General features: G+C 38.4%; 2 protein-coding genes across 2 annotated transcripts; one reads left to right on the top strand and one right to left on the bottom strand.

Annotated features, from left to right (window-relative positions):
* Nucleotides 1–35784: 35784 nt before the first annotated feature.
* On the bottom strand, nucleotides 35785–49786 carry LOC140226218 (uncharacterized). The gene is made up of 5 exons (XM_072306706.1): nucleotides 49675–49786; nucleotides 43426–43548; nucleotides 41935–42097; nucleotides 39848–39962; nucleotides 35785–39171 (listed from the first exon to the last, which is right to left on the bottom strand). The coding sequence occupies exons 1-5, from the start codon at nucleotides 49745–49747 to the stop codon at nucleotides 38179–38181; spliced, it is 1467 nt and encodes a 488-aa protein (XP_072162807.1). The 5' UTR covers nucleotides 49748–49786; the 3' UTR covers nucleotides 35785–38178.
* Nucleotides 49787–50370: 584 nt separating this feature from the next.
* LOC140226217 (serine/threonine-protein kinase PLK1-like) lies at nucleotides 50371–67758 on the top strand. Its single transcript, XM_072306705.1, has 12 exons — nucleotides 50371–50549; nucleotides 53208–53315; nucleotides 53824–53940; nucleotides 54964–55181; nucleotides 55672–55767; nucleotides 57398–57536; nucleotides 59945–60110; nucleotides 60827–61015; nucleotides 61832–61985; nucleotides 62359–62488; nucleotides 63017–63133; nucleotides 64279–67758. The coding sequence occupies exons 1-12, from the start codon at nucleotides 50448–50450 to the stop codon at nucleotides 64528–64530; spliced, it is 1788 nt and encodes a 595-aa protein (XP_072162806.1). The 5' UTR covers nucleotides 50371–50447; the 3' UTR covers nucleotides 64531–67758.
* The last annotated feature ends 4331 nt before the right edge of the window (nucleotides 67759–72089 follow it).

The raw sequence follows: 72089 nt of genomic DNA, 5'->3' as shown, positions 1-72089 counted from the left end.
ATTCCAGATATGCAAAATGAAATTGGCATCTTTATCCGAACGTGCTGCCCATAGAAGACTGTGTGTAAATAACGTTACGCATTGATGATCATGATCGAGCGATGGTTCGCCAGTTCAAACTATCTAACGTAGATGAGGGCTGAGTGAATCTAAATCCAAATGTAGATAGACTCTCTTCAACGGCACGCACGATTTACGCTTAGTAAGATGAAAACGGTACCCAATACACATAGATTCTGAAATACTAGAACTAGGACTAGGACTACTGAGCAGTCAAGGAGTAGGTTCAACGTGGCAGTCCAAGTTTTGATGAGAAGGCCCTACACTCACTCACCGTCGACATTGCAGCTGTAGGCCCTATGTGCACAGCGCTAATAAGGCACGGCGTAACGTTACATACCCCTGCTGCCAGAACTTGAAGAAAGTCCAGACGAAAGTCCAGACTCCAGATCTAGATCTGGACCCTTGTCCTGCAGGCACTGTTGTTCCTGTGCTAGATTTTTCAGGTAAGGTATCTGCTTTATGGATTTCCGATGTTTTGTAGTCGAGTAAATCTCATAGTGGTGTTATTTACACCAAGGACTAATATTAGATCTAACAATTTGTTTCAGTAGGCCTAGTGCTACTAGGACCCATATCTCGGAAGAGTGGCCTGACCACGTAGATTCTAACACAGTGTCGCGGCTTCGCGATCCCAGCGCTGGTGTAGGTATAGTTTCAAGTTTCAAGTTTATTCAAAGTTTCCACAATACAAAAATTTACATAAAAACAATAGTATGTAACAAGGAATACATTGTTGAATATATGCGATTTAAAACAATTTGCAGAATATTTGAATATAAATTGACAATGCATGTAGATGCATTATAGATGTAAAGTGGATGGGTCTTAGAAAAGCAAGCTTGTATAATAAGACCCCTGAAAGGCAAGTTAAGACATGTGATGTAACAACTCACAAATATATACAAACATATTAAAGCCACAGAATAATTTTAGTGGAATCCCTCAAGAAGCGCAGCAACCACACCCCAGAGACCAAAAAAATTGACACCAAATTTATTGCCCCCCCCCCCCTTCGAGTCAATTAAAAAATTTATCTTATCGGCTATTGATATATGACCACAAGAGGGAGCAGTAATTTTTTTTTTTTTTTAACTTTGTGGTATGGTCTCAGAACCCTCACTTCTCCACAGGTAAGGACCCTTTCAAAAGGAGAGTTTCTAATTTTTACCATAAACCAGAATTATACAGTGGCTTTAACATACATGGATGGATTCTAAGTGCACACACACACACACACACACTACCTATGGAATTTTAAAGCAAAACATAAGTGGCATTTAGACTATGTTACTCAAATGGAAAGCGATGAGATGAAGTCATGTATCTAGAATTTAAAAGGAGCAGCATCAATGAAACTGAGAATATCGATGAAGCAAATACTTCCGAGTCAACACTTTAAATCTGGAAAAAGTGGTACAGTGTACTATCTTTAACATCTGAGGGTAACACGTTCCATTCTTTTATGCAAGACACATAAAAAGAATTTAGGGCAATACTGGTAGCTACATAAGGTAGATGCAGAAGGTTTTTCTGACGTGTATTATGGGAATGAACAACTGAGTTTTTGACAAACAAATCCAAAAATAAGGAGGGAGAACTGGACATGTGAAGCTTGTACATGCATGAATGCCAATGAGTTAAAAGACACTAACTCGTTTAGAGGTAAACAACGCAGCTGTAAGAACTGGGGGGCACTTGGCCTAGTAAAGTGTGAGCTTGTTATTAGCCTGATAGCTCTTTTTCGTACAATAAACAATTTATGAAGATGGCTGTTATAAGTATTACCCCAAGCAACATTACAACACATCAAGTGAGGCATTATGATGCTATTATACAGTGTAGTCAAGACACTTTTAGGAACAATAAATTTTAGCTTATGCATCACACCAACACCCCGAGAAGCTTTGGAACATACATTTAAAATGTGTTGCTTCCATGACAGAAATTCAATGATAGTAATACCAAGCAATAATACATTTTCGCTTGTAGCTACCTGATGTCCACCAATAATGAGAGAAGGGGTGTTTAAAGGTATCCTCTTATTCCTTGTTCTGAAAATAACACATTGTGTCTTCTGAAGATTAAGTGACAATTTATTACAACAAAACCAACGATAAAGTTTGTTAAGTTCATCATTTGCTGAAGATATTAAACTGCACACATCCTTGTGGGAGGACAGAAGACTTGTATCATCAGCAAACAGTGAGTAAGTAAACAATGATGTAGCACTGATGATATCATTGATATAGATAAGAAATAATAGTGGGCCTAACACTGAGCCTTGAGGCACTCCACAATCAATTTGGGTTAAAAGCGATTTGGTCCCATTGACAACCACAAACTGCGTTCGGTTTTGCAGATAGCTTTTGAACCAGTCTAAAGGAACTCCACGAATACCATGAAATTTAAGTTTGCTTATAAGAATGTGGTGGTCAATGGTGTCAAATGCCTTGGACAAATCTAAGAAAATGCCCAGACAAAATTTCCCTTCATCAAGTGCATGAGCAATAATGTTAGTTAAATGCAATACACCCATACTGGTAGAAGAATTTTTGCGAAAACCAAATTGCTCGGGGATCAAAATTCCTTCTACAGATAAATAATTATTTACTCTTGAGCATACAATCTTTTCTAACAATTTAGAAAATACAGGCAGCAAGGCAATGGGTCTGTAGTTTTCAATGTTTCTGTTATCACTTTTCTTATACACAGGAACTACTTTGGCAATTTTCATCTTGTCTGGAACTATTCCTTGCGACAGAGATTTATTGTCCCCGCCGAACGAGTTCGAGCAGGGGACTATGAAACGGGCTCCGTACGTGTGTGTGTCCGTGTGTCCGTCCGTCCGTGTGTCCGTCCGTCCGTGTGTCCGTGTGTCCGTGTGTGCGTCCGTGTGTGATCAAAATGTTCAAAATGCTACTCCTTCGCCATTTCTAACCCGATTTTGATTCTGTTTGCTTTATATGATAGCACTACATGGGAGCTTTGAAACTTCTATACAAAATTTCAGTTGTGACCTTTGACCTTGACCTTTGACCTATATTGTACATTTTGCTTCAAAATGCTACTCCTTCGCCATTTCTAACCCGATTTTGATTCCGTTTGCTTTATATGATGGCACTAGGTGAGGGCTTCAAAACTTCTACACAGAATTTTGACCTTTGACTTCTTTGACCTTTGACCTTGATTTTTGACCTATATTGTACATTGCCTACAAAATGCTACTCCTTCGCCATTTGTAACCCGATTACAATTCCGTTTGCTTTAAGTGATGGCACTAGGTGAGGGCTTCAAAACTTCTACACAGAATTTTGACCTTTGACTTCTTTGACCTTTGACCTTGATTTTTGACCTGTATTGTACATTTTCCTACCAAATGCTACTCCTTCGCCATTTCTAACCCGATTTCGATTCCGTTTGCTTTATGTGATGGCACTAGGTGAGGGCTTCAAAACTTCTACACAGAATTTTGACCTTTGACTTCTTTGACCTTTGACCTTGATTTTTTTTCCTATATTGTACATTGGCTACAAAATGCTACTCCTTCGCCATTTCTAACCCGATTTCGATTCCTTTTGCTTTATGTGATGGCACTAGGTGAGGGCTTCAAAACTTCTACATAGAATTTTGACCTTTGACTTCTTTGACCTTTGACCTTCATCTTTTTACCTATATTGTACATTTTGCTACTAAATGCTACTTCCGGCGGGGACATATATTACGCACCGCGTAATTTCTACTTTTCCTTGTTAGATATGTCACACAATGGGACAGCAATGCTATGAATACACTCTTTGACAACCCTAGGAGCTATATCATCAGAGCCTGATGACTTAGAGGATTTTAGTGACAGAGCTAGCGTTATTATTTCAGATGCAGTAGTGGGCTTCAAAAATAAGGACTTGCTGTTTTTTGCAGGTTTCAAATAATCCTGAAAAGTATTGGATGTACTTGGGATCTTTTCACTTATCTTAGCAGCAATTCCTGCAAAATACTGATTGAAATGTTCAGCCTTTTGCGTATTTGTACTTAATGAAATATCACCATTATACATTTCTGAGGGAAGGCTTTGACATTTCCCCTTTCCGATCAGTTTGTTTATATGGAACCATGTTTTTTTGATATCCCCTTTTATATCATGGAATAGATTTCTAAAATATTTTTGCTTTGAAATACGCACAACATTTGTCAATTCATTCTTATAATCAACATAATTCTTCTTATTTATCCAGGTTGGATGTTTAATGGATAATTTATAGAGCTTATGCTTCTTCCTAATGGACCTAAGCAAACTATGTGTGATCCAGGGTTTCTTACATCTCTTCTTGGCACATAATTCAACAACAGGAAAGCATTTGTCATACAAATCACCAAATACATTAATAAAATAATCGTATGAATCATTTGCACTAGTTAACTTATATAGGTCATGCCAGTCAACTTCTAAAAGCTTCTGTTTGAAGATAGATATGTTCTCAGCACTGACTGCGCGCTTAGCTTTTATACTTCTTTCACCATTTGATATGCTTACTTTTCCTTTGTCTATACAATAAAAAGGCAAATGATCAGATAGGTCTGAAAATATAAGACCACTCTCAACATTATTTTGAATACAATTTGTAAAAAAAATTATCAATCAGGGTAGCAGAGGTGTCAGTAATGCGAGTGGGTTTAGTGATGAGAGGGAACATATTATGTGAATACATAAGATCCAAGAACCCCTTCACACTATCGTCATAATCAGAATTTAACAGATTGATATTGAAATCACCCATAACATAAACAATCTTGTTCTCCCTAGATAATGTTTGCATATGCTCTTCAAAATTATCACAGAATGATTCAACATCACTTCTTGGAGCCCTATAAATACACCCAACTACAATATGCTTTTCCTTATCATCAACTTCAATAAAAATTGACTCATAACCAGGTTTACTACCAGACAAGTCGCACCGTAGCTTATAATCAATGGAGTCTTTAACATATAAGGCAACACCACCACCAATGCTATCAGGTCTACAGATGTTGATTAGGGAGTAACCTTGTAACTTGAATAAATTAGCATCAGTTGATGTCTTAAACCAAGTTTCAGAGACACCAATGAAAGAAAAATCATGGTGTAAACACTCAAGCAACACTTGCAAATTATCATGATTTTTAACAAGGCTCCTAGCATTTATGTGAAGCATAGTAAAATTTTCATGTGGTTTGTTGCATGCAAGCTTTTCCTGAAAGTCATCACAACTTACATAATTACATTCCCTTAATGTGGAATTTAAGTCATCGTCAAGGTGAACACCCGGTTCAAAGTCATTGGGCAACATCTTTCATGTTATTTCAAAATCTAAACATGACAATCTACATGTAGGCACTTGAAAACAGCATAATGCTGCAAGAAAGGTAGACAGTATAAAAACGCTTGCATTAAAAGGTTCATAGGTACACATACACACATAAGAACATACGTACTTCCGTATCCGTGTAGATATCTCAAAATTCACCTTGCCAAATGGCACCAAACTCACAGGAAATACTTTATGATTCATATCCAACAGCTCACATTAATTGGAAACAAATCACATGTCGGGAAGCGTGAGTGTAGATGTCGACTTTCCTGTCGGCGTCGCTAAAAATAATCTGCTCTACGACTAACACGAGTGATTGCGGCCAGGCCTAGTACCTACCTGCTGCGCACGCACAGACTGTTAGTTAGCTATTTAATATCGTGAGACAAATATTTCAAGTAATCGGGGGGAATAAATAAATTTACAAATTATTTGTGGTAAGTTGAATGAAAAATGTAGTTCCTATATCACACATGTCGCAAAAATCATTACACTTTTGAGTTTAGTTCTCGCGTAAATTCCCCGTTCGCACAGTACTATAGTCGGCTAACTTCAGTTCTAGATTGTGCATCTTGCGTTCGCCAAGATCTCTCGCGAAGAGTGAGGTTTTTTTTTTTTTTTTTTTTGAGTGACGACTTGAAAGTCGACGTCAATATTGATACTTCTCGATTACTGATTTCGTTCAAATATAAGAGAATACTTTGAAATATGCTATGAAGTATATCCTGTAATTTTGGTGCGATTTGGTTTAGTGAAATTTGAGATATCTACATGGATAGAACAGTACACAAGCGCCGCCTGCTTGCTAAATTAGGCCTAAGCGTCGTCTGCTACTCGATACAAATTAACGCACGCGTATGCGAGCACTTGTAATCAGTAATAGTGAGAGCACCTGTGACATCATAACATCGGGGCTCGTCAGCTCATTAGCATAATTCTCACCTTAAAAGTTCCATTTTTAACATTAAATTATGGACTTAATCGTTATGAAATTTTGATTCTGTTTGCACCGCTGGGTCTTTTAGAATTACTTTAAGAACAACATATAAAAAAAAAATAAAAAACCGGTACAATGCCCTTTTAAGAGACCTACACATTATGCAACATAATGTGATATCTTGAACATTTTTAAATCACTGTTCCCAAAGGTCAACAAGACCTTTAAGACAAACATGTTTCATAATTATCAACAAAGAACATTTGTTGCAGCTAATAAACGATAGATTCTGGAACTTTAACCATGTAATTGTGGGTATCACTGAGAGACTGCCCACGTCCATAGACAGTATAGACTACATTTAGCATTCACATGAGACTACAATGTGAGCGGTGCCTGAACCAATGACGCCAGTTGAGAAGGTCCAATGCTCAACAGACGGGTCAGTCATTGGGCTGGTGATAACACTAACCAATAAGACGTCGCTTTCTCTGGAGGAGCCCAGAACAAATAGCGTTTTGCACGAGACAGCCAGGTCTGTCATGTTTGTACTGACATCTGTCCTGAAATCAAGTTTTTTACCAAACTTGCCTCTAGCGACCCCAATCCTCCTGATGAATGGAGGATCCATGATGACGAGACGCTGCCCTTGTTTTCGTGACACAAGGAGATTACCATGACAACGAGCACAAAGATAAGGAAGAAAAATCAACGAAACGGTATCGGCGACAGTTTGATTTGATGTTGTTTTTGCGGGTCAGCTTCTGGTTTTCGACACTCATGACCCTCTCATTCCTACTGTTTAGGTCTTTTAAGACTTGACATTTGGTGGAATACAGCGGCATATAATTGAAGATAACAAAAATAATTATTTTCAATAAAATGATAACATTTCCTTACACACTCACATTTTAGATTTCTTATCATTATAGTTAGTAATATTACGAGGTTTTTTTTATTTTCCTTGGTTTGTTCATTAACAGCTGGGATCGATAAACACAATAAAAGAAGGCTATTGCAATGCTTGGATTCACATGCATGATTCCACTAATTTCTTGTGAACTATTTCATTAGGAGGAATTCACGAATCAAACATATGTATATAATTTTTTCTTGTTCATGAGAGGATATAATTATGTGTAGCGACGTCATTTTTTGTGTCTTTTTTGTTTTGTTTTGTTTTGTTTTGTTTTGTTTATGGATTTGCGTATCACGGCAAATTTACCTCCCGAAAGCAATTACCCCCCCCCCCTCCCCCGCCTGAATACTGGTTATTGATAAGGTTATTAAGAGTAAAGATTAAGGTAAGGATTTGGGGATAGAGTTTGGTAGAGGTTCAGGTTCAGGATTAGGATTAGGGTCAGGGTTAGGGTATGGGAAAGGGTCCTTGGCAATTGCCCATGGGGTAAATGCCCAGCCTGGACCCGGATTTTGGTAAGATGTTTGTAATGATGTTTGTAATAATTTTTTTTTTGTCACCGGTCACTCATCGGAAGCAATGAACGTTGCTTCCGGTCAGCCACCGAAGTGTATCGGATCGCAGTCCGATGATTCCGACTTGGTTGGTCGACTATTAGGTGAGTGTCAGAAATGATCATCGGACGATCTTGTCTCACCGGATCACCGCCCGACATGTCTGACACTAACCTGATACTCGACCAACACAAGACAGATTCGTCGGACTGTGACTCGATACAGTTCGGTGGGTGACCGGAACTTTGCTTCCGATGAGTGAATGATGATGGATTATCTGCCTGTGGAAGGGGGAGGGAGTAAGAATTACATCAAATTTGCCTGTAGTTTGTGTTCATTCTATTATTATTCCGTTTTACACTCCAACAACGACAAACTCATAGAATCGGATTGCTTTATAGGCTAATAATGTTACCTATATACCTTCACAGAAGATCTGCATTGCCTCTTTTTACTATCGGAACCATTGCCTGAATACTTTAGAGGCTATTATGATTAGACTTTCTTTATCCTATATAGTTCACAGTTACAGAGTTTGTTTCGGAGACGTGTAATGCTCCGATCCACTTTAGATATAGGCCTACGGGAGAATTGGTTATTCAGCATACAGTATTGGCAATTATTTCAATTCATGTAACTGATATTCTGCTTTGTAGTATAAGGTTAGGATGATATCACTTTTAGACATGAGTAGGCAAATAAAAATCGGCAGTAGATTGTCCCAAGTTCACCTTCTATAATACATTAAATAGTCTCCATGAATTCAAAATAAAACAGATCTAGAAAAGAATATTAATGAGCTTTCAAAGAAAATGAAATGACGTTTGGAAAGTCCAGAACATTACTGTGAAAAATTCAACGAAATTTTATTTTTGGGAAACATAATACAGCTGAACTTAATCTATCTATTCAAAATCATGCGACTCATAACGTCATTTCAATTCTCAGTATAACCAAGATGCCTTGTTGCATGTATCTCTGACATTTAATGTTAATGACCATGCATTTGTTGCTTATGATTATATCTTTTTTTTTATTGACTGCTAACTTGCATTGAATATATACTTCGTATTTTCATGTAATGGAAATAATATTTCATACCTTCTCCGTAAACAGCGATCTTGGAGAATCCTGTAAGCCGCAGGTTACTTACAGGCTTTCCCAAGGGGTTATCTAAAGATAGATGACGCAGTCCAGAATTACTTAACCAGTAAAGGTACCTGTAAAGTGGAAAATGGGAACATACCTTTAGCTATACCTTTCAGCTAGTTTTAGCGCTCTAAATGAAAATATGGTATGTTGCTAGTATCTGACCACACAGTGGTAACTCGAATCAAATCTATACGTAATTGCTTTTCACCTTTTTTTTTTCACAGAACGCTATCTGAAACTAAATAATTGTATTTCAACTAGGTGCCTTTTATACAAATAATGCTATATCATTATATTGATCTGAATTATATCGATTCCACACCTTTCCTAAAAATACGAATGGCTTTGACAATGAAAACTGAATTTTTCTACTGAGTCATGTTTCCGTTTGTGAGAATTTCTCTGGCAGTACTTTTTCAAACACTTGATAATAAGTTCTGCGAACAAATGTTTATTCATTTTAATGTAAGTAGCCTATTACCACTGCTCCGTTTAGAATTTGGGAAATATGACTTGTGAGGTGGACTAAAAGCGACACACGCGCACACAGTGACATACACACACACCCACACACACACAAACAAACATATACATACACACCCTTCCACGTCATCAACTGCAATATCATGCACTCCTGCACTCCTGACAAAATGTTCTAAAAGCGTGAAGTCCTGAAGAGAAAAGACAATGATGTCGAATTTCTTTGGCTCTTTCGATTTCACACCAACGAAGAGGGCGCGCTTTGAGACAGAAAGAGCGAGATGATAACAATCGCCATCTAGAAAGAGAGAGAGAGAGAGAGAGAGAGTCTGACATTAGAGAAAGGCTGTCATAATGAATTACCTTTTTTCTCTCTTACAGAATCGTCCCATTTATTGTTCATTAACCTTTTAGAACTCAAGATTCTATGTACATAATGGCCTATATGGTTCCCTAAGAAGGTACACCAATATTGCTCTCATTTCGACAACTTTACTTTCTAAATGATGTAAAATAGCTCATTCCTGGTCTATTTTTGTCTATCATAAGTTATGTTTATTTGAAGGTTTATAAAGACTTTACCAAGAGAATGCATGTTTCACCGGAATAACTCTGATATACTTTTTTAATCTTTGATCTCTTTCAAATGATATGATAATCTATGTATTACAAAAACGGAAAAGGGAAAAGGATAAAACCATTTAAAAAAAAGACGGGGGAGGGAGTTGGGGGTTTCAGTGACTAATGGAATAAAGCTCGATTCCACACCATGCTGTAATTGGTTCTAATGACTATTAGTTTAAACTTGAAAAAATTATAGAAGGGAGTCAATACGTTTCTCGCAGATGGACCTGAATGGAATTCTATATCCTTACATACATCCTCACTATACGTCTTATATCCGTAGAGATGACTATTGCTGTTAGTTCCGTATTCGCCCATATACAAGCATCTGATCCTTTACTAGTGACCACATAACATCAATCAAAACGCGAACTTACGATGATACACCGTTTGGGGCTTTCAGTCGGTATAATCATCGGTAATATAGGATAATTCGTCCGAAAATTATGCTGCGCACTGATTTTCCAATGGACTGCTATCGATGCTGCATGTAGCTGCCTTAATATTCGTTCAACCGTTGTGAAGACTACTGGCGTTAGTTCATACAATTCAATTCAATTCAATTTTCAATTATTTTCATATTTCTCGATGAAAAAATACATCAAACTTAACAAAATTGAGTAATACATGATATCCAGCTAGGAGGCACAATATTACAAAATAAAATACATGATATCCAGCTAGGGGACATACATAGAACATTGCAAACATATAAAACATAATATATAGTGGTCGATCTATGAAAGTTGGAATCTGAGAATGAATGCTAAAGAAATATGAAGGAACCTACTTAAAAGCAAGCTTGTCGAGCGTAGGTCCCACTTAAAATCGAGCTAAAGATTTAGATGAGGAGCACAAAAAATGATCGAAACATAGAGAAATAAAAATATCAACAATACAAATATAAATGATAGCAAATTCTTCTCTAATGGAGGTGTGGGTGCCGGATGAGCCACATGCTCTAATCGGATGACCAGTTGTCATTCTGGCAATAATAACAATATGAGTCAATGTATAATGACAATGATGGGGTTTAGTAAATATTAGAAAATTATGCATTTCATGCCTTTGGAATAGACAGGAAAGTAGTGAATAGAAAACACATGCACCTGCAAATCAAGGGAAAAAAAAAAGAGACATCCAACAACCAATTGCAGTGCAGTGAGAATCAAATACCAGCTGTTACCGCGCCTCTAGTTTAGAGAAGGAAGAATTTTGAACACTGTGACAGAATTTGAGAACGTAAACAACTGGACTCCAGTCTGGTTTAACATTACAACAATCATGGAGTACAGTACAGCGGGATAATCCTGAACAACATAGAACAGAAATTCAGTGAGCTGAATTTATGTAGTCATTCAATAAGTACTGTCTTAATCAATTTGCATTTAAAGAATGGTAGTGATAAACAACCTCTGAGTTCTGGGGGAGATCGTTCCAGTATTTCGGCCTCGCATAAATAATTGTTTTCTTCGCGAAAATTGTGCGAGTACGTGGCCGTGATTTTGGCAGAACTTACGTATCTCGATTCTTTTTTACATTATTAATTTTTTTTTTTTTGGCTTATTGAGTTTTTCATTATATTATGCTAAACATGTTAAAGTATGATGTTATAACTCTTTGTCATTTTTACAATAAAATTCTCAAATCAAGGTTTTGGAATAAAAATAACGTGATTGTGCTGGCAGAGCTGTGTAACTGCTATATTTACGTTGTTTTGTCTGATCGTACTCCTTCATTGAGGCAGCTTTCTATGAACTGCTGGCAGAACTACGTATCTCAAGTTCTCATCCGCACGCGCATGTCGTATTTGTACACAATCTATGGGAGTCTCATGATCAAGCAGAACTTCGTATCTTTTAATAAACTTAAATATGTGGCAATGAGCGTGTATTTTGAGTTACATAAAACGTAATCGTTTCCTTTTTCAGAATTCTAAATTATGTAAATCACTCTATGTTAAATGGCAGGCGTTTACACTTTAAACGTGAATATCTCGAAATCGCTTCAAATGAGATACGTAGTTTTGCCAGATCACGCCGGTACGTTACGTGAGAGGTGATAAGCGTCTCGTTGGCGGGTGGGATAGTTGTGAACTGAATAGTTTTTTTTTTAACATATTGTGAAGAAGCATCTACCCATAATATTATTTTCAAAATTCGGACTTACTTGTGTACACCGTTTCAGGCTCTCCGTTGGTAATGCCAGCCCGAAGGATATGACCTTCATGGTTTGACCAATAGACTACTTGGTCCTGTCGATCATATGCTAGTTCTCTGGGTTGTACCGCTGTAAGTGTGCGGTAGATAGTGAAGTTTACCTTCGTTCCTGCTGCCACATAAATGTTGTTGTTATCACCCAAGATAACAATGGTGTCTCCTGTAAGCGTTATGAAATACAAGGAGAAACAAAAAGTTATGGTGGGGGAAATAAGAAACGTGATTAAATCTGTACAGTTAATGAAGTGTCGCCGGGTGTCTTTTTTGTGATTGTTTTGTCTAGTTTTTTTTTTTTTTTTTTTGCTTTTTTTTTTTAGGTGAATGCCTCTGATATTATCAAGTTCTGCCGACTTTGGATGTAGGGACAAAACAGAAGCTCTTTCTTATTTGGTTACCCACAGCCATGGATTTATTTTACTTGTTTATATCAAAAACATTTCAATATCAGCCTGCATTCTTTATTACTAAAGTGTCTGACAATGCTAGATCGATCTTCTTCAAGTGCATTACATATAGCCAAACAATTCAATTCAGTTAATGCTTGCCATTTGAAAAAAAACTAGCCAAATTTGTCAGAATGATTATGTTTCAGTTCTTTTCAAAACCAAAGAAGAAAGACAGTAGTTTTGTAGAAAGTAAAGTAGATGTGAATGTGTGTACACGTAGTGGTAGAGTAGTTAAACGTCCTTTACGCCTTGTTTTGTAAACATATTTATTTATATCTGTTATTTTTACATGTATAGTTTATACATGTACATTATCACTTATATTTTTGTATTCATAGATTGTAAATATGTTTGTACTCTCATACCCCGGGAGGGGGTCGATAGAGTCAATGAAATCTTACAAATCTTACTAGCTGTACGGGAAAAGGTAGAAACTGTCGGTTACATCTCGTTATTCCGAAGGATCGTTATTCCGAGGATTCGTTAATCCGAAGGTTCGTTATTCCGAAGATTCGTTATTCCGAAGGTTCGTTAATCCGAAAATGAAATAGGGTTTGTTATTCCGCAGGTTCGTTAATCCGAAAATGAAACAAAGCTCGTTGTTCCGAAGGTTCGTCACGGACCCTATATCACTTCGGATTAACGAACCTTCGGAATAACGTACCCTATTTCATTTTCGGATAAACGAGCCTTCGGAATAGCGAACCCTATTTCATTTTCGGATTAACGAACCTTCGGAATAACGAATCTTCGGAATAACGGCACAAATGTTCGGATTAACGAACCCTTTTCCATTTTTGGATTAACGAACCTCTAAGTATAGGAAATTTGTGTGTTTCGGATTAACAAACTTTCGGACTAAAACGAACCTTCGGAATAACAAACCTGCGGAATAACGAACAGCACCCAAACTGTCAGTGTTTTCCTTAAAGGCAACCAAACAAGTCGGTCACAGTTTTGGGAGAAAAATTTGCTTGATTATGCATCTGCTATATATTTTAATCATTTTCTATGTGTTCTATACACACGAAACAAGCCTGAACAAAGTTGAATACAAATATACAAGTCTAGTGTCTATATAGTATACAGGGAATTCGAAAGTGTCTTCACTTTAATTGGCTCTGCAGTGTCCTTCTGAGTGCTATATACCTAAACACACTGATATTGTTTGGTCGTAATTGTGCAATACACTTTCATATCATTCATTTTATTTCATTTTATTTCATTTCCTACAATAGTATACAATGTGTCCATTGTTTATAAACAAAGAAAAGTAGGCACCTATATAATGTGACTTTTGCATATTCAAATGAGATTTGAATACACTCCATTTGTTTACAATGAGACAAAACATACTTTAGATCAAGAAATTCAGGGACAAACTGTAACTGACTCGTAACAAAGAAAAAAAGTCGGAAATGGAGGGGACTGCTAAAAACCTGGCTTGAGAATGCAGTCCCCTCGTGAGTAGTAATAAGGGGGTATCTCACCGGGCTTGAAACTATAGTTCGCGACTAGTTCGCGACTAGTTCTCCGCGACGTCTCCGAGACGTCTCCTGAAAATTACAGAGTCTCTGATTAGTCGCCAGTGAGTCACAAGAAATTTGAACATGTTCGATTTTTCGCGAAGTCTCCGCGACGTCTCCGAGACGTCTCAGAGACGTCTCAGAGACGTCGCCGAGACCTGCTGGAGACCAGAAAAACTGGTGAGAGGTCGCGGAGACGTCTGCGCGACATCTGCGCGACGTCTCCGCGACTCTATTTGACGCTGTTTGACCTACTTAAACACATGTGCTATTTCAGACATTACGTCAGACCAGTGACTCCTTCGCAAAAATAATTATTGTCCGGTCCATGACCTGTCATGTTCTGTCATATCTTGTCATGTTTAGTCATGTTGTTTTACACGTACCTGCGGGCTTTCTCCGTCTGGGCTGGCAAGACACGAGTTCACGAAAGGGCGGGCGATTCATGCGCTTTACAACGGGTTCAAATTCACTACCGTCTGGGCCGATTAGAAGTTGGCATGAGGTCGAGTCCGCAACGAGATACCGCACACCCACTGTGCGTCCCAGATACGTGTAGTTCATGTAACATTGAATACAAACACAGTCAATGAAATACATAGATGATATTCTACACAGCCCTTTAGTGTGTCACCTAACAGCCTAAGCTTCAGATGAAATTAAACTTGCTGCAAAAATCCTGTCGTATTCTTCGAAGATATGAAAGTGAATTGCTTGTACCATTTTACTGTATCGTAAGTATCTGCGTCTCCGAACTCAATTATCATTTACCGATTTATGCGTGTACGTGAGTTACGTAATTAGCAGAGACCAGCGGAGCCAAGAATAGAGGGAAAGTTTGAAAGAATCGAGGGGAATGTGTTATTGACCAGTAAATCTTATCGTCATTCTATATTATAGTCAGTCCTACAATACCCTCATGTCCTGAAACAATTGTGGCAGTTCCTTCTGTTTTTACTTTCAAAGGCTTTTATGCGTAAGCATTCATTGGTGGATGTCTACTGGAGTTACGCAAAAGGTCTCGAGTATCTACGCAATAAGAATATAATCCATATACCGGCTTTGAATTTTCTTTTGAATTTCCTGGTCATATGTGTTGAGGACAGGGGGGACCTGTTCATTGACAATTAATTTAACTAGATACGATTATAATAAATGTTCGGGGATGAGGTCATGGGAGACACTCACCTACAATGCTGACGATCACCAGAAAAACTGTCGCTCTCATGATGGAACTGCTTTCGTAGGCACACTATATGGATTCAAACGCATTGACATTGCATCAGACAGATAGACTGGGTACTTTTACGGCAATTCGTAATATGACAAAAAAAAAAAACGAACGTTCTTGCTGGGAATTGAAATTAGTTTTATAAGTTATTGATCTTCTTTTTTTTTTAAACGGAAGACTTAACGGGAACTAGAAAGAATACAATTTATAAAGAAACTACCAACATATTATTTGGTCTATAGCCTTACAGCAGGCTTTGCATGGAACACTGCTGTCCTTCTATCTGAAAGTCAGAAAACGTGTATACGTTTTTATAAAACAAAACATTTGACATTTTACAAAGCTATCATAACTTCATATGAAATGAACACATAGACCTACCAATTCGAAACTTAAACCTAACATGAAACCAAATCTTAAGCAGGAGGAACATATTCCGATATGGTTGTCAAACTTACCCAAAGGATCTTTTGAGTATAGGGTAAAAGAGGGCAAATCCACAACACGAGGAGACCGAACTTCTGCAACCTCAGACTCAGGATTGGATTTTTAAAAGAAAATGAATTTCAGCTTATTAGCATAATTATGTTAATCATCGAATCCTTCACAGCAAGTCTTAATCAGCTGATTATTACCATTACCATTATCATTATTATTATTTTTTATGAGGTGAGGGTTGGAAGGTACTTATATAAAACAAAGTAATTTCCAAAGCACATGTGAGCAACTGTAGGAAACACACACACACACACACACACACACACACACACAAAAGGAAGAAATAACATTTAATAGTCAAACATATACAATATATTATATCAATCATGTTGAACATTGAACACTTTTAAAAGTGTGGGGGTACTTTCTATTTCTGTTACAAGTTACTGAAATCCTTACATCTGATTGGCTGAGAGCAAATTTGTCCGACAACTTTGTCGGACAAAATGCTTCATGATATGCCCCCTGATGTACAAAGCAATACTAGTATACACCATCGTGATTTAGAATTATACTCTTCCTTCTTAAGGGCCAAGTATTTTTTCTAACAGAAATCCTCACTTAACACCATGTAAGCTGTGACGGAGAACTTACACCTCCAGCGAGCGAACTTACCTTCGAACTGACTGCCGTCATCTGTGATTTCTTCCCTTACTGATCACAAAACTCAAAGCAAGGCTGTATATGCATTCGATACTTCTAAATTTCTATAGAAAGCACAAAAATTGTTTGTTAGTCTTTTTTTTTCTTCTATCATTATTACTGTTTACTCAGGTTTGCGTGCCGTTGCAACCATGACACGTGTTTACATGTTTTCCATTCAGAGTCGATATCATAGACGAGCCTGAAACTTATCATTAGAAATTCATGAGCGCGTGATTTTTATAGAGTCAAACGCTCTCTCACTTTGAATGTTAATACATGTAACATTTTGGTAAAGTACATCATACAGGGGCGGATCCAGGAATTCCATATTAAAAGGATAGATGCCTTTACAAAAGTAAAGGGGAGCGCACATAGATTAGAAGAGTCTATTTGAATTGAGTTATACATCATTTTAAAGCTTAGAGTCTGCTCTCTTAGAATCTAATCCATGTTTGGCGACTTTTTGTTGGTGTAGTGAGGCATGGTCACATTTACTCGACTAATTTTTGGTGTTATTCTGCTTTTTTCTTGAGATGGCTGTAATTTTGACCAGCACAATTATGCAAATTGAAAACTGCGTTTAAGATTAGAAGACCGAATTAACAATTAAGAAAGAATTCAGATCAAAGGTATTTGGATTGTAGTATAGGGGCAGTACTCTTTATGACATATACATGTACCATCTCAGTTGTACCTAAGCCGTTGCTAGACATTGATGTATTCGTTAAACGAAATAATATTCTATATAATAGCAGCATTTTATTTTGTGAAAGCGAGATGTTAATGTGTTATTTAATACTCTCATTCCTCCTTGAATAGCAAAGTTGTAGCGTAGCTTTGTTAACGAATAAATGTGATAAATGATATGATTAAAGCCTTCATCAAAAATTGGCGAATTTATACTAATTTCAGCAATAGTTCCAACTCTTGTGGATGCTTATGCAATTGTGAATATGTTTTAACAAAAACGAGTGTCAAAAACAAAAACGAGGTATATTTCCTTGTCACGTTTTCGAAGTTTTTCGTGCATTAAGAAATATATCATTTGACTGAAATATCGGTTCATAGTTACTCGTTATTGTTTCATTATTTCATGCATTTACGTGGTGTATAGGAAAGATGAACAAAATCTTTCCTACCAGTGTAACGGAATGTAATGTTGTAATGTAATGTAATGTAATGTAATGTAATGTAATGTAATGTAACATAATGTAATGTAACATATTGTGATGTAATGTAATGTAATAAAATGTAATGTAATGTAATTCAAAGTAATATAACGTAATCTGATGTAATGTAATGAAATGTAATGTAATGAAATGTAATGTATGTATATGTAATGTAATGTAATGAAATGTAATGTATGTATATGTAATGTAATGTTATGTTATGAACGGATGTAATGTCATTTTTTGGAAAATCAAATCAAATCAAATATAAGACATGCATTTTGAACAGAAAGCCCCACCTTGGAGCCGCAATCAGCATTTGAATAGTTTCATCGCAAACAAGCTAACTCCTGTCTTGTTATGTTGAGATGTCTGTGATTGAATCTGCTAAAAAACGAATAAAGTAGTAAGAAAATACAGGATACATTAAATTGTAACTTCTAGAATAGTCAATTGATGGTACAAGTGAGGTAATATTGGAAAGGTTCCATTTTGTTCTGTCTGATGATGGACTTACTTTGAAATGTTTAAAAATGGCGCTCAGCTCATTTGCAATAAAACTCTTACCTTCATTTTCATTCTACCATTGACAGGAAAACTCGATGCGAGATACATTCATTATTACGTCATTAGATCCCTGCCCCCCAAAAAAGGACCTGCTTTGTCACTTTGTATTTACTTTTTACAGTTTATGTCCATGACTTACGACAACCATATTTTGATGTTCATATCACGTTCAAAAATCGGACACAATCACAAACAAAACAGCACATAAAGTTTGTAATTTCTCCATTTTAAATCAATTTCATTTTCGTATTTCTCGGAAAAATTCATGAAGAGTAAGAATGATAGCCTATAGTTATAATATCCAGTTTGAATATTCACAAAAACAAAAAACAAAAGTAGAACAAAGCTGTAGATCATGTGTCAGTTTCAATCAAGGTAATGGAATGTTATCAAGATGGATCCCATAAGCTTGTTGCGTGTGACGACGTCCCAACAGTAGCCCAGTGTTAAGAACAGGATGAGGAACGCGAGTACAACTTTAAAAAGCCAAACTATAAAAAAGGAACTCTTATTATAGGTGTTCCCATTCCTTTTCAAACGTTTTTTCATTCAATTTCACAAATTTTTACTTCAATTTCGTCGCGGGATGTCGGGAGTAGGCCAATCTTACTTTTAAATTCGTCTTTCGTCGTTCATTTTCAAATAAAGTCCATTCAATTTAGAAATTTGGCATACATTTTCATCATTTACAGTTCCAATTTGTCAGTCTCACTCGCAGCACTCAAAACGGCAGGATCGATTTCGTCTTTTGTCAATCATTTTCGTTAAATTTTCATTCATATTCGTCTCATATCTCTATCCGATGTGATTTCCCAGGCATTCATGTATTTTTTTTTCTGTAACCGTTCACATTTTACATTTAGGAGTTAACATACACACAAGTGTACACCCCCCCCCCACACACACACACATACACACAGAACATACAGACACACATACAAGCAATCTGAGTACACACTGATATACAAACAGACGATTTCTAGACAAACATGATTAAAGACAAAATTTTAAGTGTAGAATTGTAGACTGTTTAATGTCAAAGAATGGATAACATAATTATGTTTGCTGCTTTCCAGGGTACAAAATTTAAAGTCTGCTTCATGCATTATGGTGCGAAAACCTGAAAATTACGAGTCAAAGTACAAAAGGTGACACTGACACACTGTCCTGGGTTATGACCTTTGACTGTCGTTTATCCTTCTATCAATTTTGGTTGGCAGCCATGTTTTTCGTGTGTATTGTCTAAGCAAATGGTTAGGGAATAATGTGTAACGATACAATTTACGAAAGAAAGTAGAAATATGTCGGCTTAAAGTTGGTTCACCCTCAAAATAAAGAATCGACAACATCTGGCTAATTTGAATGGAAAATTCATGAAATTGTGTGAGCAAAAACGAATATGATGTTCACATTCTGCGATCCGTCAGCGGGAGGGATGAATTTCCATGGAATGACAATTGACGATTTTGAATGCTATGTCTTCGAAAATGTTTGACGAAAAACGAATTACAATGACAATTGACGAAATTGAAGTTAGGATTTGCGTTCCCCGTGCTTCTCGAGACGAAATTGAATAATAGATCTTTGAAATTAAATGACAAAAGTACGAAAATTAATGGGAAAGAATATACTCGCGGTACAGAAGTTTCTTTTCAAGTATGTATAGGTCTACCATCAAAGGAGAACAAATAACCGTGCACATTCTGCACAAAAGAAAAAAAAAATCCAGCGGTTTGTATGATAGCAGAATTGACAGAGGTGTACGTGATACTGTGAATGCGATATGAGTTTGCCATTGCAACTTCCATACTATAGGTTTTCCCATTCATTTTCAAACTTTTTACGTTCAATTTCACAATTTTTACTTCAATTTCGTCGCGGGATTTCGGGAATAGACCAATCTTACTTTCATATTCGTCTTTCGTCGTTCATTTTCAAATAAAGTCAATTCAATTTAGTCATTTGGTATACATTTTCGTCATTTACAATTCAAATTCGTCAGTCTCACTCGCAGCACTCAAAACAGCAGGATAGATTTCGTCTTTTTGTCAATCATTTTCGTTAAATTTTCTTTCATATTCGTCTCATAACTCTATCCGGTGTGATTTTCCAGCATGCATGTATTTTTTCTGTAACCGTTCACATTTAACATTCAAGTCCCCCCCCCCCTCCACACACACACAGAACCACACACATATACTCTTACTGATACAAACAGACGTACCGTCTCGTATACGAAAACACTGACAAACGATTTCTAGGTGTAGAATTATAGCCTGTTTAATAATCAAAGAATGGATAACATAATTTCCAATACAATTTACGAGAGAAAGTAAAAATATGTCGGCTTAAAATTGGTTCATCCTCAAAATAAAGCATCGACATCATCTGGCTAATTTGAATGAAAAATTCATGAAATTGTGTGAACAAAGACGAATTTGATCTTTGTAAGGAGTTGATTTAAATCTAATTTAAATACCCTCCAGTCTGGGAGGAAGTGAATTTGCATATGAATTTAGTCGGGTTGGAGGCATCCCACATGCAGGTGTTTGACAGCTATTGTTTCCCGGCGTAGTTAAGTTTGCAGCAGCCAGCGTATGTATAGGCAGGCTCACAAGAAGTGAAGCTGCCACACCTGTCTTGCCACCAGACAGACCAGACGCTGCAGAGCCTTGTCTAGCAGTGATGCCACAACTGGGGTGTCCAAGGCCCAACTGTAAGTTTCAGTTTGTCTTATTTATAATTCTGTACTATGGATAATGGTTTGAGTTTGCTCAGATAGTAATTGTTCCTGTATAGTTATATTTCTGGCGGTAAGCCGTATTCTATAATTATTGATACCCGGACAGTTTAGAAGCCCCTCCTTATTGTCTGAAGTTGTGATATGAATACAGTTTAAGTTAACGCAAGAAAGTTGATATAGGGTTTTTTGTTTGTATTCGAGTATGATATGAGGAGGACTGAAGATAATTGTAAGGAAAAGGAGTAATTTTGATAGCTGAAGTCTGGAGTACAGTGTAATACGCGGAATTATGTCCCCGCGTAGTGAATTGTAGTGATGATGATGTTGTGGATTTAACGGTTTGCTGTATATTTTGAGATTAGGATACATTTGAGAGGCCCTTGTGATATTTCTGTATTTCTTATATAAATGGCTAAAATAGGCTGTTTGAATGTATATATAATGCCCTCATTATGTTTGTGAGTTGATGACGGCAACAAGGTAAAGGTATTACAGAAGTGGATAATTATTGTAAGACAGTTGTCTCGTAAGATGTTGTTTGTAATATTTTTCCAGACGGCTGTTAAGGGTATAGTGGAGCTTCGTCCAGATAAGCTCACACAATCACCGGGTCGAGACTCCACAGGTGTCTCCTGTTCAGCTGCTGCCTGGCCCGTTGCCCGGATTTCCCTCGCCGAGTTCGAGACGCACCCCCTCCACAGTAACGCCGGTTACACGGGGCTGGATCCGTCGCCTTCGCTGAACCGCGGTCGGCCGGTCGAAGGACGTCGTTGTCGCCCCGACATACTCTCCTAGCGCTCCGCGTTCGCCGTCTCCAAGGACACACAGATGTCGTCATATATATGGAGAACGCCGATTCGCGAAGCAAAGTCAGTATAATAACATTCCCCATTAACTGATAAACCGGAACCACAAGTTTGCACTGAACTGAACTCTGAACGCTGACCGACATTATGGTCAGGGATATGATTTGTTGTGGCAAGCCACATGCCCACGCCGTCTCATAAGTCAATATTGTGAGAAGTGTTGTAGTACTTGGTTACTCAGTTTATAAGTCGGAAGATTAACATTGAGAGTTATTAGTTTTGGAGTTAGAAGGTTGTTAGTATTTGATATATGGGATAATAGTCATTTAATCTGCGAGATATGTTTAAGCTCTGAGCTCAGAAGACTATTATATTGTACGACCGGATGTATGATTTGAAGACTTGATTACACTTTAATAAATGCACACATAATTTCAACGGTACTTTATCTCTTCTTATATTTCATTTCGGGTGATCAAACTGCCTAATCTAGACCAATAAGCTAGTTCACGTGTAACACACTGTGACAATCTTCACATTCTGCGTTCTGTCAGCGAGAGGGATAAATTTGAATGACAATTGACGATTTTGAATGCTATGTCTTCGAAAATGATTGACGAAAAACGAATTACAAAAAAATGACAATCGACAAAATTGCGTTCCACGTGCTTCTCGGGACGAAATTGAATGATAAATCTTTGAAAGTGAATGACAAAAGTGCGAAAATGGATGGGAAAACCTAATACTTCTATGTACATGCTTCTGCGCCAGTCACTTGTATCTTGTCAAAGCGATATTTTCATGTCAGCGTTAGAATTTCTGGTGGCGTTTTGTTGTTGTTGTTGTTGGGTGTGTTTTTTTTTGCGTTATATACTTTCTTACATCTATTGTCTTATTCTATTCCATCAGTGCTTCTGCTCTCTAAGCAATGGATCAGCCGAGAATGATTAAATCAACGAAAAAATTAAAGTACAATTTCTGATAAGTTGATGTATACGAGTCTGTGACAGAAAAAACATGATTGAAGTATTTTATGCACTCAGCATCTGTTGATTTTAGCCAGGATGATTTGGATGCTTCTTGTTCCCACAGGTGTGTGAATCCGTTTTAATAATATTGCCAAAATACGATGCACAATACATAGTTTAGCTTGTGGCAACACTCTTTTGAATACAATCAAGTTATCTACTTCGATATCAGATATTTCATGTCACGCTGAAAATGTTCTCATTGTTGAAAAACTTGAAAATGAATGGTCAGGTTGGAGAATTAACTTTAATGAAAGAACTTAGCCTAGTACAGTACTATACTAGTCTTAACCATCATATGTAATGATTCTCTAATAGATACGTATACTAGTATGCTAATCTGTTTTAGCTATATATATAGAAAAATCAATTTGAAATCCCCTTTCCTACAAGAGGTCAAGTTTCCAGGTACTAAAAGTGATTTCATACTATTGTAATGTTTCCCATAGGTCAATGATATTTTTCATATCTTTCGTTTTCGTTTCGTTTTCCTCACTGTGGATGATTACGGAACTCGAAGCGAGACGAAAATGCAGCCGGTGCCACTATAAGCTGTAAGCTTGTATTCCGTTTTTGTCATGTTTATTTGGGTGTCGTTATGACTACCATGTTTTGGTGTTTATTTTTAGATGCACCGTCTCCATGAACGACGCCAGTCATTTCTCATGAACACTTCATGAACGCATGAAGTTGATATTAAGCCTTAGACGTTTCTCTGAGTAACGGCATCAGTACGTGTAACTTTATTGGTAAAGTACTTATAGTACATACGCAGCCACCAGGCGCATGTGCATGGCGTCTGTCTGCTTATCTATTTATTAGATGAAATGATGCGTTTATACCATGTTCCCGGCAACCACGGCAGCCACGTTCCAGTCCATCGTGGGCAAAACTGGATGGACGTGAAACAACGCAGTGAGACGGGATAAGCAGACGTAACAGGCCGTGATTGCTCGCGGGAATGTCATGTCAGATCTTTAAACTGTCAATATTTTGCCAACGCAGCCCCGGTGCTACTGAGGAATCTTGTATGTCGTAATAAAAACGGGGTAAATGAAGCAAAACACGACGGCACGTAATAGGCCGTACCAAGACTTGGAGGCTGTCCGTAGCTGGACGCGACGGAAAATACTAATCGTCTAGCCTGACCAGACGTTGTGAGAACAGCGTATGATAGCTATTTGTTCACCGGGGTGAGGACTGGAACGAACAAGACTATAATGCGAACGGGGATAACAGAAGAATGTCTCATCTGTACCGGCGGCGCACTACGTTTCAGGCAAACGGGGCTGCCGTGGCCGCCGGGAACATGGTGTAAACGCAACTTACATGCTCAATTAACAACTTTGTATCGTCATGTCTCCCTTCGCCTTCCACTCACCTACACATAGGCCTACCTATCACGTAGGGCCTATATAGTACAGTGTATGTGCCGTTTGGTTAAAGTTCACCCCCTCTCATACTTCCTAGGCTAGGTTTCTCATCTGAACCGTGACTGCCGTCGTAAAATCTGACACGGCAGTTTCGTTTACAACATGGTCCTGTCAGGTCACACATCCCGGTGCCCCACGTTGCCTCGCGAACATTCAGTTTTGCCCATATTAGCCTGATTTGTAAATACCGTGGCAGCTGGGAAGATGTTATGAGTGGTTATAATACTACGTTTACACCATGTTCCCGCCGGCCATGGCAGCCCCGTTTTCCGAAACGTATTAGTACGCCATGGGTAGATGAGATAATCTCCTGTTTTCCCCTCCTACACATTCTATAGTCCTGTTCATTACAGTCCTCGCCCCGCCGAAGATCTAGCTATCAGACGCTGCTCCCACAGCATTTGGTCAGACTAGACTATCAATATTTTCCGTCGCGTCACGCTACGGACTATTACCTTCGTGCTTTCTTGTGTTCATCCTTTGTTATGGCATACAAGAATCCTCATTAGCACCTGGACTGCTGTGGCATTTTTTTTTTTTGACAGGGTGTCTTGTTTAAAAATCTGCCAGGGCATCCACGCCAATCACGGATGTTACGGTTGCCTATCCCATATCACTGCCATCTCACTGCGTTGTTTCAAGTCAATCCCATTTTTCCACGATGGCCTAAAACGTGGCTGCCGTGGCTGCCAGGAACAAGATGTAAACGCAGCTAAAACAAAAAGTAGTAATGTAATAAACAAATTAAAAATACATGTTTTTATGTCAACGGCGTCCTAAATATTTGCAGTCAGTCCGCAGCACGTATGCTAACGAGCCGATCCGGCAAGATTTATTCAGCACTCTCGTTGACGATCTTTGCGTTCGAAAGGTGTCTCGTCGTGCGAGATTTTGCGAGAGTTTGACAGGGCTATGGTTTTCACAGTGTAGCGACTTGTACATACATTCATCATGGCTACAAGTCACGGTAAATTGTTGTCCAGACTTTGATCTTTACTTTGATACTAAATTTGCGTATAGTATCGGTTCTTATCATGACGATATAATCAGTTGAATTTGCGTAAATTTTACCTGCTTTTCACGGAAGATTTTGTCGTCTAAAGTTCCTTTTTGGTTCCTGACCGGATTAAGAAACTGTTGTTTTTGATTTTGGCTTTTTCGTATAGAGGAAACTTAGATGCTCATCATATATTGGAGTCAGGGAGACGCAAGCATGATTTATACTAGTTTTTCCGTTTTGAAATGTCTGTAAAATTCACTCCTAAGCCGGAAGTATGCTCCATACAAAGTGTACAGTGGCGCGAAAGATCTCTCTCATTGGACAGTGTTTGCATTCACCGCGCGCTGTACCACTGCTTCTAGCTTCTAGCTTCTGTCCGAAGCACAGAAATCTACACGCGTGCCTATGCAAGCATGCGCTATGCATGCACGTGGCATGAAACCGTAGCAGCGTAATGACGTAATGCAAGCGCTGAATGCAAGCGCTGTCCACCCAATGAGAGAGCTTACTCTTGAGATTGCACGGTTTCAAGCTGACCAGCCCTGACATCGATGTATATTTACTGGTTCCTGACCGGATTAAGAAACAAATTGTCAAGATATTTACATGGATACAAAGATTAAGAGATGGACTACCAAATAATGTATTTTCATTGAGACGCAAGGTGAATTTGGTATTCTTTTGACGTCTTGAACATGTACTGCACCCATTACTTTTTTCATCATTTTTCAAGCTCAAATTACGCTATGATATTTTTCATTTACAATAATTTGAGTAATATGTGACGATAACTTACATATTTTCCTTGAATTTGATACCAAATTTGTGAATACAAGGTGTATTTTTGTTGCCGAAAGCCCAAGGACAAAATCCCCTTACGCAGCTCATTACGTATGCAAGCCTCGATCGGGCTTGCATACGAGTTGAATAAATACGAGCGAATTATCGGGTGCTGCGGTCTGACTGTTTGACTGACTCAAACTCATTCTTTTGTTTGAATAAAGATTTGGTTGTTTGTTTGTTTATGTGTTTATTTTATTTAATCACGGGGTTAAAAGCCCTCAATCAGCCAAGAGGCTATTTTTCAGAGAGGCCGTGAACCAAAGTATTTGACATAAACAGAACAAATCAAAGATACAGAACGACACAAAATCAAATCAAACATACAGGTAATACAAAACATCAAAAAAGAAAAAAAACAAAGGCTAAACACGCTGTAAAATCAATATCAATATAACAAAATAGCAATATTCATCTGAGGTGTTTATTTTCACTCAGGTTAAACAAACACTTCAATGTGAACTCTGAATATAAGTATGAAAACTTACGACCGAATCAAGAGCATTTCTACAGTTAGTTAGACTGTCTAGCTAGCGCTAGCTCGCGCTCGCTCTCTCGCATAAGATCGAGGCCTCATCACGGTGACGTCATCTCCCCGCTGAGAGTACAAACGAGCTGTTCTCTGGCTTTATTAAAACTAGTTATTCGTTTTATTAAGAAGGGCCTATCATTGGTAAGCGTTTCTAGGTGAATTCGAAACATGGTTAGGTGGAATCTATAGTACTTCCTCGTTATAATGAGGTATATATGACCCTGGTTTATGCATAATTTAGATTTCTATGCGGGCCTACTTAAGCGCTGCATAAATGTCCCATATTATCATTGTTACCATCAAAGACGTATTGATGTGTATACGACTCTTTCCAATCCCATCATATCGCAATCCCTTTTTGAGTAAAACTTGATCCTCATCTAACGTAGACGAAGATGCATTCATGTTTTTTAACCATTTATGAGACCACTCTGTAAACGAAGAAAAAAAATACTGTCTCGTTTGCAATTCGGAATAAAAGGTGAATTGTCATTGCCAAAAGTGACAGAATCTGTTGCGTTTGTTTCTTAATCTGCAGTGCATGGGGGCGCCGTAGCATGCATGATTATAGCGGATTAGACTTCCGACTCCCAATCGGAGGACCCGAGTTGGATTCCCGCCCAGTGCTTTACGTCCTATGGACGACGTGTTTTTTACCCATGCACCATGTCTCTCTGGGTCCATGTGTAAAAATTGGTACCTGCCAACGCTATGGTAATAATAACGGGTGCTGTTCGTTATTCCGAAGGTTCGCTATTCCGAAGGTTCGTTATTCCGAAGGGTAGTTAATCCGAAATAGGCAAATTCCCTATACCTAGAGGTTCGTTAATCCGAAGATGAAAAAGGGTTCGTTAATCCGAAAATTTGTGGCTTTATTCCGAAGGTTCGTTATTCCGAAGATTGGTTAATCCGAAAATGAAATTCGGAACAATGAACCTTCGGAATAACGAATCTTAGGAATAAAGAGCCTTCGGAATAACGAGCTGTAACCATAATAACAATATCAGGGCCTTTTGGTAGAGCAGTGGCATTTAACATTGAAGAGGCTACCCTGGATAAAGAAGATATTATTACTATTATTGTTATCATTATTATTATCATTATTATTATTGTTGTATAAGTATATTATCATTATCATTGTATCATTATTACTAATATTATTATTATTGTTATTATTATTATGATCATTATCATTATTATTGTTGTATTATTATCATCATTATTGTGCCATTATTACTATTATTATTAATTATTATTATTATTATTATTATTATTTATTATTATTATCATCATTACTATTATAGGTTTTCCCATCCATTTTCACACTTTTGTCATTCAATTTCAAAGATTTATCATTCAATTTCGTTAATTGTCATTGTAATTCGTTTTTCGTCAAACATTTTCGAAGACAATAGCATTCAAAATCGTCAATTGTCATTCAAATTCATCCCTCCCGCTGACGGATCGCAGAGTGTGAAGATCAAATTCGTTTTTGTTCACACAATTTCATGAATTTTTCATTCAAATTAGCCAGATGTTGTCGATTCCTTATTTTGAGGGTGAACCAACTTTAAGCCGACATATTTTTACTTTCTCTCGTAAATTGTATCGTTACACATTATTCCCTAACCATTTGCTTAGACAATACAAATTTTGTCTTTAATCATGCTTGCCTAGAAATCGTTTGTCAGTGTTTTCGTAGGCGAGACGGTGCGTATGTTTGTATCAATGTGTACTCGGATTGCTTGTGTGGTGTGTCTGTATCTGTGGTTCTGTGTGTGTGTGTGTGTGGGGGGGGGGGGGGACACTTGTTTGTATGTTAACTCCTGAATGTAAAATGTGAACGGTTACAGAAAAAAATTCATGAATGACTGGGAAATCACATCGGATAGAGATATGAGACGAATATGAATGAAAATTTAACGAAAATGATTGACAAAAGACGAAATCGATCCTGCTGCTTTGAGTGCTGCGAGTGAGACTGACGAATTTGAACTGTAAATGACGAAAATGTATTCCAACTAAACTTAATGGGCTTTATTTGAAAATGAACGACGAAAGACGAATTTGAAAGGAAGATTCGTCTATTCGCGACATCCCGCGACGAAATTAAAGTAAAAATTTGTAAAATTGAATGAAAAAAGTTTGAAAGTGAATTGGAAAACCTATATTATTGTTATTATTGTTATAAATAATAATATCATTACTGTGATTACTATTATTATCTACACTAAACCGTTAAGTTTGTATATATTTAGAAATCGTCATTAGATATAGGTGTGATTAAATTTATATTGTTCTGACATTATAGATTCTGTTTCAAACTATTGGATGTTTCTCACGGAGCATTTGCATAAACTTTATTTTGCAATCAAAATATACTAATTATGCCTGTTGAACATTTCGTAGACTGATTAAGTCTAATTATACTGTGCAGAGGTGTACCTGTATAAAAACGTATACCTGTATTACTCTTGATGTTGCGACTGCGTACCAGCCTTGTGACTTGTTACTGTTCTTTCAGACTCAAGAAACAGAGAAAGGCGAATCGCTCGAAAATTTGTGTGCCAAAAATAAACTGTTGGTAATTATTGTGAGCATGAACTTGCTTTATGTTTTATTTTTTATATTTGATATTGCACAAACACGTGGACTACTTACTTGATATATGTATAAATTTGTGAAGGTCCCAAGAAAATATAACCCCCTATTTTTGAAAGTTTCTTCATACATGCATTGATTCATAAAAACCAAATCCCTCACAATTTGACCCATCCACTCCTAAAAATCGGAGTGGAGCTAAACCGAACTGCTTCAAATTCAGAGAAAGATGACATCACTCAGATGGATGTGGTTTTGAGCACACTTTCTCCCTGCATTCATCGTGACTGGCCGCTTTAACTTTCTCTGATTACAGGTACGAAATCTAAATCTATACCCCGTTCATTAATTGCCTAATTTGTGACTGGCTTATTTAGTGAATTCTACGATATTTCTGTATAGTTGCATTGTATGTTTCCTCCTTCAGGAAAAGAAGAATTTAGATTACAAACGGGGCTTTCAGCAGCGAAGCTATCGAATTTTCATTCGTTATCATTAGTGATACTGGATATGACTGTGTGATTATGATACGTTATTGATTATGAATACTAGCAATGGTGTTATCGTTATATTTCTGCAGTGATTTAGCATTTTTTAAATCACAAAAGAGTTGAAATTTACTTCTGGATTAAGTGCTACTAGTGTGAGTGTGAACAAGCCCTAGGCTGTGCTATCCCGTGTAGACGGCAAAGTAGAGCGGTCAGTGTAGACACTCTCCTAGGCTGTACTCCGCACCAGAGTCCATTGACCTTAAAGGTACTATACAGTACTGGCCGAGGTGGAGATTCAGCTTGTAACGTTTTGCGAGATATTTAGAAACCACTCTATGATATATTAATGTTAAAGAGCATACAATTCTTAGGGGAATGAAAAAGTTTATTTGATGAAAATCGTTTTGAAATGACTGAGATATCTAAAATTTAAAAGCAAGGTAAAACAAAGAGAACATAATAAAAGTCGTGGCCTGTCAATTTAACAGGATCGCTTTTTTTTTTGTATATCTCAGCCATTTCAAGGCCAATTTTCATCGAGTAAATGTTGAATCCTTTATGAAATTACATGCTCTTTCATGTTTCATAAGAGATTCAATTCTCAATATTTCACCCCAAAATGTTATAAAAGTATAAGCCTCACCTCAACCAGTGTAACAGTCCCTTTAAAGCTCTCTTGGGAGTGATTGCAAAGTAGTCAATTCTTCACTTTTGGCCACTTTCTCACTTTTTGATAAAGAAACTAAAAAGAAATTATTCAGGGATCGTCCCCAAATTTTGGTCTTCAGAGTGAATATCATGGCATTCTTTAAATACTCACTTTTGCCTGAAGGCACGGATCATCTCAAATGTTGCAAAAAGCTTGTACATGTATTGCAAACATGGGCGTAAATCCGGGGGGATGGGAGGATATATCCCCCCCCCCCCCCCTGAAATGTAGGAGGGGGGATCGATGGCCTGTACAATCATCCCCCCTGAATTTTTAGGAAAAAAATGGAGGAAGCAGAAATGTGATATGTATCAATTTTGGCATATTGCATGACGTTTGTACGCCGGCCTTCAGACAGGTAACAGAGCTGAACAATATATGCTATCTTGTAGGAAATGTATACACAATTTTCTCAGGCGCTCGCTCGCTCGCGAAGAAAGTAACATCGACATACACTGCGAGGTATGGCTCAGACGTTGACAACGTCAAATAGTATAGGCCTACATGTAAACATCCTATGACGCGAGTAACTGGGGACCATCTGCAAAATATGTACGAAACAAACAAACAAACAATGACAAAAAATACATCACCATAATTGAACCCCCTCCATTTCCTGAATCATTATTGAGAAACGACAGTGACTGATGACTCAGTCACTAGTCAGGATACATCTATGGGCATACCCAGAGAAGATCAGGGGGCTCGAATCTATTGGGGGGGGGGGGGGCAAAGGGGCATTTGCCCGCCCCTATACGGATGTGTTTAGGCAGGCAAATCATTTATCTCCCAAGCAATTCCCGAGATGAGGACAAATCTCGAACTTCTTAATGGAAAATATTGTCCAAATATCGCCAGAATTATGCACCAGATCGTTGTATGCAATCATAAACATGCAAATGCTCTGCTATACAGGATCCTTTCAATAAACTTTGTACACTTTTGATATTGACGTATATTTCTCTAATTTATCAAAGAGTGTGGAGCAGATCGCACCCTCATATTATGAAGAGGCGTCAATGGGGGGGGGGGGGGAGTGGTTCCCTCATAAAAGTGGGACAAACAAAAGCGAAAAAATATAGCTACAAACGGCAGTTTTTGGAGTGTAAAATGTCAAAATTTTAAAGCTCGCTCGCTCGCATTTAACCGCTATGCCATTCTCCTGATGTTGCTGTCAGTGACTGACAGCAGTTGCGCCCGGTGCGCCCCCCCCCCTTAATTTCCAAAGCGAAAAATATAGCTACAAACGGCAGTTTGGGACTGCAAAATGTCAACATTTTGAAGCTCGCTCGCATTTAATCATTATGCCATTCTTCTGATGTTGCTGCCAGTAATTGCCAGCAGTTTTGCCCGTTGCGCCCCCCTTAATTGCCAAAGCGAAAATATAGCTATAAACGGCAGTTTTTGGGACTGTAAAATGTAAAATTTGAAGCTCTCTCGCTTCGCTCGCTCGCATTACTAATCATTATTCCATTCTCCTTGTGTTGCTGCCAGTAATTGCCAGCAGTTTTCGCCCGGGTGCGCCCCCCCCCCCCCCCTTAATTTCCAAAGCGAAAATATAACTACAAGGCGGCTGTTTGGGACTGCAAAATGTCAAAATTTTGAAGACTCGATCGCTTCTCGCTCGCATTTAACCATTATGCCATCCTCCCCTGATGCTGCTGCCAGTAATTGCCAGTAGTTTTCACCCGTGCGCCCCTTAATTTCCAAAGCGAAACAATACAGCCACAAACGACAGTTTTTAGACTGTAAAATGTCAAAATTTTCAAGCTTACTCGCTTCGCTCCCTCGCATTTAATCATTATGCCATTCTCATGATGTTGTTGCCAGTAATTGCCAGGAGTGCGCCCGGTGTGCCCCCCCCCCCCTTAATTTCCAAAGCGAAAAAGTACAGCCACAAACGGCAGTCTTTGGACTGTAAAATGTCAAAAATTTTCAAGCTCGCTCGCTCGCATTTAACCACTATGTCATTCTCCTGATGTTGCTACCAGTGATTGACAGCAGTTGCGCCCGGCGCGGCCCCCCTTAATTTCCAAAGCGAAAAATATAGCTACAAACGGCAGTTTTTAGACTGTAAAATGTCAAAAATTTCAAGCTCGCTCGCTCCGCTCGCTCGCATTAATTGCTATGCCATTCTCCTGATGTTGCTGCCAGTGATTGACAGCAGTTGCGCCCGGTGCGGCCCTCCTTAGTTTCCAAAGCGAAAAATATAGCTACAAACGGCAGTTTTGGGACTGTAAATGTCTAAATTATTAATGCAAAAAGATTTCATCGTGGAAGGGGGAAACCTCCCTACCATACCCTCTCCCCCCCCCCCCCCCCCTCGCTTGCTTCGCTCCCTCCGTGGCACATAACCGCTCCTCCTAAGATCAAATCCTGTCTACGCCGGTGATAGACCCCATTAATTTTAGTAGGCCTTCACAGTGATGTCGCACAGGCGGAGCAAGAGCTGAAATACCACGATTTAGTCATTCAATGATATATTGTGAATATTTCATTTTCTTATTGTTTTTTAAAGAAAAGAAAACAAAATTTCACCAAAAGTGTGCACCAGATCGCTGAATTTCATGTCTGAAAATGCAAAATCTTCCTCGTGTGGGAGAGGGATACACACCCTCCCCCCCCCCCCCCCCCCCCGGTTCGGTCGTTCCGCTCCCTCTCACAGATATTTCAAAAACAAAAATAAAAATGTTTTCATACTTTTAAGGTCTCATTTTCCGCCGAAAGTCATCTGACAAGCAAAAAAAAAAGCAACAAGAACATAACGTCTTCATATTTTTGCTGCCACTTTCCTCCCACTATAACTTATTCCATGCAAAAGAGTGGGACATCCGATCCCGTAAAGTGTGTGTGTGTGTGGGGGGGGGGGGAGGGTTCAGCAAGCTTCCCTTTCCCCCCCCCCCCCCCCCCCCCAAGGCTGCGCCGGTCCGGTTATGGGCTTGTAATCGTGGTGATGGTGACCACCCCCCCCCCCCCCCCCACTCCTCAGTACGGATTTACGCCGTTGTTGCAAAACATTGTACGAAAGTCTTTTGTTTTATATAATAGAGGAATAAAATACAGGAACGAGCATGCAGTAAAGAGAGAGAAAAGCTGGTATTTGGGGAAATGAAGGAAAACAAAAGATGTTAGAGTCGTATTGTAGCATACTAGGAAATTCAGTTTTTATTTTGTTTGAAAGTACTTACCCACGAAGTATGTTTACCATATTCATGCCCATCGAATTGTTTCAGTTCATACAGATACACTCATAGATTAATCAACCCATAACTGGTATGTAGCTGTGCTTTAATTGGTTTAAGTATTCATAGTTTACATGAGTGGTTAAGGTTATGATTTTATTATTAAAAGGAGAAACTGGCGGTTAATTATGACAATTATGAGAAATTATTGCAAGTAATGCTTAGACTGATGTTGATTAACAAAGGGCTATAATCAACCTTCGATGCTGCAAAAGGTAAATTATCAAGAACAATGATGAAGAATGGGGTGTCATATCAGCAATTTGTATGAGTCATTTACATTGTGTTGATGAATAACTCGAAGTTACAAGTCGTGTTGGATAATGTTACTGTGATTGATAAAAATCAGTATTGGTTATACCGACGATAAATAAACACTTTCATCCCTGCATCCATCGTGACTGGAGGTTTAATCATTCTCTGCTTACAGCTTACAGATTGAGCAGTATACACCCCCTTGTTACCGCGGAATGGGTATAACATGTATGATATATATATATATATATATATATATATATATATATATATATATATATATATATATATAATATATACACATACATATATATATATATATATATATACATGTATATATATGAAAGAAAGATATTATTCCGAGGGGTGAAGGTTCAGGTGCGAGTTTCTTCACTTTGTCTCCCTCTACAAATTAAATTTGTTAAGATCGCAATTGCTGATCTGTAGATTAACAAACATGTCAGAAAAATAGGAACCAGTGGGACTCGAACCTGATCTACTGCTTTCCGGGCAGCGACACTACTACCAGGCTGTCCCTGGTTGCCGGCAGTGACACGATGAACATGGAACAAATACCCAGTATATCTATATCTATATATATATATATATAATATATGAGTTTGTTTGCAAAAACCGATAAGTCCATATTTGTCAAATGGAGATATTCAAGAAAAATAAAGAGAATAATAAGAAGTGTTTTGCTTCTTTTGACCATAACTTCAAAAACGTACCTTTATACATTGTATCTAGTGACCAATATACCATCTAAAAGGCATTATTTTGTACTTTATGACAGAGACCGTACTTATCGGTTTTTGCAAACAAACTCTTCATATATACATATTTATCTATATATACATGTATAGATGAAACATAAGTAACACAGGTAGTTTTCCTTTAATGAGCCAAACTACTAGGTGATGCACTACTCAGGTCACGTCCACATCGGTAAATATAGAAATAGCACATGTATTACTCCATCAAAAGCAGCCGTAATTTAGGTGTTATATTTGATCAGAAAATGTCTTTTCGAAGTCATATAACTCAAATTCAGCAGAATGTTAGACATCAGTTTTGTAATTTAAGTTTCAGTAAGGAAATATTTTGTCTAAATCTGCAGTTCAGATACTTATTCACGTTTTGATATATTCCCGGTTGGATTTTCCGAATTCATTGTTGTGTAATCTTAACAAAAAAGTCACAAAACTTCAAATCGCTGAATTACAGTTTTAAAAATGAAAAAGAATTCCCTCGAATATTGCTTCGTCCCCCCTTATAGACCTAGTCCACTTTGGGGAATGACAATTTCCAAATTTTCCACAAAAGTGCACTTCAGGTCGCTTTATTATAATGTTAACAATGCAAAAGCTCCGCCCAGCGGGAGGGCATATCCCTTTCCCACACCATCCCCCTCTACCTCATTTGACCTTATACAAAGTGATGATGCACACACGGAACTGTGATTTAGCACACCCCTGAAAAAGCCCTATTTATTTCTTTTATTTCTTCTTATTTTTTGCTGAAAAATTCTAAATATTTCACCAAAGATTTGCACCATATCGCTGAATTTCAGGTCTGAAAATGCAAAGTCATCTCCGAATGCTTAACAAACAGTGTTTATGATATTCATTGTATGAATTCACTGAAGAAATAAAAATACACAAATGATAACACTTTATAGGCAAATGTAACACACACATAATACATTTTTTTTTATATGAATGATTTGATACATACATGTATATTTTAATACATTATATCCTCCCATCAGTAAATGTATACTGTGATCTGGTTTGTTCATATACAATACTGACACAGAAAAAAAAAATACAATGAAAATGTGGAATTGCTCACATGGGAATTCAGTAAAGTCACTTGCTGGCATGCATCTTGTATGAAAGAGAGAGAAAAAAAAAACATAGTTAAGTTTCATTGATAATGTCATTGGAATTGTACTACAGGTTAAGACATATAATTTTCTGAATTCACATAACTGGAAATGATGGAACAGCATTTGATTTGAAAATACAGGGTAGAATATTTCTAGTACAACAATATATGTTTATGGTTTCATAACCAAACCATGATAGAAGTAAAGCATGGTCCTTAAATTCAAATTTGACTTTGTGTATCCATGCAGCTTGGCCAAAATTACGGTCAAATGACTACAGCTATTCTGTTCTTTATATGGAAGCATAGGGGACATGAGTTGCTCTCCAAAACATAGTACAGTGGAAACTTGGAATAACAAGATCCTTAGGACCAAGACAATTTGTTCTTTATATCAGATGTAGTTTGTTTAAAAATTCAGTAAACAAAACAAAACAAAAGAAATAAATTCATTAGGACAAGAGAAATTAGTTTGTTATATCAGGTATTTTGTTATATCAGATCTCTTTATAACCGATTTTCCACTGGAAGTGTTATAGCATTTTCCACCTCAAGCAACACTGGAGTCTATCTGCCCAAGGGAAAACAAAACAAAAAACCCACCAAACAAATACAAAAACATCGATCTGACAGTGCTGTACCGTGTAATTAAAATTGTACTAAGCTCATGAGCATTTTTACTTTCACCAACACTTATATTCCCAGCAGTGTGCATTGTTCACATAACAAACAGTAGCTGTCCGATGGTACACACTTTTTTTTTCTTTCTTGTGCATGAGCATCTGCAAGTGACCCAAACTTTGAGAAATGAAACTCCGAGAAGTTCAGATGCTCCAGTGTGAATGGAGGAGCAAAGTGCGCGAAGCCAGTGTAACCACTTCTTATCACTTGACTTGCAAAGGAGCGAGACCATGTGTAGTCTAGTCGGTGTAATGTCCTTGATTTACAATCAACTGTGGGTCTTGAAATAACCAATTAAAGGAAACCATAACCTAAAGAGAAAAGTGGATTAAGTGAAAGCAGCAGCATTAGTAGGATACATCGGTGAAAGTTTGAATAAAATCGGACAATCGATGCAAAAGTTAAGAATTTTTAAAATTTTAAAGGGAATTCTACAAAAATTCATTTTTCATGAAAATTACACATTCCATCAACTTGATACCGACATATTTAAGGGTAGTAATCATTCCCTTGCTTTCTTAAAGCGGTTAGTCAAGTGCCCTTTCATAATATACAAAAGCAGGGTTCGAAATTGGCGATGGTCCGCTAGCCATTGGCCACCGAAAATCACGTCGGATTAGCTAAAAATCATAAAATTCTGAAGTTACTAGTCCATCTGGCTAGCCAAAATATTGCTTCCGTGTCAAAATTGATTCTAAGTAGTCCGCCTGGCTAGTTAAAAAAAAAGTTAAGTGCGACCCCTGAAAAGTGAAATTTTGTTTGATTTTCTTTAGATTTTTTTTTATGTTGGTGTCCACACACGACATCATAAACTCTAGTAGTCTCCTCATCCAGCGGTTCCAACACAAACATTTTAAAAATTCATAACTTTTGCATCGATTGTCTGATTTTCCTCAGACTTTCACCGATGTGTTCTATTAATGTTGCTACTTTCACTCAATCCACATTTCTCTTTGGGTTTGGGTTTCCTTTGAAGAGCAGGGACCTTGGGGATACATGCATCATAGAGTGGGAAGGCTGTCCCATCTCAGATATATTCAAAATTCTCTGTAACAAATTTGTGCACGGCTTTATCACTGATGTGTAGTCTGTGTAAACACACACACATCGGAGGCATCTTGACTGGAGTTGACCATTACAGCACACGCTTCGATGCACAGATTCGCTTGACAGGTGTCGACTAGTGATTTTTAAATGCACCCTCGTAGACAGTCCATGAAGATTGATTAAATCGGACGACCCATTTTCACCATGCTACTGGGTCTTTAACCTGTTTAACTGGGAGGACGAGCTAATTCTGCTACAACACGCATTTCCCTTAGACACCTGCCCAAATATACTCAGGACTAGTCTTCAATAGTTCATGAGGCTACATTTCCGTCCTTTGCTGAAGCACTGCTACAAGTTTTACTGTTCATTACATTGGAAACATGAATTCGAATCTTATTCTTGGAAATGGTGTCATATCCAATCAAAATCTATGCAGTCCGCTATGTACCGTGTATGTACAAGGGAAAAAAAGAACGGAAAAAAAAATATAGAAAAAAGGCTACATTTTCTGCTTTTTCTTCTTCTTTTTCTTTGATATACTACTCTCTCCTCCATCTTGGGTTTCACTCTTTTCCCCTTTGTCCTTTTTTCTCTTTTTCCGGCTCGATGTAGTCTCGTCCACTTCATCTTCTACACTCTCTTCGTGGCTATCACACTTGCGCTTCCTGCTAGTCTCACCTCCAGACCTCTCCTCGCTGGTGTCATCATCAATGGAGCAGCTGTGTTCAGCGGCGACCTCGTTCCTATTTTTGTCCTTCTTGGATTTCTTCGTCTTCTTTTTCCTCTTCCTCTCGCAGTCGTCCCCGCCGTTCTGCTCGCTAGCACTCTCCGATTTGCTCTCCACTGTGACCTCATCCATCAGTCGCTTTTTCTTCTTGTTCTTCTTCTTTTTCCTGTCAATCTCAATGCCCTCGTCCTCCTCGTTCTCGCTCTGGCCGCGGACCTCGATGACCGCGTCGTTGTCGTCCGAGTCACGCTCGGCGTTCCGCATCCTCTTCTTCTTGCGCTTCTTCTTCTTCTTTCCGCCGCTCCTGTCCCGGTGTCCGTCCATCCCCTCTTCGCTCTCCATCTCTCGCTCCTCCTCTCCCTCGTTCTCCCCCCCTCCATCCTCCCTGTCATCGTTACCGTCCTCGCGGTCGGCCACGGCAACGCATCCCATCCGCTGGGTGGATCCAGCCTGTCTCCCTAGACCGGAGGGCCCCGCCCTGTCTTCGGGCGCCGCCACATGGGAATTGTCGGCCTCCGCTGCCGCCGCCGGGCGGAAGCCAAATCCGCCTCGAGGGGGGTCCACCTCGGTGTCGGAATGCGACTCGCTCTCCACTCGGTGCCGCGCCCGCTTCAGGGCAGCCATCTTCTGGGCGAAGTACTCCCCAACGCTACAGGAACCCTTGATGGTGACCACGCCGTGGGAAACCTCCTCCGTTCCCTCCTCCGATCCCTTCTCCTTCACCTCTTCCTTCTCATTCTCACCTTCCTGATCAGAGTTCTCTACCTGCCAGAGAAAAAAGATTTTGTTTTTCAAGGCGAATCCTTTGGTCCCCAAACCTTGCCATGGAGAATGACATGCTAAGTTTGAACTCTCTGCTATACCCTGTCAGATGACACCAGAGAAATGAAAAATTTAAACCAAAAATACATCTGTGCACTTTAAAAACCTGTACAGTAAATAAAACTCCTTTAATCTTGTAAGGTTGATTATGAAGAAATGCACGCTCAGCCTGAATTTTCTCTAGAACAATATAAAAACCACACAAAAACAAAACCAGTTCAGAGTAAAAATAAATGGGCAATGAAAACTCACTATATGTACACTAATACATCGTATGCAACTCATGTTCTGAATGCTTGAAGATGAAGAAAAAATGTCAAGTCTGAATTCTCTGGCAAACACTGCTACACTACACTTGAAAGAAGAACAGAACAATACAAAACAAACTTTGATAAGCATGTGCACTATAAAAAAAAAAATGTACAGTACTAAATGCCACTCTTAGGCTTGATTATGCATAGCTTTTATCAGCACAAATTCCTTCTTAGTCATCGCAGTGACACAATATCAGGGACTATGCAAGCAAGTTGTGTTTTATTTTCATTTGTTTTGTTTTTTAAACATGAAAGACTGCTAAACAGTCCCCTTTCTTAATCTGGAAGTAAAAACGTAAACTCACAGATTGTGACTGCGGTGTGACGGGAGCCGACTGTGTCAGGCGCCTTCCCAAAATGCTGTTCATGCCTTCCTTCCCGTACTTTGTCAGATCTTTCCCCCGGGTGAACTTCTTGTAGCTACACACGGCAGAACAGAGGAACAATAAGACGTGTATGACAATCAAAGGTAGCTGACAATGACAATGACAATTTATTTCTTAAAACTGGTACACTAATTTGTGAGTAAGAGAGTGATTGACCCCCTAATCTTTATCAGCAACAGATAACAAGGAATCAGCAGGCTTCCAGACTTACTTTTTCATTCACTTTCTTCCTTAAAGGTATGGTATCGTATCCGTTGAGGTGAGGATTCAGCTTTTTAATTTTTTGTGAGATACACACACTGTAGAAATCACTTTATGAAATGCTACGGAGCATACCATTCGAAAAGGAATTCATAGTTTTAAAGGGGATGGCTAGTAACTGATCAGTGGGAATCAGTGGGAATGCTGGGGATGATTGTTACAATCCTTTTGGGATTCATTTAAGAGTACATTATCTATTGTTGTGTGAAAATTATTTGCTTCAGAATGGTGTCATATTCAAGTAATGTGCAGTTTAATCGCCCTGTCACAGTACAGGCATGCTAACTTGGAAACATTAAACTGCAAATTACTTGAATATGAGACCATTCTGAAGCAAATCACCTTCACACAATAGATATGTAATGTACTCTTAAATGAATCCCCCAAGGGTTGGAACTATAATCCCCCAGCATTCCCACTGATCAATTACTAGCCATCCCCTTTAATTGAAGAAATTTGGTTTTGAAATGGCTGAGATATCCCAAAACAAAATAAAACAAAGCGATCCTACTAAAAGGTGGGTCCCAGCCTTTACAATGTGTAAATTTGTTTGGATATAATCAGTCATCAATTTTCATCATATAAACTTTGAATTCCTCTTAGAATTACCGGGTATACGCTCTTTCAAATTTCATTAGCGCTTTCACACAATCCCAAGATGAAAAGTTGGAAACCTGAAGTCCCTTTCAACCCGAACTATACCATCCCTCCATTTTTCGAGAATTTCATAATTACTCTTCTTTTTGAAGATTTTCATTTGAAGAAATTTCATTAGCGCTTTCACAGAATCCCAAGATGAAAAGTTGGAAACCTGAAGTCCCTTTCAACCCAAACTATACCATCCCTCCATTTTTCGAGAATTTCATAATTACTCTTCTTTTTGATTCATCACAATGTTTCCAAATTCCAATGATGTTTGCTCATGGCTGTACAATCTGTTCCTTTCACAATCTACTGTTTACATTACTCTTCTGTCATGAAAAAAAAAGTGAAGTATGTGTCATGTTCTGTCAAAAAAAAAAAAAATCAAAATAAATTTGAATGGAATTGAGCTGAATCCCGCATACCTACTTTCGAGAAACTCCACCCCATTCATCTTATTTGCACGGTACATAATTGTATAACTGAGAACCAGAATAACAACGACCAGATGCCAACCTTGTTTTCAAAAATGGTATTTCAGTATTCTAAGGGCTGAGAAGATGCATCTTTTATTTTTTTTTTTTTTTTTTTTTTTTGTTGAAAAGCAGTATTTCTCCCATTCCTCCAACAGATACATGTCTTTGATACTCTTGATACAATTTTTTTGGGGAAAAAAAAACACACCATGAAACCTGTAGTGTCTTTAGCAAAAAAAAAAAAAGAAAAAGAAACAAAAGACAGAAACAAAACACTGAAAGAAAAAGTTACAGTTGGCATCTCTTTATCACTGTTTTGCCCACTTAATTGTATGAATCTTTCCAATCCCATAAATTTCATTTTCTTTTGACCGACTATGATCATTGTTTAAAATACTGACTAAAAGTTGTACATGTACATTAAAAAAAAAAATCACCTTGATCATGGAGTGGAGCTTCTCAATTCAATACATGCTTTGCTTGAAGAATTCATTTGCACTGAGATGTGTGATGCTCATGGAGATTTACAATGTTTTTGCTGGGTGTTATAAAGAAGCATTCACAATATAAGATGGATCATAAAATCTGAAGTAATCCACCAGAAATCTATCTTCTGTGGTGACTCACTGGACTCTGCTTCTGGACTTCTTTGAGCGCTCCTCGAGACTCTGGGAGGGGTTGCCGTCGGCGATGGAGCCGCCATGATTCTGGTTGAGGGAGCTGAGGAGATCGTTGAAGTCATCCTGATGGGCAATCCAGTTGTCCTCTTGACTGGCCTTGCAGCCAACACCTGGGGGCAGCAGACAGAGGGGGAAAAAAAGCAAGTTGGGTCAACTATTTGCCTGCATGTCTCCTTATCACAATACAAAGTACATTGTACATGTAAATATCTAGTAGACCATGAAAGGAAGCATACAATTTGTAGCCATTGATCCAGTAAGTGATAAATCGATAAAATGCCTGATTTTCAAATAGAAAAACCAGCAACAAGCGCCACTATGAAATGCATTCACAACTAGAGTACATACATTCTACACAAAAATACAGACCAGCCTGCCTCCTGTTTTGACAACCAAATCTACATATACTCTCACAGATTACATCCCTTTGCAAACACAACAAAAACTATGAAATGGTTGTGATGTGACCATCATTAAAAGCCAAGTTGTGTGAGGATTCATGGAGTGGTAAAGCTTGCCAAGTTTGGCTAGAATCCCTGTAAAGAATTGTTTGAAGTCTTATTTCTCATCTCTATGTAAGTATCTGTATGTCACACACAGCCGAAGAATCTTCGTTGACTGGAATCAATTCTTACTGATGAGCATTTTCAAGCTTTGAGGCATGCAATCATCGCTGACCAATGCTTTACGTGATTTCCTTTTTTTATGTACTCTGGTAGGCAGCAAATGAATTGGGCCATCCACAAATCCCCAGTCATACCGTGTCTTTGAATGGCTTTAACACATCAAAAGCGAGAAAATAAAACAACTTCCATTAAATCCAAGTAAGATACATCATAATGAACATGAACGCATGAATTGCAACACTGCATTCCGAATGAATTCCTATTGACTGTATGTGTGTACATGTACCTAACTACAGTGTATACATTGTGGGTATTCACAAAAGAAGACTTCACAGCATTTCCTCGGAGCAAAAAACACTGGATCACAACAAAAAGAGCACTGGTGTAACATAAGAAAGAACACAAGTAATAAATGCAAACAAAGCAATTATGAGCAAAGCAAGGGAAGTTGACTACAAGCAAGCCTGACATGTACAGAAAAAGTAGCTTGAAAAAAGTATTTCTCAAAGACTTAAGAACTAAAGCAAAACATCTCATAGTGATTAGGACAGAGTTACGAGTTCTTGAACATGTGAAGGGGACAGTTTCCTGGTGACCAAAGATGAAGTGGAACCGTAACTCCAGGGCTTCCAACTCTCATCATTGAGAGTGAGACTCATTCATTTTGGTCCTTTCTCAATCTCACTCTAAAACTTTATTTCATTTGCATGCATTTCTACTGATCTCACTCATTTTGACTCCGAAATTATAGCATTGGCCTATGGGAGTCTCACTCTCAAGTAGTTTCCAATGTTTGCAGCCCTGCAACTCACCGAGGGTGTTGTTCTTGAGAGAGACCTTGATGTGCGAGAGCTGACCGTCCTCCTTGACCCCAAGACCTTTTCCTTTTGACCATCCCATCTTCTCCATCAACTTCTGACCAAACTTGGATGAGTCTGTTGAGAAAAGAAAAAACAAAACAAAACAAGACATCAACAATCCGGTACCCCGGATAACAAAGGGAAAATGGAGACTGCATAATCAGAGGTCTAAGGGAGACTACAGCAACATCCAGAAAGAAGAATCTGTCAAGAGAATTTTTTTTTTTTTTTTACCATACATTTTTTTTTAACTTTACGGTTCTCATCCATTAGACATCTGTACTTGACCTCAAAGAAGCTAACTATACACAGCCCTGTCGCTGTACACAACCAAAGATCTGTAATCTGTATCTTGTCATCAGGAATAGACAGAGTATGTCTCGCTTCAACTTTCATGGAACCCCTCCTACAATTTACAAGTAGATGGATGAGAGCTATTACAAGCAAAAAAAAAAAAAGATACATGTCAAAACTCCACAGAATTCTATTTTTTCTGTCGAGATCTCATTTAGTTGTAATAGTACTAGTAGTACCTCTGTATGCTGTACCTGTCCGTTCTCATTAATTGACACAGCACTGATTTCAGCCTAATTATTGGATAAATTTCGGTGACCCAAGCAGAGTCGAGGGTTCTAACAGTTATATTATTACAACTAACGTTAAAACTTTAAAGCCATCCCAGCCAGTGGTTGTGGATGTACCGGTAAGTTTAAATTTGTCTTGTCTGACGTCTGTGTGCCATCCATTCAACTACTAGGTACAATCTCTGCAGGACTAAACAAGGCCAGGCCAGGCCAGGCCATAAGCCTGGGAAAACACTATGGAAAACGCACACATGTAGGCACATGCGAACTGTTGCATTAAAGGGTGTGTACAGTTCTGGTTGAGGTGATGAGGATTTAGCTTTAAGGCCCGTTTCACGGTTAGGCGCCACTTTTTGTCAACCTAGGGGTCAAAATTTCAAGTTCTCTTTAAGAGATGGAATGTATTGATTTTTTATTCCCAAGAATGTGAATTTAATGGAAAATGTAATGCCAGAGCTTAATTATTATTACAATAGCTGATATTATGAATGGTTCTATAGGAGATGAAGGTAATTTTGCTAAAAGATAACACTATGATACCATGGACAGAGCTGACACACTATGTGTCCAACAGGTACATTTTGTAATTTGATACTGTAACATGATTTAGTGATATTTAAGCAAACTTCGTGCCAGATTTTGTGTTCTTATTTGGATTTATTGGAAAATTGTACCGCTTTGAAGGAAAAATATGGTGTGAAATAGAGTAAATGACTTCAAAAAGTTTCTCTTGTTTTACACTTCCTCGTTCAGGATGTGTAATATTTCATGGAGATAATGCTTATGTTGGGGGACATACACACACCTAATATTAACATTGTGAGTGTCCAACTTTTACATTTAAAATTTCAGCTGGAGGATGTGGTGGATGTGACAAAAACAGATGTGAACGGACATTTTACACCTTGAGCAATAAACAAAAGAAATAAGCCAAGTGATTACCCAATGAACAGTCAGCACAAGTCAGTTTACAGTAAGAAACAAATTATGTTTCACAAGAAAGCTTTTGTTTTTTGTCAGCATAAATGATATCAGTAATATCCAACACGGTGGATGTGACATGTGAACGGAACACCAATTTCCTTATTTTTTTTTCCTGCACACCTTGCATTGCAACCAATCCATGCAGTACCATCAAGAATGCTGTATTCAAAGTACAAGTCACTGCTGACAAGGTTCCATGTCCTGTAAAAGTTATGAATGCCTGAAATTCCTTATAAGTGGTGGATGTGACGGATTGGAGATGTGAACGGACATTTTTACTCTTCTTCAATTTATACTTAATAGTAATAGTTGAAATCATTACTAACATTTCTATTGGCTCACATGCACTGAATGACCAAAGTATTTTTTAGGTCTTTTTGCAGACATACATGTACACTGTTAATTGTACAGTTCACTTAATTTTCTTTGTAAAGTGGAGTAAATTGGATCCAACACAGGGGATGTGATGCCAAAATTGTGAACAGAATTCCGAATTTTAATCTTTCTTTATCATAAACTGGTAACAGTAATCCTGCTTGGAAGAACCACATAGAAAAACCACATTTTAGAATGCAAATCACTGCTCACAAGGGTCCACATACAGTTGTATTCTCAAGTTTCAATGTATGAATGCCTGAAACTCCTTGGTGCAGATGTGACGAAATCAAATGTGAACAGACATTTTTTTACCTTCAATTTATGTGAACTGCATATGAATAAAACAATAAATTCATCAACATAGTAATGACATTCTTACTCTTTAACCAATGAAGTCATACATAATGCTTCTGATAGAGCAATTATGCACTCAATTTTTCTCACAGTAAATGATATCCAACATGGTGAATGTGACATTTTTATTGTGATCAAAATCCCCAATGTGCAGTTAAGTGTTTTCCCAGGGTATCGAAAAGAAAAGGTACAAGTAATGTGAGTCTTAATCTTACCTTAACCTGTCCTACCTATAGTTTCTGCCTATGACAAACTTTAAAAGTGGAAACCTGGTATAAAGACCAATCCTCAATAATAATAACAAAAAATGCAGATTATGTGGTCATGACCCTGTGTGCATTATGCACTGTAAATCTACAGCACAGGCAAAAGCTACAATAACTCTCGCATATGTCACCTACCAGGATTCCACCCATAAACTTTATCATGTCTCTTAAAAATCACATTTCTAATTTGCCAGAGTTTCTTGATATTGAAGCACCACTGTATGTTAATGCACAGGGTATACATAGGCCCTACATATTGACAAAATGAAATCTTTATTTGTATAGTTTGTGTTCTGTAAAAAGAAGAATTTTCTCCTCCTCATCCATATACCACCCTTCTACCTCTCCTACATCATCACCAGGATATGCCATTCTTTGTCAATTGAAGACCATTCATTTTTTTTTTTTTTTTTTGGTGGAAATAACAAACTTTATTTCCCTTTTTGCTTCATGAGTATCATTATGTATTCAGATTAAAAAATAATAATTTAGGGTTAACAAAACTTGTTACACCTTCAGATGAACAAACCTTCAGAATAACATGCCTTATTTCATATTTGGATTTATGAACATTTGGAATAATGACCTTTATCTAATTCTTGGATTTACAAAGCCTCAGAAAAATAAACCCTCTCTCATTTTTCCGCTGAACGAACCTGTAAGTTAAGGGAATTTGTGTGTTTCAGAATAACAAACATTGGGAATAATGAACAACCCTAATGAGCTTTTGATAGCTGGCTATAACATGTAATCTTGTGAAGCACATACAGCAAGTGTATTTTTTTTTTTTTATTATGGCTAATACTGAATAATGCTAATTTTTGTCAACAACGGGCAATTTGTCAGTCAGTTGCAATAAAAACAACTTGATACAAGGGTTTATTTATTTGCACAAATATTGACTTACCCTCTGCTAAAAAGAATTGGAAGGAGCACTGGTTGGCTGTTGGGGTTGAGGTAGTTTAGTGGATATGAATTACAATGCCTGCCTAATAATAAGGAGCTTGTTGGTTACAGAGTTGTATGCCCATGATTTTTTATTAGGACTACAACTATAAACACTGAATAATTGGTGCTTATTGTACATCGACAAGGGGCAATTTGTCAATCAGCTCCACTTAAAAACAACTTGATGTAAGAATTCATTTATTTGAATACCAGGTAAATACACAGTATCTACTGCACAGGATCACATACATACATCGTAGAACTAGCACGGGCTCTGTAGCGGAAGCTTGGTAGTCTACTGGATATGACGCCAGTCTGGTAATCAGGAGATGGTCGATTTAAATCCAGCTTGAGTATATGGCCATGATTTTTTCATCACACATTTGGTTATACTCATAAAACACTGAATAACTATGCAAGAATTCCTTTCTTTCTAAAAATGCATTGGAAAGTGGGGTTAAACGGACCCCTTCAGTGAGATGGACCCATACCATTATCTCTGTGAATCACCTTCACTGTACCTTCACTGGAAACTAAACATCAGGAGATAGCTGGTTTAAATCTGACCCAAGTTGAATGCCCATTATTTTTTGTCATGGCTACTACTAGAACACTGCATAACCGGTGCTTACTTATGTTGAAGGGCAATTTTCAATCAGTTGCAGTAAAGTGATATATAAATCAATTTAACTTTTTTTTTTCACCCCTCAATATAAGTTAACCATTCCAATGGTTGTGGATCATTTCACACTGTGTTCAAGTCTTGATGCTGCGTGAAGCATTGGGAACTAATGCTGAAAAATGCTGTGCATTGGGGAGATATACTGTGTGTCCGTTCACACCCCAAAATGTCACATCCACCATATATTCAATCAGTTTTAAACTTATTGAATATAGTATACAGGAGAGGTCTAATCAATGTAATTAAATAACATTTATATTCTTTTGCCTTTTTGAGATTAATTATCTGGAAAATTGATTAGAATATGTAGAACATCAGTTTTCACAGTCACAGTGACAAAATCATAATACATCCTCACTGTGAACAAGTATTCTAATGTAAAATTATAGTGAATGTGGTATAAAAGTGGGTGTCTGATATCTAGATATCTTGGGAAAGACATGTTTTTTAAATATAAACATATTTTGTCCCCCCAAAAATAAGTTGTCTCTAGATTTTACGTGATATTCACGGAAATGTCCGTTCACATCTTAAAACGTCACATCCACCAGGGCATTTCACATATTTTTTAAGTTTTTCAAATTTTTAGTTTCATAGTTATCTCAAAATCAGTGGCATTTATAAGGTTGCTAAAGAGTCTAAAATGCATTGAGATTTAAAGTTAATTGGACCAGTATTTACTGAGATGCACACCAAAATGTGTTTCTGACAAGAAAGGCTGGTGGATGTGACATGTGTGAACGGACACCATGTTTTGTGAAATAAAAAAAGCATTTGAATTTCAAATCCTAAATTGTTTCAGAGGGATAGCCACCCAACTGTGTATCATTGATTTATGCAAAAATTTTAGAAATAATCTAAACCATTAAAAAGTTATAGATTTATAAAATCTTGGTGGATGTGACAAAAATGTGAACGGACATTTAAATTTTGTTTTCAAATTACTGTCATGTCATCAGATGGAACTGAAGCACAAACAAACTTTCTACAGTCACTCATACAAAGCTATACTTTACTTTTACATTATTTTCCTGAGACTTGCCTTTGTTTTCTTACTTACACAACCCATATAAGCAGATGATTAAATGTGAACGGACAATGTCACATCCACCAAGAGAATTTTGGGGTGGAAAAAATGTAACAAAAAGGAGTTCAAACTTTTTAACTCTGACATGATTCATTATGGCTACTCATACACTTAACATAGATATGTTCACTTAACTCATAGCTAGATATGATACAGAATGGCAAAGTTTGCAAAAAAGGGATGTTTGCCAGGTTGACACACTGTGGGTCCGATTTGGGCACATCTTGCCTCACTGTGAGCAAATGCTTTGGAGTTGCATTTTCGTTATGCTATGGGAGGTAGACCCCATGGGGGTCTAACATATGCATATCAAAACATTTCATGAATCTACTCTTATTCTGTGTAGTAGACTGAAAACTGAAAAAAATGAAAAGTGGCGCCTAACCGTGAAACGGGCCATAAACGTTTTGGGAGATATTCAGAAACCACTCTATGAGATGTCAAAGAGCATGCAGTTCTAAGGGGTATCAAAAGTTCATTCGATGAAAATCGGTTTTGAAATGGCTGAGATATCCAAAAACAAGGTGAAACAAAGAGATCCTAATAAAGTTGTGGCATGTCGCCTTTTATTATTAGCACTTTTTGGATATCTCAGCCATTTGAAAACCAATTTTCATCAAATAAACGTTGAATCCTTCTTAAAATTACATGCTTTTTCATATTTCATAAAAGGCTTTTCATTATCTCACTTCGGAATGTTCAAAACATGAATCCCCACCTCAACCAGTACTGTACAGTCCCTTTAATGTGGATGACCGCGGCCGCCGCGCAGAGGTAGGGATCACTGCGACGGTACTCTGTATGGTGGCGTTCGCGGTCATGAGTATGACGACGACATGGACTGCATTGTCGCAATAAAATGTAGATTTCACAGCAACACAGCACAGACACATGATCAGATATCGGTCATATATTTACCATCGCTCCATGCTTTATTTCTTGGATCGAATGACAATTTTTGCCGCCGTCGAGGTTCCGCAAGCATGGCCATTTTGTGCGAGAGAGCCGTGCCCACATAACCTAATTCATGTAGGGTAGAATGTCTGCGTATATTTTACACGTACAGTTTTACAGTAGCAGTACAGTACAGTACGTACGTGTATGTATTACGTGTACTAGTATCTCATGCAACTTGTACAGCACGTGGCGGTCATTGCACTTTGCACCCATCCACGAACACACACACAACAACACACGCATGAATACCACAGTGATGAATACACGCTCATCTCACTAACAAGTTACACACACAGCAAGTGCAGCAGATTAAAATCACCGTCGATGCGAATCAGCCACGTACCAGCCGTGGGTTACCTCGAAAAGAATGCTAAAACAAATTACGATTTAAATTATATAAGAAGGTCAAAGAGAGGGTATGTTTATGGTTTTATCATAATGTTTTGTTTATCTTCAACATGACTGTGATCGGTCTGCCATTTTTAAATGTACAATTGACGAGTTTAAAGGGTTTCGTAGCATTGACCAATCAGAGACCCGCATCGGGAACGTGTCTCCGGTGCCCTCCGCCAATGAGCGTTCAGTACCTAGTCGAAACCGGCTGTTTTTGAAACCTCCCGATAACAATTTCCTATTCAGATGCCAAACGATCGCACTGATCAGCTGTCGTACTACCAAAACTCCTAAAAGATTTCGGCATTTCTCTACAGTTTTTAGAGTAATAATCCGCAAACATGTCATCAAGAAGAGAAGATCTGAGGGTGAAAGAGGTTCCAGATGTTGTTACAGATCCATCAACTGGAAAAACATACACGAAAGGCAGATTTCTCGGCAAGGTAAGGCCATGTTTCTTCAACTCAAGTTTGATGTTCACGTCACGCAAGCAAGTGATTGTGATCGTGAGATGAATGCGTTGAACTGTGCACGCATGTAGTGTTTAGTGAGCAGTGAAGCAAACGGTAAAAACCTAACACTGGACGGTGGATTTTCTCACATTGATCATCATTCACTGATCAACTCGAACTGATCTGCTGATCGAAGTTTGATTGTGTATTTATTCGTACAAAGGCAACGCTTTTGAGGTAGATTCTAGATGTTTTTGAAGCATGTCTAACGTTTAGATACGATAGTATTTATTAGTACATAATTGAAAGAAAGATAAAATTTTATTATTCAGAGGGGTGAAGGTTCAGGTGCAAGTTTGTTCACTTTGTCTCCCTCTACAAAAATTAAATTTGTTTATATCGCAACTGCTGATCTGTAAATTAAGAAACATGTCGGAAAAAGGAACCAGTGCAGTGGGACTCGAACCTGTCATCTTAACTGCTTTCCAGGCAGCGACACTACCACCATCGCAGGCTATCCTCCCTGGTGGCCGGCAGTGACACGATGAACAGGGAACAAATACCCAAGCTCCGAAATTCCGACATTGTTAGGTTAAGTAGTCCAAGGCGGACAAGGCAATTAGGCATATCAAATGAAAGAAAGATATTATTCAGAGGGGTGAAGGTTCAGGTGCAAGTTTGTTCACTTTGTCTCCCTCTAGGTTCTAACCGTTACAAAAATTAAATTTGTTAAGATCGCAACTGCTGATTAATCTAACAGTTAGTTACGATAGTATGTTAACGATAGTTAACAAGAGAAGAGTCGAAAAAATCCGGGCAAAATTGGGGTGCATCACAGTCATTGGCTCAGTTTCATGATCGATGATGAGGCATGGACATGGTAGCAATAATAACCATAAACTAACGTTAAAGGATGGGGAATCATGTTCTTATAACTAACATTTTGAACTAACGTTAAAGGATGGGGAATCATGTTCTTATAACTAACGTTTTGAAGAAAAAAAAATTAAAAGAATTTTTGTGTTGGGAAGTGTTGGGAATCAGTGGCAATACCACGACCATCACAAGGCCTTATCCAGAAAAAAAAAAATTAAGACTGTGTTAGAATACCTAACATGTGTAGATCTCTAGAGGTAGACCTAACGTAAATGTTAGAATCTAAATAGGCTAGTGAATGACATGTCTTACGTTTATTAATGATAATGATAGATATGATAATAATGATTATAATGATGATAATTTAATATTAATAATAGATATTACTGTAAATATTGTTTATTTTAATAATAGATTTGAATATTAATGATTTATAATGATAATAATTTTGTAATAGATGTTTTACGTCTTGCATCTAACTTGACCGGTGACTGAAACTTGCGAAAGATCGGTCTGTACAGTGTATCTGGTCGTCGGGTACACAGAAAGATCCGTCTGTCCAGAGGAGTCTTTTATTTTTTTGACAGTTATCGCTCTCCACCGTAGAGGAGGGGATCCGTGAAGCCAGACGCAGTCTCCGTGGAACATATTCCCGACGACCAGTTGAAAGACTGATCTTTCGGTCAAGTCGGGGGATATGTTCCACGGAGACTGTGTCTGGCTTTGCGGCCACAGATCCCCTCGGCCTCCTATACTTTAAACATTGTCTAGATACCCTCATAGATTATCTAGATTCTACATCGTACATCAATGTCTACGGAGCGGAGGAGATCGGGCGATAACACCAATTTAAAAATAAAATAAGACTCCTCTGGACAGACGGATCTTTCTGTCTAGGATAAACGTAAAACTTAGCATCTAGACTACATTACTAATTACACTAGAAAACTTTGATTGAAAGATCGGTCTGTATCTGTCCGTCGGGGAATGTTCCGCGGAGACTGCGTGTGGCTTCACGGATCCCTTATGGAGGACAGCGTTAATGGCAAAATATAAAAGAGTCCTCCGGACAGACGGACCTTTCTGTCTATTAATAAGATAGAAAACTAGGGTCCTAGATGTTCTACACTCTACAGAGCATGAGATAGAGAGCAGTGCTTGGAGTGAAAGATGTTTACAGGCCTATCCTACATCGTAGCATCTATTTATTAATATTTGTATTTTATTTTATTTTTTTTTTTTTTTTAGATTACAATATTCAAATTCGGTCAGACAAATTAAAGAAGGCAAGATAATCTGTATCATCTTGTTACTGAACAGTTTTCGTTTGTTTGGTTGGTTGTTTTTTTGTGTGTGTGTGTGTTTTTTTGTTTTGTTTGTTTTGTTTTAAATTGTTTGTTTTTGGGGTTTTTGTTTGGCATGGTAGGACACAGTTTGGATTTACAGTTTTGCCTGGTATGAATACACTATGATTGTCACTTGCATTGATCTTCTGTAAACTGTAATTTCCCCTTTATCTATTTTTGTGTGTGTGTCTGCAAAAAGCATCTAGGATTTTTATTTTTTGTCTTATCATCACACCCTACCATTGAGACATTAAATGTATGAAACAAGTCGTTAATAGAACCTTAGCACAGGCTTTAGAATGGTCTACCTGGTATATCTCACAATTGCTGTGTGGAGCCTTCCTGATTTTTGATATTCACGAAATGTTGAATGTCCCCTGGACATTGAGAACTTGTTGACACCATTATTGTTGTTTGTTGCTTGTAGGGAGGATTCGCCAAGTGCTATGAACTCATTGATGATGCCACCAAGGCTATCTATGCTGGCAAGGTTGTCTCCAAGGCACTGCTGGTTAAGCCACATCAGAAAGACAAAGTAAGTGAAATATTGACATTCTTTCATCACAAATAAATTTTAAACAAGGGGCAAACCTATAGATAGCTTGGACATGTTATTAGTTAAAACTTTTTAAAGGGGAATCTATTAGAATTAACAGTTAAAAACTTAGTTGAATAGGGACCCAAGTAAAAAGGACAACTTGGTGAAACTTGATTTTTTTTTTTTAGATAAAAAAAATTACAGTTTTGGGAAGTTATGAAATTTTGACATTGTTAATTTTCACTACACACTTTCAATGGTCAAGATATTTTTAAATTAAAGCAAATTAATGAGTTGATGATGTCAATGCCTCAAAATAAATAATTTCTACACAAAATCTTGACATTGTCATTTTTTTTTTCATGCACAATTGTACTGCCCCAGTCGCAATAAATGCCTGGATGTTTGCATCAAACTGATATGATCTGTCATGACTGTTTTAGTGGAATCTGCTATGCACTGCACTCTGCAATTACTTTATTGTTTCCTGTTTTTGTGGTTGTAGATGACAATGGAGATTCACATCCACCGCAGCTTGAACCACAAACATATTGTTGGGTTCCACAGCTTCTTTGAGGACAAGGACAATGTCTATGTCCTGCTTGAACTCTGCAGACGGAGGGTAAGTATCCCAGGCTGCATCATTCATTTTTTAAGTTGCTGAAATCTTTGCTTCTGATTGGCTGAAAGAAAATTGATCACTGAAAATTACTGACAAAACACTCGATGAAATGCCCTGCAGAAGATAAAGGAAATACAGGAGACCTCCAGATTACTTAATGATTTTTGCATTTGAACATGATATGTATTGGTTATACTGGGTACAGAGTTTCTGAATATACTGTATAGTGATTGGCATATCAAGGAACACCATAGTGAATGTTTTCAAAACTCATAACAGAGCACAATGAATAAGGATGATGACGTAGCAACTTCACATACATTGTAAGAATGCATGACTGGATGTTCAATGAAGTATTATAATTAATAAAGAAGAAAGCATTCAGAAATTCTCTACAGGCACAAGTACCGTTAGTATTGTAATGGAATTACATTGCTACATTACTTGAATATACATGTAGCTGAGCTATGCCCTGATCCTTGTGCATTCCAGCTGTGGCGGATCCAGGGGGGAGTTCACCGAGCGCCCCCTTTTTTGTTAAAACAAAAGAAATAAAAAGAAAAACATTGGGGTAGGGTGTGTGGCTTTGAGTTACATACGTAGGGACTGTACACTACTGGTTGAGGTGGGCATTCAGGTTTATAACATTAGTAAGTGAGATAAGGAGAAACCTCATTATGAAAGAGCATAATTTTAAGAATTATTCAACGTTTGTTTGTTTGATGAAAATTGGTTTTCAAATGGCTGAGATATCCAAAAAAAAGTGATAGTAATAAAGGCGACAGGCCACGCCTTTTATTAGGATCTCTTTGACTCACCTTGTTTTTGGATATCGCAGCCATTTCAAAACTGATTTTCATCAAATATATAAACTTTTGATACCCCTTAGAATTGCATGCTCTTTGACATCTCATAGGGTGGTTTCTGAATATCCCGCAAAATGTTAAAAGCTAAATCCTCACCTCAACCAGAACTGTACACACCCTTTAAAAGCTGTTTCTCCCTTACTACCCACAAACCTAGTCTTTGATGGAGCTCCACAAGCGTCGCCACGCCATCACTGAGCCGGAGACACGCTACTTTATGAGGCAGTGCATCCTTGGTGTGCAGTACCTCAACAAGACCAAGGTCATCCACCGCGACCTCAAGCTGGGCAACCTCTTCATCAACGACAACATGGAGATCAAGATCGGAGACTTTGGTCTGGCCACCAAGGTGGACTACATCGGTGAACGCAAGAAGTAAGCACGCTTGGTCTTCTGCGCGGGACACATCAGCTGCCAGTGTTTGTGCAGGCATATGGATTGTATACAGTGCACTCCCATTATAACGAGCAGGGTTATAACGAAATTCTAGTTACAGCAAAAAGAAATCCAGGTCGCAAAATTACAGTATGGGCTGCCGCTCTGTGTTATTTCATTGTTTATTTGTTCTGATAACGAAATTTCGATCTAACTAAAGACATCTGCCTGTCCCCAAGAACAGAATAATGTTCGTCATGTAACAAAAAGTTTTATTCTTGAAGCTATACTTCATGCCTCTGCCACTTAGTGTCACCGGAGGCACTTATAAATCAAACTGTTTAAAAAAAAAATATATAAAAAAATTGGCAAAATAAATCTCACCATGCAATGAATGATTTGTAAATGTATTGATTGGTACTTGGATATGACACTTTCAAGTTTCAACTTTACCGTTTCTCATTTTCCTTTTTCTCACCTCATTTTCCAGGACTCTGTGTGGAACACCAAACTACATCGCCCCAGAAGTTCTGTCAAAGAAAGGTCACAGCTATGAAGTAGACATTTGGTCTCTTGGTTGTATAATGTAAGTTGAATGTCAATACTCAATAACCAATTCTCTTACTCAGCTCTCCTTGCATGGTCTCAAGTTTGAATTGAATTGCATGTTGAGTTAATTTTGTCGGTCATTTCAATGTTGCACAGAGAGCATGAAAGAACTTGACAAAAGATCAGAAAGTTTTTTCTTTGTTTTCTTTTTCTGTGATTCTTTAGCAACATCATTGCATCAGAATCAATACAGTTGAACCTCTCGTATCCGGACAAGTCGGGACCGGGGCTCATCCGGATAAGGGATTTGGCCGGATACGGGAGACTCAGTGCTTTATACATGTACATACACTGTATACATACACATGTACTGATGTAGCCCATTGTAGTACCACATGTAGTAATGTGTATACTGCAACCTTTTCATTGTTACACTCAGTAACAGATCCCAAAATAGAGGTGTATGTTGGAAGTAATATGTAATTCATGTGTGTTTGTGTAGGAGTTCTCAAGGAGTTGGGAATCCCCCTTTCCTCCCGTAATTATTAAAAAATAAAAAAATAAAAAAAATCACGGCGAGATTGCATCCGTATAATAGAGAGATCCGGATAAAGGGAGGCCGGATAAGAGAGGTTCAACTGTACTTTCATGTCAAAATCAATATGGCCCAAGGAAATGAAGAAACTACATTATGTATAAAAATAAAGAGCCTTACTCTTTGGGAATTATTTGTGGCCACTGAAATGCAAGTATTCAACATGCAAGAATCGCTTTGTTTGCTCTTTGTACACTCACACACTGATTTTGATGTAAACATGTTGGTAGCCATTAAAACTAACTAGGCCAGGGGGGGCTTCCGAGCCCCCTCCCGATGTTCCGCGCGATGTATCGCTATCGCGAAAAGCTATCGCCGCGATGTTTCATGACTTTCATGAGTCTCCCGCATCTTTTGACACTAAATTTGTGATACCCGGGCTCGTGGTTCCGAAGTTGCGCATAAATGTGTACGTGCATGTCAGAACAAAAATTGCTAAAAAACGTGAATTTGTGTACAATTTCAATATGCAAACTGTGCTTACAGACAAATTTCATAAAAGCATGATTATTTTGGGGTTTTGTTAGATCAAAATCAATTAAAAACATATTTTCTTGTTCGGAACAGTGTTGCGGACAAATTTCATCAAGAAAACAATGAAAAACATAAAGTCGAAAAAACAGAAGTACATAAAGAAATTCAAAAAACAATTAAATACTTAAGAAATTTTTCTGATGCCACAATTTTTTTTCTCTTACATTTGCTAAGGACACTAAAAAGAATATTTACACAAAAAATGTGCCTGTTTTGAGCTTTATTTAGTGATTTATACCAAAATGTGTGATTTCATGCATCATTATGCATAAATTAGCATAATTCAGCGTAAATGATAATTTTTTTGAAGAATTAATTTCATGGTACTTTAGATTACCTCATAGGTAATGTGTGTGCCAAGTTTCATCGCGAACGCGCGGCCGAGATCTGGAGGGGGACCTGGGAGGCCCCCCGGGCTCATCTACTGTACCTTAATAGCCCGGCCTAGTTAGGGTTAATATACCAAATGTTGTGTGTCCATAAAAAAAAAGTCACAAAAACATATCTTTTCCCAATATGTACTGGTATTTCTGTACAGGTACACCATGTTGGTGGGTAAGCCCCCCTTTGAGACCCAGAGCCTCAAGGATACATACATGAGGATCAAGAGAAACGAGTACAGGATACCTTCCTCCATCAGCTCCCCAGCAAGGACCCTCATCCAAAAGCTTCTAAGGGTAGGTTGGATAACATAAGAAAACTTGGAATCCCATTTATCGCAGACACAATGCTACAAGTTTTACAAACCCACTTACAATGTACAGTCAAACCTGTCTATAGCGGCCACCCAAGGGATACGGAAAAAGTGGCCGTTATAGACAGGTGGCCGCTATAGACAGGTAATCCAACTTTGTGTACATTGCCTATGTACATGTATCATCGTTGTATGCATCTATAAACACTTACATGTACATGTATGTGTGTACGTATGCACACGTGTGTATCATGCATAAAACAATGCCGGTGTTTATGAAATTGTTGCACAGTACCGTAGCATGTGCACAGTCATGAAGAAAACTTAACACTAGTGCATTATTGGGACTGAATAAGTGATGAATGCAACGGTGGCGATTACTGAACGTTGCCCAGGAATGACTGGCACGGATAAAAAGCAGAAAAACACGCTGAATTATCAGCTCGGCTACGGCTCCATCAGGTTTTTGGCTAGACAGGTTAAAATCTACCACGGGAAACAAAATTTGTGGCCGCTAGCCGCGTTAGACAGGTGGCCGCTATACACAGGGTCTTTAACCCTAAAGGGGCCGGGCTTTTTTGGCTATGCTCAGACCGGGGGGGGGGGGGGGGGGGGCAGATTCCGCCCCCCCCCCCCCCCCCCCCCCCCCCCCCCCCCCCCCCCCCCCCCCCCCCGAGATCTCGGCCATCGGTGGTGCGATCGCGATGAAATTTTGCATGCGTGAGACCCGCGTCATAATCTACAAGATTGTGTCATAAGATTTTTTGAAACAATCAATTTCTAATTTTAATTAATTAATTATGCAAATTAAGCTCAAGGTGATATTTTAGCTTAATTAAAAGCATTGAGAGTCTAATTTTTGATCTGTAAATCTGTTTTAGCATATTCAACAATTGTACATCACAAAAACTTCCAAAACTCATTTCAATTCTTCTGTATTTATTGTTTTCAGAATTTCTTATGTATTTCTTTGTTTTTCAACTTTTGTTTTTTCTTTGTTTTTTCATTGGAAATTGTCACTGACCACTTTTCTACCATAATTAGCTCAAAATTAATCAATGAAAGTGATTAATTGTAAAAATAATCAGGTTTTTATGCCTTTCATGACAGAGCACTTGTTTTCCATAGGAAATGTACACAAAATCACAAAATTGTGCCCGTTTTGGAGCGACATTCCGTTACAAAAATGGGCGTGGCTTCGCAAAAGTATGCGCGGACGTTGCAAATTTGGTCTCAAAAGTTGCGCGAGACTTGAACGAAGAAAGTCAAGAAGCCTCGCGATGAGGCCTTCTCGCGTTACAGAATAATAGCGCGAAACGTCGAGGGGGAGGCGGATTCCGCCCCCCCCCCCCCCCCCCCCCCCCCCCGGCCCTTTTAGGGTTAACATGGCTTTTCTCTCGGGGGATTTTTCAGTGGCCGCTATAGAGAGGTGGCCGCTAAGGCAGGTTTGACTGTATTTTATATACTGTAAAAGTGGAAATTTTCGTGGTGTTGAAATTTTCGCGCAACCAGAAACTAGCGCGAAAATAAAAGCATGCGAATATTTTTGCTTGCCATATGTTCCTGTGCGTGATGTCTTGATTCCGCGGAATTAAAAACACGCAAAACTCTTCTTACCCGGCCAAGCGCGAAAAATTAGTCGCGCGAAAATATCCACTTTTACAGTAGTGTGGAAACTGTAGCTTCTTGTTTGTGTGAGAGGGGATGTGGTTTATTTTGTCAACTAGAAGTTGTTGGCCTTCACTCGGTAAGTCATTTTGGGCAAGTGGGAATAGTTCTATTTCATAACGTTCCAACGGAATTATTTCTTTTTTTAATGCTAGTGCTGATGATGTCTCCCAGGCAAGTCAATTGAATCAAGTTGCAACATCCACCAGCTGTTGCATGACAAGCAATACAGATCGCTATCCTCCATTTGCAGGTACCCTGGATTCTGTCAACACCTCTATGATGGCCATCGGATCTTACACAATGAAAAAATATTGTTTCACGTTTGGTTTATGTAAAATACAAGAAGATACTAAAAAATTCTTCCAAAGACAAAAACAAGGCAAAACAAAAAGAACCAATGAAATAGATATGAATTCCCATAATTTCTGAGTCCTTCATCAAAAAAGTTTAAAAATGTCTTTGGGATCTTTAGCATTTTATGTATCACTGTGTTATGAGTGGCACATTGGTTTTGTGAGCAAATACTATCTAAATCATCTAGGCTAATAGATATGTACGGTATATTGTGAATAGAGATACTTTTATTCTTAATCTACAATATGCAATCATTTTCCAAAATTCTCACATCAAAGTCAGGTTCATCAAAATTATTCATGCCCTCCAAATTTTTTCCAAAACTATAAGGTCTTTTTGCATATATATTTGCTTCTGTTTGCACAGAATGACCCGTCCCAACGTCCCACCATTGAGCACCTCTTGGAGGACCCTTTCTTCACTTCGGGCTACCTGCCCCCGCAGCTTCCCACAACCTGCCTCACGATGGCGCCCCGCTTCCAGGTCTCGGTCACGTCAAGCAGGAGACCTCTCCTGGATGTCAACTGTCAAGGTGAGATTTGTATCCGGGCAATACCACTCTATTACAGAGCAATATCAGATAATAATTACCTAATATCTCAGGTTTCTTCATCTGGATGCTCGAATGTAGTCTACTCGACTGTGTACAATGTAATTGGTTTTCTAATAATCAGTTTTGTAGATTTATATGTGAGTTTGATATTTTGACCAAAAATTTGCATTTGAATCATTTTGCGCAATTTTTAATATATCTCATCAGGTTTTAAACAAAAATAATAATGTACAATTCACTGTGACCTTGCCAACTTGACCGTGAGGACTTGTGCAAAATGCAAATATTCAATCATACTTAGTATGATTGGATAAGAAACTCACATTCATAAAAGAGTGATTGTAATTATAGTTCCTCTTTAGAATTCCATGCTACTTGATAAACTAGAAACATCTGATTGGAAATTTATTTTGGGGGTAGGTGCGACTGTAAAATCCCCCTTGGCTTGATAACCATCAATCCAAGGTTTCTAATGTAGTATCAGAAGATATATATATTTATAAGACTTATAGGCTCACCTATGCCAAGGCTCATATTTTGCGGTTTGGAAGTGATTACAGAAAATCTGTGTACAGGTTGGGCAGACTCTGCCCGCCCCCAGCCTTTGTATGGTTTGTAGATGACAAAATGCATGCACATCCACCACTGGCGCGAAAATATGACTTTCCCCTTAATTTCCTGATTTTTTTCCACAGATGAGAACAAGCCCCCCTCACAAGAAGAGGGCGGCAAGCCGTTCCGCAAGGGCCAGGGGGAGCTGAAGGAGAACCACCACCAGGCCCGGTCCAACCCATCCCCCAAGGAGGAGCACCTGGCTGGCCTACTGACACACCTCTCTGCCCTCCACCAGGCCAAGCCCAGTGCCAGGTCCCTCATACGCATGGGTGAGATACTGTACAGTTTTGGTCCTCTTTCATGATAAGGATTACTCAATACCCAAAACCTCTTCTCTCTAATTCTGCAGAGGTCTCCCTGCTTGAGAACTTAGGAGGGCTGCCAACTACAGAATTATACTTCCATGGTAAACTTACATGTATTTTGAAATTATGTTGGCTATGGTACCAACACCTGCACCTACCATGTCTGTCCCCTCCCTTTATAAAGCATTTCTAATTATCAAGAGTTTAACCCTAACCAGGCCGGGCTTGTTTTGGGTGTTCTGTGGCCGGGGGAGGGTTGATTCATGTTCACTGGGATACTGCCACCTACCCAACCCCCCGCTCCTCCCCTCCAAAAAGCATTGCTGGTGGCCGAGAAGGTATATTAATTACCTTTGGTACACGTTCACTGTGACACGACCACCTATCCCACCCTTTCCCTCCACTCCCCTCCAAAAACATTGCTGGTGATTAAAAAGTTATACCTCATGTTCACTGTAACAGGGTAACACCTCCCCTCCCCCTCCCCCCCCCCTCCCCTCCCCCTCCCCTCCCCTCCCCTCCCCTCCCCTCTCCTCCCCTCCAAAAACATTGCTGGTGATTAAAAAGTTATACCTCATGTTCACTGTGACAAAACCACCTACCTCACCCCACCTCTCCCCTCCAAAAACATTGCTGGTGATTAAGAAGACAGGTACCGGTACCTCAAGTTCACTGTCAGTGACACCACCACCCACCCCACCCCACCCCTCCCCTCCTAAAACATTGTTGGTGATCAAGTAGTTAACCCTCACATGTTGGCTATGATATTGCTCCCATCAGACGAGGCAGAGGACCCTGCTGCCATCCCCATCCTCTGGGTCAGCAAGTGGGTGGACTACTCAGACAAGTACGGGCTGGGATACCAGCTGTGTGATGGCAGCGTGGGCGTACTCTTCAACGACTCCACCAGACTTCTTCTCCATGCCAATGGAGAGTAAGTCCCTTTTCTTATTTGTTTTTCTTCTTCCTCTTCCTAGTTAACCATGTGTGTGGTAATGAACTTATAGAGCTGTAACTTGAACTCATACTTTGGGGTATGTAAAGTGTTTGTATTTATTGAATTTCAAGCTTGGCACCACAGAATGCCATTGAAGCAACTTCAGAACTTGTGTCAGTTTGCACTTGTAAATATGACTTGTGTATTTAACAATTGCCTCGTCTCAGTTTTGTTTTTGCTTTGTATTTATTGTTTTTCTATTCACAAACACGCTTGAGTATATAGAGTGTGATGGGATGCACTTGAAAATACGAATTGTATATTTTGCATTTGTCTCATCTTTGCTTTTGCTTTTCATCGTTATCACCAGCACTCTGGAGTACATAGAGCGTGACGGGAATGAGAAGTACTGCCGCCTGGAGGCCTACACTCCTGGCCTGCACAAGAAGGTCACCCTGCTGAGATACTTTAGGAACTACATGAGTGAACATCTACTCAAGGTATGAGGGGAAACAGCTATGGCTTCATCTTGAAATAGAAGCTTTCAGCAAGCACTAGCTCATTCGCTGTCGATCATAATTACGCGCAGTGACAACCCAGAATGAGAAAAAAGTTGCGACTTTTCCTGTCTAGCTTGAGACATGTTGAAAGTTTATTTCTTATGTATACTGTGTAAACATTGGAATTCAATTTATTGTGTGAAAACTTGATGGGCATTTTGTGCTGCCCTTGGCTAATAAAACATGGCAAGAAAATTAATGTGGGTCTGCAAACACTGAAGTTCACTGACACTTAGCCTCCAAAAAGTGGATCACTTTAAAGAACTTTTAGGCTTAGTGACAGAATTGTGTGGAACCACAAAAGAGTTGATAAGAAATTGTTTCAGGCATTGATTGTAATAAGTTCTTAATACTTTGATAGGAATCCACACTCACACGATAAAGAAGAGGCATAAAAGAAGGTATATAGAGTGCCATCACTGGGAAAAAAAAAAATCTACAATGTATCATGATCTCTTCTCATGGCAGGCTGGAGCTGCTATGACGCCTCGCGAGTCAGACAGCATGGCGAGACTTCCCTTCCTACAAACATGGTTCAGAACGAAGAGCGCCATCATTCTCCATCTCAGCAACGGCACACTCCAGGTGAGTTTACTGACAGGCTTATTATAGTCCCACTCTACCACTACAGTATGTAACACTAGATTTTTCATCATTTTTCCCACAAGTGAGATTATTTTGGTGATGAAATGATGCATTTGTGTTGCACCTCGATGAAATTAACTTTGCATGATCCCTGCTTTTGGTTGTAACTTCAGTTTTTCTATACAAGTACCACAGTGTGCTACATGTGCTAGAAATACATGGATTTGCCAACTATTTGCAACCATTTGTTGTAGCAAAATCAGCCCGTCCTCAACGGGTTAAAGTGTGATATGTGTGAATGTATCTGTAGGTGATACTGGAAACCTTGTTATAACAAGGGAACTTAATATGGGATCTGCAAAACCATCCTTGTGTAAGAGGGCTTTGAATATTAGACCTCCTTAATAGGGAGTATCCACTGCATAGTGATCATGATCGAGGGATTCTTTTCATGTGTTGTGTCTGTAACACAGTGAAACTACAGTGCACTCCCGTTACAACGAACACGGTTATAACGAAATTTCGTTATAACGAAGTAAAACTTCTGGTCCCAAAATTATCGCTATAAAAGTCTATGGTACAAAATTCTCTTATAACGAACACGGTTATAGCGAAATATTCGTTATAACGAAGTCTTTTTCCGAGCACCACTGACAAAGAAAAACAAAAGAAATGTGCTCCGTTATAACGAAATGCGAATCGCTTTCAAAAATACGTATAGCGGAACAAGGCATTTACAGCGTCTCTGCGTGCGCGAACGCGTCACATCACTGTGTGTTCGCTTGGTGTGTCACGCAGAGTTTCCAAGGGGAACACGCGTTATTGTATAATTATACAATAATCTGAAATTGATTAACAATTTGTTTTATTGTTCACATATAGCTTTAGTATGACGAGTATTTAACAAACAGATTATCATATATGCGTGGCTTCCTTGTTTTCGTTATATATTGTATTTGTTCGGTTACAACGAAATTTCGTTATAACGAAAGAAAACTGCCGGTCCCGAGCATTTCGTTATAACGGGAGTGCACTGTATTCACTTTGAAGGGCGAGACTTCTTTTTTTGATTGATATTGTTGACATTGTAGAATCACAGTTTCATTGGACATTCCTGACTGCTAATACCTAAATCACCTTTTCAGATCAACTTCTTTGAGGACCACACGAAGATCATCCTCTGCCCGCTGATGGGCGCGGTCACATACATCGACCAGAAGCGCAACTTCCGCACCTACCGCCTCAACCTCCTCGAGAAGCATGGCTGCACGGGCGACCTCAACACCCGACTGGACTACGCCCTCACCATGGTACAGAAGATGACCACCAAGAAGCCGGGCAGCGCCACCACGAAGACAACGACGACGGCTGCACCAACGGCGGTGGCCGCCCGATAGGTTTCCTCCAGGAACGCGAGCCGACATCTGTGCCAATCGCGGGGCAAAATTCGGGAACGGCGACTTTCGCCAGACTTGAGAGATGCAGTCGGAGCTGACTGCCGGGAAGTGATCGATGATGGGTGAAAACCCATCTGCTGATCACTTCTGGCTTGGGATCAAGACACTCAGATGATGCGTGATCCCACATGTTCTTCGCTGCAGCTAAAAACCTTGATGTAGGTGGGCGATTTCAAGACGTCACCCTCACGTGCCATTGATATGTTCCCTTGGCGTTGCACTCATTTAGAGATGAACTGTGCAACGCTGGGAATAAATTGATAATTGTGTAGTTGTTTTTTACTGTGACTAGATGTGTTTAAAAAAAAAAAAATAGAGAAGAAGAATAGATAAGAAATTTCATCTATTGGATGGATCTTACCAGGAATACATGTTCAGTTTCAAGACAAATTTGCAAGTTCTGCCAAGTTTTATAGTTACTTGTAAATTGTAGAGAAACTTACACGTTCAGCTTTTTAGAATAACTCCCTATTTAATCATGAAATGCCTGCACTTGATCCAAGCAAAACTGAAATGATGGTATTTGTAGGGGAAAAATTGCAGGAATCAAATACTAGTAGTAGTATGTACGTAAAGTATATGACACATTCACTCATTCAGCAACAAAGGAAGATGCATTACTGGCTTTTTCTTCAAATGCAGATAGATACATCTTGACCAGGGTGTAGTGTGGATGAAATGAAATCTTGTGTGACTGAGTGTCTGAGCAAATATTTCCTGTAGTCCAGTGAAAATTCAGTCAGTCCTTTGTTACATAAATTTGTGATCCATTAAGATATTCTTGAAGACAGTTATCACTGATCACAAAAGCTTGGTCAAAGATAAATATATATGAGGACTGTTCTGCTTTATGGTCAAAATATGATGATAAGACTTTTTGTTTTCTTAAAAGCAATGTAAGTAGGTACGGGTGCAGCACCATTTTTTGTGCCAAGGTTTATCTCGTCTATCTATGATGCAGTGGTTGATCGCTGGGTTAGTAGGTATCTGCAAATTCAACAATATGGCAAACATGCTTTTAAAAGTTCATGAATAGCAATGATACTTGCCTCTTGTAGTCACATAATCTTAGTTATTTGTAGTGTGGAATTGTTACAATACTGGTGACAGGATATTATGTTTGTGAGTCACATGTAGTTAACTTATTATGTTTTTTATGAATTACTGTAAAACGAGGGATGTTCGCGTGCATTTTAATTTCGCAAATTTCACGAGCACCAAGATTCGCGAAATTAAAATGCACGCGAAGTTCTTGCCAGTGGCAGTTCGCGAAAATTTCATGCCGCAAAAATGACCGTCGGCTCGAATTCGCGAAAAATTCATGCCGCGAATATATTGTGTTTTACAGAATGAATTGGTGCATATAGAGTCTTAATGGTTAATATCTCATCCCTATGTTGTGGTATTCACGATTTCCAAAGAGTTTGCACTGGTTCCACCAGGCTTCTGTGTGCAATGGTACTATTCTTGCTATGTATTTGGGGCCATTCCAAACATAAACTGATCCATTGCATGCAATCATCTTGACTTATAACTCAAGTAGAGTCTTCTTCTAAAGCTAACCCGTGGGGACCCAGTAAAAACTCCTTTGATATGCCATTTATATTTAGCGAGTCTATTTTCTTTTCTTTTTTTAAACAGGATGCCCTGACATTATTTGAAGTGATTGTATAATTTGTGATCGCGGAGTACAATAATGAACAGAGATATGCTATTGTGCACCTTGCATTCATGTCGGAATCAGAGTAAATATTTTCACATATTATCCATGAGCAGCATTTGACTCGGATAAAAACCTTGCAAAATATGTGGTGTATACAGTATTGGAAATGTGGTACAGGGAACCTCATTATAACAAGTTGTTTGGGACCACTGGAATTTCCCATTGTATAAGATTTCTTGTTATATCAGGGATTAAGACAAAGCAAAAGAAATATATAAACAGATTTGGACCTGCAAATTATCTCCTTATATCTAATTGCTGTATGTCCGACCTCGTTATAACGAGGTTCCACTGTATAATATCTTCATGAAGTAGGGTTTAGTTTGAGACAGGACCTTGTTTTCAATTCACTCATTTAATTTGATTGTCTTCTCTATCCCTCTTTCTCTCTTTCTCTCTCTAACCAATGCTGCACACTGGCACTGGTCCGACAGTTCCTGACCAGTGAAAATCACTGTCGGACCAGTAATTTTTTTCAGGAATGGACCGGTTTTAACCCGTTGAGGACGAGTCCCGAGTAAACTCAGGCAGGGGTCTATGGGAAATGCGTGTTGTAGCAAAATGAGTCCGTACTACGGATACGTACTGGTCCAACAGACAGGTCGTACCAGTAGAAAAAAATGGGCTAGTGTGCAGCCCTGCTCTAACCGAGGCAAATTCTGCTTAATATCAAATGTCTGCCATCATTTGCTGGACTTGTCCCTCGTGCAGTTTTTTTTTTTTACTTGTAAGGTACTTGAGTTATAAACACCTTATCTCCTTTGTTTAGCTTCAATAGTAAACTAAAGATACTGTAGTATACTCGTCTGCTGACAGTGAAATAAAATATTTGTCATGCATTGATTGCTAAGTAGTTCCAAGGTATGCCTGTTGGTGTTGAATACATTTAACCTTGAGCAATGAACATTTGAAATGTTCAAAAACAATTTGTGTGGTCAACATGTTTTAAATACAGTACATTCTGCAGTGTTGAAATATTCGAAGAAAAGTGATGTCACGCAAGCATACTTAGGAACATACAAATCGAGGTACAATTTCTAGACACTGTCAGCACAAAATTCATCATAACTACATGTACTTTGTAGTTCAAGTTGTAGATGGCCTGTTAGTAGCAGAAATTGTTTGATGCCTCAAATATCTTCCCTAGGTGGGAAAAAAAAAAGGAGTAGAGTAGCTTCCCAAGTGTATTTCATGTATGTGCATAATCTTTTTTTTTGTGAATTGTACACATAATCAAATTTGTTCAACTGCGCGTACAATGATCAAATTTTGTAATTTATGCATACAGATAAGCCATATTGACATGGTGTGTATATATAATGTAATATATCTATAGTTGTAAATATTTTCTTCTTTTTGCTAACTCTTCAACAGCATGTACCCTTTTCTTTAGTGCAAGCTTTTGTATAATAATGAATAAAAAATTTTACTTGTATTGAAAGAAATGTGGCCATTACCTCATTGTGTACTTCTGGTGGTTGATTGATGGAATATTTATAATCTATTCATTATTTCTTTGCAGGCTGCCTGTACCAAGCCTTGAATAGTGCACAGGCATAATATTCTGCAGATTTGATTTGCATATTTTTGATTTCTTCCCAAGTCTGTTCACATTTTTGCTATTTCCATGTACACTGTATCAACATCATCTGAAAATTCTGATTTCCTGTTGAAATCAGAACAAAAATAATACAAACACCTCAATATCATCTCTGTTACAGAAACTACACGGGAGATAAAGTTAACAACTGATATGTTATTCCGTTTAGCCACTGGTTTACACTATCTACAATTCTAAGAGGAATTTAACGTTTATTTGATGAAATTTGGTTTTGAAATTGAGATGTCCAAAATCATCTTAAGTAAAACAAAGTTGTCCCAATAAAGGACCTGTTCTTGTTTATATACATGTACACGCTGTATATCTATCATTTCAAAACAAATTCCTATCAAACTTTTAATATTCCTCGTAGAATTGTAGGCTCTTTAATATTTCACATGTGGTTTCTAAACCTGAATCCCCATCTCAACCCAAACTAAATAACACCTAGATACTTGTCATTTGATTTGTTATTTGCTATTGATCATTTGTCCCATTTTCCTTCAGTATTACCTCATCATTCATGCAACTGTGGCTCCACTAAAGGTAGGGAATCCCATTTGCATGCCTCAAATGAAGTTGTATAAATACAGTGGTATGTTGAAGAGAGTATCATTTTAGAAACTCCCATAAAGTATTGAAAGTGGAAGGTAACATTTAGTACATTTTTATTGACCGTTGGATTTTGAATTTAATTTTTTTTCGGGGCTCACCGTAAATTCCAGTACATTACTAGGCTACCTTTGCAGACCCATGCACTGCATGTGTGTCCATCATGTATATTTTGTGAAGAAAGTTCATCAAAACTTACAAACATTTCTATGTACATTCTTGCCACACACTCTATATGTTATTACATAAGCTCTTATACTTTTAGATTTGTGTTTATAGATAAAAAAAAAATACAGAAGACTGCAACAAAAAGGCGTAAGTGTGGCTGAGACACAGAACTACTGAGTAGTTGAGTTTTGTGCATTATTCAAATTGTGGATAACTGTTGACTTCCAAATTTCTCAGCAGCGGCCTAAACAAGTCCCCTGAGGTTCATATTTAATGTTTTGCTGCATTTTGGGAGGTCTGTAAAAGGTATCCCCTACCTTTAACCATGCAATCTTGGATCCATATAATTGCAATAATTGTATTAACTCCATTTCAATCATGCCGCGAGCCCGGCACACTACGCATGTAAAAGTAAAAAACGCTTGCATTTGCGTTGGTGTGTATGTGACAGTGTGCTTGCGTAAAGCGCTCAGTGAGCACTCTCGATCTCAGATCCCGCACATTCTCTCGTTTCTAAATTAATATAACATCAAATGATAAGGATCTACATTGGGTGTTATATAAAACAAATTAATAAATGTTCTTCATTACTGTAATGGACAGAATATTTCATGCAATGAAAGATTAAATTGATCCATTCAACTTGGTATCTTTCACCTCGTGAAATATTCTGTTCATTGCACTCATAAACATTCATTATTTATATAGTGTACATCCCTTTAATCCACAAAATGCAATCACACAAAGTTAATGCAGTGAGGATATTATGATTAACTTTGTGTGTGCTTACAAAAGCAATGACAATACATGTACTGTATGCAATTCGTTATGGGAATTGTGAGTTATGTATTGTATATCTGAACCAGGCTGGCCTTCCTAACTCCATGAAGCAACTAACCTACTGTAGTGTAGAAGCAGAAACTTTTGCACTGCTACATTCATTCTAACCCTCTCTGAAAGAACCTTACCTGATTTTAGTCCCATGGATGAAACTGTATGTATTTTTGTACAAAATCCAGTTATCAATGTGTGTTCCACGTACAGTATGCTACATAATGTATCCCTCACTTTAATTACATTGTACATAACACAGTCCATTCCATTATGACAATTCTTCGTGACGGCCATTACTTTCTCCTTTCATTATATCGAAACTTCATTTATAGCCCAACACAAAAAGGAAAGAAAGATGGAGATGATAACTATGGGACCTGAATTTCTACTTCGTTGCAAAGAGAATTTGTTCTCACCATGTTTTTATAGCAAGATTGCACTCAATGCTGTAGTTCAATCATGGGCAAAATTCATGCAAATTTACTCACTTCATTTTCCACGTTTACAGTTTGGGGTTGCAATCTCTTAAAGGTGCATGGTCGCGGTGTTTTAGTCAAATGTGTATGCGGGCGCACGGCACAAGTTTCCTATAGAGACCTACGCTATCGACTCCTCTTTAGCGCTTACGCTTTGGCCCACTTCCCTGAGTCCGAAGAAGTCCGATCCACTGTAGTCAGTGGTCCGATCACAGTACGGCTCATGATTCAGCTGAGGGGGATGACAGCTTTCATATTAAATTATATTAAATATGCACGCACCCTGGCATTACTACAGACTGCACGATGCGCAGAGAAGACAACGAAGGCAACATTACTTATCAACAGCTACTAACGCACTTTACTCTTGATGACAGCTCAACTGCGGTAATCTTTGTATCAATACTAACGGTGATAGGCAGTATCATCAACAGCGCCCTCTACACTACCGGGACTATGCCCCTTTAATAGCATCAAGGGTTGGTATAAATGCATTACTCAAGTGTTCACACTCCATCATAAGTTGTGACAATCATAAAGCATTTGGTTTACCTGCAAACAGCTGTCTAACACAACTCTGCACAAACAGCAATGAGCACTCAAAAGAGCCATCGTACAGCTGTTATTAGGAATGGAAGTCATCTCAGTTTTATTTGTTCTTTATACAAGAAGTAAAAACAAAATCATAGAAAAAAAAAAGAACAGCAGTATATTCACATCCAAGAATAGATTACATATGTACATATACAAAAAAAAACAACTACAACACAAAAGTGTTTCGACACACAAATATGTACATGTACAAAAACGTCTTGAACATTGTGTTAAAGCTTACTGTCTTTACTAGATTTAAAGCTTTGGTCTCTACCACCCAATGGTAGCCAATATCATTTTGTTCGTAATCAATATTTTGTAAAAACTGCTAGAAAACGCTCTGACATCTTTTCTGTAATGTCGCGGGATTCCAGTTGCTTTTCCTGCTTGCTTCTTGCTACAGTTGAACCTCACTTGAGTGGCATTTCATGAAGCGTTTTGCCAGATATAGCTTGTTAAAAACAAGGTTCTCTTGTATAAAGGTAATGTGATATCTATTCCTATACAGTAGACAAACTCTATTGTAGGAAACTGAAATTTGTTCGATATTTCGAGACGGCAAGAAAAAGAGAAGATATATGAAACAAAGTCAACCTTGCCCAAGTTGAACCTATTTGGACTGGTGAAATAGCTTCTACTTGTTTAGAGAAAATTTGAAAGGATTTAAAATACTTAAAAAGACCTTCATCTAAAAGCAAACTCAAAAAAAGCAAAGTGCTACTTGTGACTAAAATGCGACTTGGTCGATGTGGGTTCTTGAGCGATACATCCAAAGCACTGAACATCACGCACAAAGAATAAACTGACACTATCAAACAAAATATGGCATAGCAATAATATCTACACAGCATCTCAATTCATCTTTATGCAAATAACCCTGAGAAGGAGGTGTGTCTAATAATGTGCCACGCCCACACCTGACAACGGTTGTCAACAATCAGCAATACCCACTCCACTGCAACTGCATGTACAATGTACACCACATTCTCCCCATAGAAATTAAAGCATTATAATTATGACAAGATGTATACATTGCTCATGTACTCACTTTTCTGATCTTAATCCTCACCGTGCTCTCTTCTCCGATTGGCACAGATGGCTGGAAACCAATCATCAATGGATAGAGATTATCTAATCCTTAATCCCCATTGTATCACCATGGCCTTCCTGTTGGACTGAGGCATATTGCTACGCCTGAGCAGGCTCGCTAACTTTACTGCTACGGCAAATTTGGGTTGATTAAACTGACTGTTCATGGCAAAAGCTTGGCAAGTCAAGCTAAGTGTCTGAAAACACAAAGGGGTTAAAAAGTCTGCAAAATTTTTCGTGCAATAGAGATTTGCCATGAAAACTTGAAGAGTTTTTTTAACAATTACTTTGCACTGAATACTCAACCCCTTGTGTGCATTTGGGTGCAGATTGGCACAGAAAATCCCCATAGCATTGTACACACTGTACAAAGTCCCTGGTACAGACAGGGTTACAGACATTG

This window comes from Diadema setosum, chromosome 3, assembly GCF_964275005.1.
Source record: "Diadema setosum chromosome 3, eeDiaSeto1, whole genome shotgun sequence".
Lineage (NCBI taxonomy): Eukaryota > Metazoa > Echinodermata > Echinoidea > Diadematoida > Diadematidae > Diadema > Diadema setosum.
Note: the sequence above shows the minus strand (reverse complement) of the source record. Positions and strands in the feature narration are given on the sequence as shown.

Excerpts from the sequence above, each read along its gene's own strand:
- LOC140226218 (XM_072306706.1), bottom strand. The coding sequence starts at position 49,747 with ATGGCCATGCTTGCGGAACCTCGACGGCGGCAAAAATTGTCATTCGAT. Across the intron at positions 42,098-43,425 it reads TCTCAAGAACAACACCCTCG|GTGTTGGCTGCAAGGCCAGT; the intron begins GTGAGTTGCAGG and ends TGCTGCCCCCAG. Across the intron at positions 39,172-39,847 it reads TCACACCGCAGTCACAATCT|GTAGAGAACTCTGATCAGGA; the intron begins GTGAGTTTACGT and ends TTTCTCTGGCAG.
- LOC140226217 (XM_072306705.1), top strand. The coding sequence starts at position 50,448 with ATGTCATCAAGAAGAGAAGATCTGAGGGTGAAAGAGGTTCCAGATGTT. Across the intron at positions 60,111-60,826 it reads CCTGGATGTCAACTGTCAAG|ATGAGAACAAGCCCCCCTCA; the intron begins GTGAGATTTGTA and ends TTTTTTCCACAG. Across the intron at positions 62,489-63,016 it reads TGAGTGAACATCTACTCAAG|GCTGGAGCTGCTATGACGCC; the intron begins GTATGAGGGGAA and ends TTCTCATGGCAG.